Genomic DNA, 72089 nt, shown 5'->3' on the forward strand with positions numbered 1-72089 from the left:
AAGAATAAGAAATGTTCTGAGAATAATATAGAATATTGTGTTTTTGGTTGTGGGAAGATTTAAGAGATTACCTTATTTTTATCTCATTGTCATTATATTTCTGCTGTGACTTTGTAGTTACTATATAGTTTCACATGTATTGCTTAATCCTCAAAACTCCTCTCCATGTGTAGAAATACCTGTGTGGAGCAAGTATTTTTATCATCATTTTAGATATAAGAAAATTGGCCTGTGTTTTATATTATGATTTGCCTTCTGTCACTAGGCATGTAGGTTATGACCTATGGTGCCTCCAAATCAAGGCTCTTTCTAATACATCGTGATGTTTAAAAGGAAATTTGTTCATATGACATTTGAGAAAGAAGATACTCCGTCTAATTATTATTATTACTCATAGGTGCTGAAAATTGCACATAGGCTTTTTTTAGTGAAAGAATTTTAACTTTTATTTTATGTGCAGGAGTACATGTCCAGGTTATATAGCTAAACTTGTGTCATGGGGGTTTGGTGTACAGGTTAGTTCATCACCCATGTACTAAGTTTAGTACCAGATAGTTTTTCTTTCTGATTCTCTCCTTCCTCCCATCCTCCACCCTCAAATAGGCCCCAGTGTCTGTTGTTCCCTTTTTTGTGTTACTATGTCATTATTTAGCTCCCATTTGTAAGTGAGAACATGTGATATTTGGTTTCTGTTCCTGCGTTCATTTACTAAGGATAATGGCCTCTAGCTTCATCTATGTGCCATTGCTTTTCGTGTTTTAGTCATGAAGTCTTTGCCCATGCCTATGTCTTAAATGGTATTGCCTAGGTTTTCTTCTAGGGTTTTTATGGTTTTAGGTCTTACATTTAAGACTTTAATCCATCTTGGGTTAATTTTATATAAAGTGTAAGGAAGGAACCCGGTTTCAGCTTTCTACATATGACTAGCCAATTTTCCCAAGACCATTTATTAAATAGGGAATCCTTTCCCCATTTGCTTGTTTTTGTCAGGTTTGTCAACGATTAGATGGTTGTAGATGTATGGTGTTATTCCTGAGCCCTCTGTTCTGTTCCATTGGTCTATATCTCTGTTTTGGTACCACTACCATGCTGTTTTGGTTACTGTAGCCTTGTAGTATAGTTTGAAGTCAGGTAGCGTGATGCCTCCAGCTTTGTTCTTTTTGTTTAGGATTGTCTCGGCTATACGTGCTCTTTTTTGCTTCCATATGAAATTTAAAGTAGTTTTTTTTTTTTTTCCAATTCTGTGAAGAAAGTCATTGGTAGCTTGATGGGGATAGCATTGAATCTGTAAATTACCTTGGGCAGTATGGCCATTTTCATGATATTGATTCTTCATATCAATGAGCATGGAATGTTCTTCCATTTGTTTGTGTCCTCTTTTATTTCGTTGAGTAGTGGTTTGTAGTTCTCCTTGAAGAGGTCCTTCACATCCCTTGTAAGTTGTGCTCCTAGGTATTTTATTCTCTATGTAGTAATTGTGAATGGGAGTTCACTCATGATTTGGCTGTCTGGTATTGGTGTATAGGAATGCTTGTGATTTTTGCACATTGATTTTGTATCCTGAGACTTTACTGAAGTTGTTTATCAGCTTAAGGAGATTTTGGGCTGAGATGATGGGGTTTTCTAAATATACAATCATGTCATCTGCAAACAGAGACAATTGGACTACCTCTTTTCCTAATTGAATACCCTTTATTTTCTTTCTCTTGCCTGATTGCCCTGGCCAGAACTTCCCATACTACGTTGAATAGGAGTGGTGAGAGATGGCATCCTTGTCTTATGCCAGTTTTCGAAGGGAATGCTTCCAGTTTTTGCCCATTTAGCATGATATTGACTGTGGATTTGTCATAAATAGCTCTTATTATTTTGAGATACATTCCATCAATACCTAGTTTATAGAGAATATTTAGCATGAAGCGCTGTTGAATTTTGTTGAAGGCCTTTTCTGCATCTCTTGAGATAATCATGTGGTTTTTGTCATTGGTTCTGTTTAAGTGATGGGTTATATTTATTGATTTGCATATGTTGAACCAGGCTTGCATCCCATGGATGAAACCGACTTGATGGTGGTGGATAAGCTTTTTGATGTGCTGCTGGATTTGGTTTGCCAGTATTTTATTGAGGATTTTTGCATCGATGTTCATAAGGGATATTGGCCTAACATTCTCTTTTTTTGTTGTCTCTCTGTCAGGCTTTGGTATCAGGATGATGCTGGCCTCATAAAATGACTTAAGGAGGATTCCCTCTTTTTCTATTGATTGGAATAGTTTCAGAAGGCATGGTATCAGCTCCTCTTTGTTCCTCTGGTAGAATTCGGCTGTGAATCCATCTGGTCCTGGACTTTTCTTGCTAGGTAGGCTATTAATTATTGCCTCAATTTCAGAACCTGTTATTGGTCTACTCAGAGATTCAACTTCTTCCTGGTTTAGTCTTGGGAGAGTACATGTGTCCAGGAATTTATCCATTTCTTTTAGATTTTCTAGTTTATTTGCATAGAGTTGTTTATAGTATTCTCTGATGGTAGTTTGTATTTCTGTGGGATTGGTTGTGATATCCCCTTTATCATTTTGTATTGTGTCTATTTGATTCTTCTCTCTTTTCTTCTTTATTAGTCTTGCTAGTGGTCTATCTATTTTCTTGATCTTTCCAAAAAACCAGCTCTTGAATTCATTGATTTTTTTGAAGGGTGTTTTGTGTCTCTATCTCCTTCAGCTCTGCTCTGATCCTAGTTATTTCTTGTCTTCTGCTAGCTTTTGAATTTGTTTGCTCTTGCTTCTCTAGTTCTTTTAATTGTGATGTTAGGGTGTTGATTTTAGATCTTTCTTGCTTTTTCTTGTGGGCACTTAGTGCTATAAATTTCCCTCTACACACTGCTTTAAATGTGTCCCAGAAATTCTGGTACATTGTGTCTTTGTTCCCATTTGTTTCAAAGAACATCTTTTTTTCCACCTTCATTTTGTTATTTACCCAGTAGGAAGCATGTTGTTCCCTTTCCATGTAGTTCTGCAGTTTTGGGTGAGTTTCTTAATCCTGAGTTCTAATTTGAAAGCACTGAGGTCTGAGAGACAGTTTGTTGTGATTTCTGTTCTTTTACATTTGCTAAGTAGTGTATCACTTCCAATGATGTGGTCAATTTTAGAATAAGTGCAATGTGGTGCTGAGAATAACGTATATTCTGTTGATTTGGGGTGGAGAGTTCTGTAGATGTCTATTAGGTCCACTTGGTCCAGAACTGAGTTCAAGTCCTGGATATTCTTGTTAATTTCTCTCTCATTGATCTGTCTAATATTGACAATGGAGTGTTAAAGTCTCCCATTATTATTGTGTGGGAGTCTAAGTCTCTTTGTATGTCTCTAAGAACTTGCTTTATGAATCTGAGTGCTCTTGTATTGGGTGCATATATATTTAGGATAGTTAGATCTTCTTGTTGCAGTGATCCCTTTACCATTATGTAATGGCCTTCTTTGTCTCTTTTGATCTTTGTTGGTTTAAAGTCTGTTTTATCAGAGACCAGGATTGCATCCCCTGCTTTTATTTATTTATTTATTTATTTATTTTTATTTTTTTGCTTTCCATTTGCTATGTAGATCTTCTTCCATCTCTTTATTTTGAGCCTATGTGTGTCTTTGCTTGTGAGATGGGTCTCCTGAATACAGCACACCGATGAGTCTTGACTCTTTATCCAATTTGCCAGTATGTCTCTTTTAATTGGGGCATTTAGCCCCTATACATTTAAAGTTAATATTTTTATGTATGAATTTGAATCTGTCATTATGATGCTAGTTGGTTATTTCACCCATTAATTGATGCAGTTTCTTCATAGTGTCAATGGTCTTTATACTTTTGCATATTTTTGCAGTGGCTGGTACTAGTTGTTCCCTTGCTGGTGAGGAGTCGTGTTCTTTTGGAGGAGAAGAGGTGTTCTGGTTTTTGGAATTTTCAGCCTTTCTGCTCTGGTTTCTACCCATCTTTGTGGTTTTATCTACCTTTGGTCTTTGACGTTGGTGACCTACAGATGGGGTTTTGGTGTGGATATCGTTTTTGTTGATGTTGATGCTATTGCTTTGTTTGTTAGTTTTCCTTCTAACAGACAAGCCTCTCAGCTGCAGATCTGTTGGAGTTTGCCAGAGGTCCACTCCAGACCCTGTTTGCCTGGGTATCACCAACGGAGGCTGCAGAACAGCAAATATTGCTGCCTGGTCCTTCCTCTGGAAGCTTCAACCCAGAGGGGCACCTGCCTGCATGAGGTGTCTGTCAGCCCCTACTGGGAGGTGTCTCCCAGTCAGGCTACATGGGGGTCAGGGACCCACTTGAGGAGGCAGGCTGTCTGTTATTGGAGCTCAAATGCCATGCTGAGAGAACCACTGCTCTCTTCAGAGCTGTCAAGCAGAGATGTTGACATCTACAGAGGCTGTCTGCTGCCTTTTGTTCAGATATGCCCTCCTCCCAGAAGTGGAATCTAGAGAGGCAGTAGGCCTTGCTGAGCTGTAGTGGGCTCTGCCAAGTTCGAGCTTCCCTGACACTTCATTTACACTGCGAGCATAGAACGGCCTATACAAGCCTCAGCAATGGTGGACGCCGCTCGCCCTGCCAAGGTCCAGCTTCCCAGGTCGAACTCAGACTGCTGCGCTAGCAGTGAGCAAGGCTCCGTGGGTATGGGACCTGCTGATCCAGGCACGGGAGGGAATCTCCTGGTCTGCCAGTTGCAAAAACCATGGGAAAAGTACAGTATTTGGGTAGGAGTGTACTGTTTCTCCAGGTACAGTCACTCATGGCTTCCCTTGGCTAGGAAAGGGAAATCCTAGCCCTTGCACTACCCAGGCGAGGTGATGCCATGCCCTGCTTCGGCTTGCCCTCCATGGGCTGCACCCAGTGTCCAACCAGTCCCAATGAGATGAACTAGGTACCTCAGTTGGAAATGCAGAAATCACCCATCTTCTGCATTGATCTTTCTGGGAGCTGTAGACTGGATCTGTTCCTATTCAGCCATCTTGGAAACACCAACCCCACATTATTAATATTTTCAAAACACCAACTTCTAGTTTTGCTGATCTTTTGAATGTTTTTTTGTGTCTCAATCATCTTCAGTTCAAATCTGATTTTGTTTCTTTTCTGTCTTCTGCTAGCTTTGTGGTTGGTTTGCTCTTGCTTCTCTAGTTCTTTTAGTTGTGATGTTAGGTTATTAATTGGATATCTTCCTAACTTTCTGATGTGGGCATTTAGTGCTATAAATTTCCCTCTTAACATTGCCTTATTTGTGTTCCAGTGGTTCTGATACATTGTATCTTTGTCCTCATTAGTTTCAAATAACTTCTTGATTTCTGCCTTAATTTCATTATTTACCCAAAAGTTATTCAGGAGCAGGTTGTTAATTTCTATCTAATTGTATGGTTTGGGGTCATTTTCTTAGTCTTGATTTCTATTTTTTTTTTTTTTTTTTTGGATTGTGGTCTGAAAGTGTGATTGATATAATTTTGTGGGGGTTTATGCATTTTCTGAGCATTGTTTTATGTTCAATCACATGGTCAGTTTTAGAGTATGTGCCATGTGGCAATAAGAAGAAGGTATATTCTGTTGTTTGGGGGTGAAGATTTTTGTAAATGTCTGTTAGATCCATTTGTTTCAGTGTTGAGTTGAAGTCCTGAATATCTTTTGTTAATTTTCTGATTCAATGATCTGCCTAATACTGTCAGTGGTGCATTGAAGTTTCCCACTATTTTTGTGTGGTAGTCTAATTCTTTTTGTAGGCCTCTACGAACTTGCTTTATGAATCTGGTTGCTCCTGTGATGGGTGCATGTATACTCAAGATATACTGAAGATATACTTAAGACCTAACCTAAGATAGTTAGGTCTTCTTGTTCAATTGAACCTTTTACCACTATGTAATGCCCTTTTATGTCTTTTTTGATCTTTGTTGGCTTAAAGTCTGTTTTGTCTGAAATTAGGATTGCCACTTCTGCTTTTTTTCTGGTGATAAATTTTCCTCCATCTGTTTTTCCTTTTGAGTCTATAGGTGTCATTGCATGTGAGATGGGTCTCTTGAAGACAGCATACCATTGGGTCTTGCTTTTTTATCCAGCTTACCACTCTGTGCCTTTTAATTGGGGCATTTAGCCCACTTACAGTCAAGATTAGTTTGGTGTGGATTTTATCCTATTATTTTGTTGTTAGCTGGTTATTATGCAGGTTTGTTTATATGGTTGTTTTATAGTGTCACTGGTCTGTGTACTTAAGTATGTGTGGGTTGTTTTGGTCTGGTAATTGTCTTTTCTTTCAATATTTAGTGCTTCTTTCAAAAACTCTTGTAAGATAGGTTGGGTGGTAATAAATTCCTTTAGCATTTGCCTGTCTGAAAAGGATCCTATCACTCCTTCACTTAGGAAGCTTAGTTTGGCTGGATATGAAATTCCTGATTGGAGTTTTTTTTTTTTTTCCTCTAAGAATGTTGAATGTAGCACTCCCCTCCCCCACCCCCATTTCTTCTGGCTTGTAGGGTTCCTGCTGAAAGGTCCACTGTTCATTTGATGGAAATCTACTTGTAAGTGATCTGCCCTTTCTCTCTAGCTGCCTTTAACATTCTTTCTTTCATTTCAACTTTGGAAAATCAGATAATTATATGTCTTGGGGGTGATCTTGTGTAGAATCTTTCAGGGATTCTCTGTATTTCTTGAATTTGAATGATGACCACTATAGAGAGGTTGGGGAAGTTATCATGGACAATATCCTAAAATATATGTTCCAAGTTGCTTACTTTCTCCCCATCTTTTTCAGGGATGCCACTGGTTCATATATTTGCCCTTCTTACATAATTCCATACTTATCAGATATTTTATTTGTTCCTTTTTATTCTTTTTGATTTATTTTTGCCTGATTGTATTATTTCAGAGTACTAGTTTTCAAGCTCTGAGATTGTTTCCTCAGCTTGGTCTATTTTGCTATTAATACTTGTGATTGCATTGTGAAATACTTGTAGTGTGTTTTTTCAGCAATATTAGGACAGTTAGGTTTTCTCTTATACTGGCTATTTCATCAGTCAGCTCCTGTATCATTTTATTATATTCTTAGTTTCCTTGGATTGGGTTTTGTCACGCTCCTGAATCTGACGATCTTCATTCCTATCCATATTGTGAATTCTATTTCAATCATTTCAGCCATCTCAGCCCTGTTAAGAAGCCCTGTTTGAGAAGTAGTGTGGTCAGTTGGATGACATAAGACACTGGAGATTTGAGTTGCCAATGTTCTTGTGTTGGTTCGTTCTCATCTCTTTGTTTGGGTGTTTCTCTAACTGTGGTGTAGAGTAAGTACTGTCAGTAGACTTCTTTTCTGGAAGTTTTCACAGGACCCAGGCACTGTCCAGGATCTAAAAGTATGGAACATTTCACAGATTTGCACGAAATCCTTTTGCAGAGGCCATGCTCTTCTTCTCTGTGTCATTCCAATTTTAATATATGTGCTGCTTATACAAGCACTATAAACTTTCATTTGCTTGAATTTTTACATTTAACATGGTCAATTAATAAAAAATATGTATAATAAACAAAGTAATGTAGTGATTTGTTTAGCAGAAGAAAGAATCCCTTGAGGACAAATCAAGCCTCATCTTGTAATTTTTCATTCAACCTGATTAAATCCATAGAGTAGCCTATTTTCCTTTTACTTATGTAGTTCTTTAAGCTGCTCCTCACAGTTGGATAAAGTTTTTAAAGCAGTTCAGCTCTTCATTTGATCTCAAGTGCCTTCTCATTAATACCCACAGAGGGACAAGACAATAATGTTAAAACACCCAGACAGAAGAAGAAGTTCAAGAGACAATTACATCCACAACATCTCCTCTTGACTAGTGACTTTATTTCACAAAATTACAGTTTTGGAAGAGCGCTAGAGGGTATCATGTTAAGCCTTAAAAATCTGTCATAAGTGGTCTCCATATCCTCTCTAAAAATCTCCATTAAGCAAAAAGGAATGTATTTTCTCCCAAGATGACTCATTCTAATTTCTGACATCCACAAATATTATTTATTTTGTACTGAGGCAATTATCTACTTCCTTTTGGCATCTACATATTAGTCTATTTTTAGTCTGTTTCCTTCTTTTAATCCCCTCTAAAGTTTGCTTTCCTTAGCTGCAGCCATTTTGTCTAATGCCTCAATCTCTCCCTTTCATTTAAAGCACTGCAGGCTTACTTTTTTAAAAAAAATTGATTTCAGTCATTAGGCTTCCCTCCCATTACTCTTCATCAAGGGCCACCCTAACTTTCTTAGAAACAAAATTTGAAAGCAGCTAATTCTGAGAAGGCTCATGGATAAAATCAGCAGTGAGACAACCAGCTGCCCATGGCAGGAGGAATCCAGCCACCCTGCTGCTCTAGCATAGGTCTCGGCTTTAACAGGAAATCAAAATGTCTCCTGGGAAAGTATGAAGAAAAGTTTATTTCACTACCACAATGTTGTCACCTTTGCCATGAAACAAAAAATAAAAAGAAAAGTTAGGTTTGCATAGATGCAACCCAAACTGAAAGTTAGAATAAAATGAATTATATTTTTCCAAAGTGTAAAAAATGTCTTTCTCTCTTGACCCACTCACACATTTTGGAATATATTCCAAGAAGATAATCTAAAATATCTCCCAAAGATTTTCACAGCAAGTTGTTCACTACTATTACTTATAATAGCAAAATCATGGGAAATAAACTAAATGTCTGTAATTTGGTAATGCTAGAAAGTTATCAAAATCTATATATGAGATATCTAAAATAGACTCATAAAAGCAGAGATTAGAATGATGGTTAGCAAGGCACGGGGAGAGGAGGAAGTAGGGAGTTGTTCAATGGGTATAAAAATTCAGTTACACAGGATGAAACTGGACGTTAGTTATACTAAGTTACCTCAAAATTCCTGAGTATAAACTGAAAATATAAAACCATAATATATAATTATTTCTTAAATAGCTATGTATAAACATCTTGGCAAAATGTATATAACCATGCACTCCAGCCTGGGTGACAAGAGAGAAACTCCATCTCAAAAATAAATAAACAAACCACTACATAATGTATCAGGCAGGAACTGCATGGTTATATACATTTTGCCAAGATGTTTATATATAGCTATTTAAGAAATAATTATATATTATGGTTTTATATTTTCAGTTTATACTCAGGAATTTTGGGGTAACTTAGCAAAAGAAACTATCCGCAGTGTAAAATAGGCAACCTACAGAATGGGAGAAAATTTTTGCAATTTACTCATCTGACAAAGGGCTAATATCCAGAATCTACAAAGAACTCAGACAAATTTACAAGAAAAAAACAGACAACCCCATCAAAAAGTGGGCAAAGGATATGAACAGACCCTTCTCAGAGAAGACATTTATGCAGCCAACAAGCACATGAAACAATGCTCAGCATCACTGGCCATCAGAGAAATGCAAATCAAAACCACAATGAGATACCATCTCACACAAGTTAGAATGGTGATCATTAAAAAGTCAGGAAACAACAGGTGCTGGAGAGGATGTGGAGAAATAGGAACACTTTTACACTGTTGGTGGGACTGTAAACTGGTTCAACCATTGTGGAAGACAGTGTGGCAATTCCTCAAGGATCTAGAAATAGAAATACCATTTGACCCAGCCATCCCATTACTGGGTATATACCCAAAGGATTATAAATCATGCTGCTGTAAGGACATATGCATACATGTTTATAGAGGCACTATTCACAATAGCAAAGACTTAGAACCAACCCAAATGTCCATCAATGACAGACTGCATTAAGAGAATGTGGCACATATACACCATGGAATACTATGCAGCCATAAAAAAGGATGAGTTCATGTCCCTTGTAGCGACATGGATGCAGCTGGAAACCATCATTCTCAGCAAACTATCACAAGGACAAAAAACCAAACACCACATGTTCTCACTCTTAGGTGGGAATTGAACAATGAGATCACTTGGACACAGGAAAGGGAACATCACACACCAGGGCCTGTTGTGGGGTTGGGGGAGCGGGGAGGGATAGCATTAGGAGATAGAGGTAAGGGGTTCAGCACACCAACATGGCACATGTATACATATATAACAAACCTGCACCTTGTGCACATGTACCCTAGAACTTAAAATATAATAATAAAAAAAGAAATTCGAATTAGAAAGTTGGGCTCAAAAAAAAAAAGAATTAGATCTCCATTTATATATGTAACATAATAAAATGGTAATCACTGTTATGTTTTTCCTCCTCTTAACATGTGTTAAGTGAGTATCACCTTTCCCAATGTTTACTCGCTTTTGAAAGACAGAGAGTTTTTTATACTTTTCAGTGTACACTATTTTTATCCTGATAGTTCTGCTCCTTCCAGTGAGACTTCTAACAGAAATGAACACCAGAGATTCTTGGGCACCGCCTTGCACTTAGGCATTAAATCCCGTCAATGATGTGACCTTTAAGCAAGGGGCAGTTCGGTTTTTACTTTCTCATACACATTTACAGGGGATTTCAAAAAATTCATTTTATTGCTTCCAAACTTAAATCAATATTTGACTACCTCTACCCACTTTATTAGCAGAAAAGTTTTATTTTTAGAACACTGTTACAGATCAGCATTATCCTACAACTCCCACCAGTATTAACCTTAATATAATAATTTAAATTTCCAAGATTTGAATTAGAAAAGAAAGCTTTAAGCAGCTAATTGTCCCTCGGGTACTTTCTTCTGGGCCCTGAGACATAGAATCTCCCTAGACAGATCGATTTTTCACACGCCCTAAGTATGCACTGAAAGAGGCTGTGCTGAACAGCTCTCACCTTCTTTCTGGTTTGTCAATTCCTAAAATGATGCCCTAGCCACAAAATGGTGAAACTCTACAGTATAGGTTTTAGAATTTGACCAACATCAGTTCAAATCCTGACTATAATTTATAGAATATGCATTATGCAGCAAGTTACTTGATCTCTTTGTGCTTTTGTTTCTACATCTTCATCTGCAAAACATGGGCCATAATACTTGAAGATAAAATAAGGTAATTTAAGTGTTTTGCAGAGTGACTTCCATGTATTAAGTGTCAATGAGTGGTAGCTATTTTTGGCAACAACTTTTCATCCTTATTTGTATGGCTAGGACTTATCTCCCCTTTCCTGGCACACACAAAAAAAAAGACAAGGAAAAGTATGTAGAATCCCAGATACAAACTAGTATTTTCCATAGTTAAACCCAAGATAAATTAACAACAACATCTTCAATAATACCAACAATCATACTGAGCAAGTGCCTGGAAACAAAAAGAAAATTAATCCTTGATTTCAAAAGGCTTATGGATCAAGAAAATTCTATTAGAAATACCTTGTCTATAAAATGACATTGTCTGTATGATAATATATCCAAAAAAGCTTTCCATTTCTGCTTCTGCAACAGCAATCTTGCTTTGATTTGCTTATATTTTTATAAATATATACTTTAGCATATCTACATGACCCCAAACTGTGAGAATTAAATGAATTTTTAGTCATATAGTTACTACATTCCTATAACTAAGTGTGTTTAGGCAATAATATTTTATGTCTGCTTCTAATTTAGACTTCCTGGTTTACACAACCTCTGGGCTTTGTAGGCTAATATTTTCAAAATCTTATTTGTATATCTTACCTAAAATCTCTAAAACTTAGGATATGCCCCTAAAATAAGTAGTATTTTGTGAGCTATTAAAAACAATCACACAAACAGAATGTTCTAGTAGAATCTAAGTAGTATTAGAGGACTGATTATGTAAAGCTTGTGCAACATGCTCTTTTAACTCTATTACTTGTGTCATTGCTGATGAAATATTTATTGATCAGGAAATAGAAGTAGGTACAGCAAACACAGAGAAGTATGACTTTGACTATGCATTCAAGAAGAATGTGTTACTTAGTATGACTTTGATTACTAAAAAAAAATCCATTTCTTCTTGTTATCCACCCCCAGGAAAACTGTTCCAACTATAAGACAAAACAATATGGGTATAACCTAACAAGTAAGACTATGCTACAGATAATAAAATGTAGGAGCAAGCTCCCTACATGTGGTTGGATTTCCCTAAGCTGAAAAGTTTAAATGTAATGGTGTTTAATTAATTAGATGGACTTCCTTTGATTAATCAAATCAACTGACATTTTTAATATCAAGTTGGTCATTTAATAACAATTTCAGCCTACTGCTCTTATGCCTAAAGCTCTTAAAAATATCCATAAATAGGACACACCATAAACACTACAGGTGCAGATGCAAAACAAACTTACATAAATTTAGATGATATTAATGCTTAAAATTCTATAAAAAGATACATATTATGCACAATACATGGGATTAATGCATTTCTTTCTAATAATGTTTCCTTGCTGCAAAGGGGGCTAGAGTCTGTATTTTTCTAATTTGTCATCTAGTATGTCAAAGTTTTACATCCAGTAAAGTATCATTGTTTGGAATCCATAATTTCATATTATCATCAAATTACTTGTGAATGGCTTTGAGGGTAAGTAAAACATAAAAAAGAAGTTTGGGGGGGTGGTTCCTGGAGCAAGATGGCCAAATAGGAACAGCTCCAGTCTCCAGCTCCCAGCACGAGCAACACAGAATATGGGTGATTTCTGCAGTTTCAACTGAGGTACCGGGTTCATCTCACTGAGGAGTGCCAGACAATTGGTGCTGGTTAGCTGGTGCAGCCAATCAGCTAGAGTTGAAGCAGGGCGAGGCATCCCCTGACCTGGGAAGTGCAAGGGGGAAGGAATCCCTGTTCCTATCCAGGGGAACTGAGACACACAACACCTGGGAAATCGGGTAACTCTCACCCTAATATTGCACTTTACCAAGGGTATTAGCAAATGGCACACCAGGAGATTATAGCCCACACCTGGCTGGGAGGGTCCCACGCCCTCTGAGCCTCCCTCATTGCTAGCACAGCAGTCTGAGATCTAACTGCAAGGCAGCAGCTAGGCTGGGGGAGGGGTGCTCCCCATTGCTGAGGCTTAAGTAGGTAAACAAAGCTACCAGAAAGCTCGAACTGGGTAGAACCCAGAGCAGCTCAAGGAGGCCTGCCTGTCTCTGTAGACTCCACCTCAAGGGACAGGAAAGAGGAAAAAAAAAAAAAAAAAGCAGCAGAAACCTCTGCAGATGTTAATGGCCCTGTCTGACAGCTTTGAAGAGAGCAGTGGATCCCCCAGCATGGAGGTTGAGATCTGAGAACGGACAGACTGCCTGCTCAAGTGGGTCCCTGATCCCTGAGTAGCCAAACTGGGAGACATCCCCCACTAGGTGCAGATCGACATACCACACCTCACACGGTGGGGTACACCCAGAGACGAAGCTTCCAGAGCAAGAATCAGACAAGATCACTCGCTGTTCAGCAATATTCTATCTTCTGCAGGCTCCACTGCTGATACCCAGGCAAACAGGGTCTGGAGTGGACCTCAAGCAATCTCCAACAGACCTATAGCTGAGGGTCCTGACCGTTAGAAGGAAAACTAACAAACAGAAAGGACACCTACACCAAAACCCCATCAGTACGTCACCATCATCAAAGACCAAAGGCAGATAAAACCACAAGATGGGGAAAAAGCAGTGCAGAAGAGCTGGAAATTCAAAAAATTCAAAAAATCAGAGTGCATCTCCTCCTCCGAAGGAATGCAGCTCATTGCCAGCAACAGATGAAAGCTGGACGGAGAATGACTTTGACGAGTTGAGAGAAGAAGGATTCAGTCAATCAAACTTGTCAGAGCTAAAGGAGGAACTACGTAACCAGCACAAAGAAATTAAAAATCTTGAAAAAAGAATGGAAGAATGGATAACTAGAATAATCAATGCAGAGAAGGCCGTAAACAAACTGACAGAGATAAAAACCATAACACGAGAAATACGTGACAAATGCACAAGCTTCAGTAACCGACTCGATCAACTGGAAGAAAGAGTATCAATGATTGAAGACCAAATGAATGAAATGAAGGGAGAAGAGAAGTCTAGAGAAAAAGAGGAAAAATAAATGAACAAAGCCTCCAAGAAATATGGGATTATGTGAAAAGACCAAATCTACGTCTGATTGGGGTGCCTGAAAGTGAGGGGGAAAATGGAACCAAGTTGGAAAACACTCTGCAGGATATCATCCAGGAGAACTTCCCCAACCTAGTAAGGCAGGCCAACATTCAAATTCGGGAAATGCAGAGAATGCCACAAAGATACTCCTCAAGAAGAGCAACTCCAAGACACATAATTGTCAGATTCACCAAAGTTGAAATGAATGAATAATGTTAAAGGCAGCCAGAGAGAATGGTTGGATTACCCACAAACGGAAGCCCATCAGACTAACAGCAGATCTCTCGGCAGAAAGTCTCCAAGCCAGAAGAGAGTGGGGGCCAATACTCAACATTCGTAAAGAAAAGAATTTTCAACCCAGAAATTCATATCCAGCCAAACTGAGTCACAAGCAAATGCTTAGAGGTTTTGTCACCACGAGACCTGCCCGACAAGAGATCCTGAAGGAAGCACTAAACATGAAAAGGAACAACAGGTAGCAGCCATTGTAAAAACATGCCAAAATGTAAAGACCATCTATGCTAGGAAGAAACTGAATCAGCTAACGAGCAAAATAATCAGCTAATATCACAATGACAGGATCAAGTTAACACATAACAATATTAACCTTGAATGTAAATGGACTAAATGGTCCAATTAAAAGACACAGACTGGCAAATTGGATAAAGAGTCAAGACCCATCAGTTTGCTGTATTCAGGAGATCCATCTCACATGCAGAGACACACATAGGCTCAAAATAAAGGGATGGAGGAAGATCTACCAAGCAAATGGAGAACAAAAAAAAAAAAAAAAAGCAGGGGTTGCAATTCTAGTCTCTGATACAACAGACTTTAAACCATCAAAGATCAAAAGAGACAAAGAAGGCCATTACATAATGGTAAAGGGATCAATTCAACAGGAAGAGCTAACTCTCCTAAATATATATGCACCCAATACAGGTGCACCCAGATTCATAAAGCATGTCCTTAGAGACTTACAAAGAGACTTAGACTCCCATACAATAATAATGGGAGACTTCAACACTCCACTGTCAACATTAGACAGATCAACGAGACAGAAAGTTAACAAGGATATCCAGGAATTGAACTCAACTCTGCACCAAGCGGACCTAGTAGACATCTACAGAACTCTCCACTCCAAATCAACAGAATATACATTCTTCTCAGCACCACATTGCACTTATCCAAAAACTGACCACATAGTTGGAAGTAAAGCACTGCTCAGCAAATGTACAAGAACAGAAATTAAAACAAACTGTCTCTCAGACCACAGTACAATCAAACTAGAACTCAGGACTAAGAAAATCAATCAAAACAGCTCAACTACATGGAAACTGAACAACCCGCTCCTGAATGACTACTGGGTACACAAAGAAATGAAGGCAGAAATAAAGATGTTCCTTGAAACCAATGAGAACAAAGATACAACGTAAAAGAATCTCTGGGACACATTTAAAGTAGTGTGTAGAGGGAAATTTATAGCACTAAATGCCCACAAGAGAAAGCTGGAAGATCTAAAATTGACACTCTAACATCACAATTAAAAGAACTAGAGAAGCAAGAGCAAACACATTCAAATGCTAGCAGAAGGCAAGAAATAACTAAGATCAGAGCAGAACTGAAGGAGATAGAGACACAAAAATCCCTCCAAAAAATCAATGAATCCAGGATTTGGTTTTTTGAAAAGATCAACAAAATTGATAGACTGCTAGCAAGACTAATAAAGAAGAAAAGAGAGAAGAATCAAATAGATGCAATAAAAACTGATAAAGGGGATATCATCACCGACCCCACAGAAATACAAACTACCATCAGAGAATACTATAAACACCTCTATGCAAATAAACTAGAAAACCTACAAGAAATGGATAATTTCCTGGACACTTACACTCTTCCAAGACTAAACCAGGAAGAAGTTGAATCCCTGAATAGATCAACAGTAGGCTCTGAAATTGAGGCAATAATTAATAGCCTACCAACCAAAAAAAGTCCAGGACCAGATGGATTCACAGCCGAATTCTACTGGAGGTACAAGGAGGAGCTGCTACCATTCCTTCTGAAACTATTCCAATCAATAGAAAAAGAGAGAATCTTCCCTAACTCATTTCGTGAAGCCACCATCATCCTGATACCAAAGCCTGGCAGAGACACAACAAAAAAAGACAATTTTAGACCAATATCCCTGATGAACATCGATGCAAAAATCCTCAATAAAATACTGGCAAACCGGATCCAGCAGCACATCAAAAAGCTTATCCACCATGATCAAGTGGGCTTCATCCCTGGGATGCAAGGCTGGTTCAACATATGCAAATCAATAAATGTAATCCACCATATAAACAGAACCAAAGACAAAAACCACATGATTATGTCAATAGATGCAGAAAAGGCCTTTGACAAAATTCAACAGCCCTTCATGCTAAAAACTCTCAATAAATTCATTATTGATGGAATGGATCTCAGAATGATAAGAGCTATTTATGACAAACCCACAGCCAATATCATACTGCATGGGCAAAAACTGGAAGCATTCCCTTTGAAAACTGGCACAAGACAGGAATGCCCTCTCTCACCACTCCTATTGAACATAATGTTGGAAATTATGGCTAAGGCAATCAGGCAAGAGAAAGAAATCAAGGGTATTCAGTTAGGAAAAGAAGAAGTCAAATTGTCCCTGTTTGCAGATGACATGATTATATATTTAGAAAACCCCATCATCGCAACCCAAAATCTCCTTAAGCTGATAAGCAACTTCAGCAAAGTCTCAGGATACAAAATTAATGTGCAAAAATCACAAGCATTCTTATACACCAGTAACAGTCAAACAGAGAGACAAATCAGGAATGAACTTCCATTCACAATAGCTTCAAAGAGAATAAAATACCTAGGAATCCAACTTACGACGGATGTAAACGACTTCTTCAAGGAGAACTACAAACCACTGCTCAGTGAAATAAAAGAGGACACAAACAAATGGAGGAACATACCATGCTCATGGATAGGAAGAATCAATATCATGAAATGGCGAAACTGCCCAAGGTAATCTATAGATTCAATGCCATCCCCATTAAGATACCAATGATTTTCTTCACAGAATTGGAAAAAACTGCTTTAAAGTTCATATGGAACCAAAAAAGAGCCTGCATAGCCAAGACAATCCTAAGTCAAAGGAACAAAGCTGGAGGCATCACGCTACCTGACTTCAAACTATATTACAAGGCTACAGTAACCAAAACAGCATGGTACTGGTACCAAAACAGAGATATAGACCAATGGAACAGAACAGAGTCCTCAGAAATAATACCACACATCTACAGCCATCTGATCTTTGACAAACCTGAGAGAAACAAGAAATGGGGAAAGGATTTCCTATTTAATAAACGGTGCTGGGAAAATTGGCTAGCCATAAGTAGAAAGCTGAAACTGGATCCTTTCCTTACTCCTTATACAAAAATTAATTCAAGATGGATTAGAGACTTAAATGTTAGACCTAATACCATAAAATCCCTAGAAGAAAACCTAGGTAATAGCATTCAAGTTATAGGCATGGGCAAGGACTTCATGTCTAAAACACCAAAAGCAATGGCACCAAAAGCCAAAATTGACAAATGGGATTTAACTCAACTGAAGAGCTTCTGCACAGCAAAAGACACTACCATCAGAGTGAACAGGCAACCTACAGAATGGGAGAAAATTTTTGCAATCTACTCATCTGACAAAGGGCTAATATCCAGAACCTACAAAGAACTCAAACAAATGTACAAGAAAAAAACAAACAACCCCATCAAAAAGTGGGCAAAGGATATGAACAGCCACTTCTCAAAAGAAGACATGCATACAGCCAACAGACACATGAAAAAATGCTCGTCATCACTGGCCGTCAGAGAAATGCAAATCAAAACCACAATGAGATACCTTCTCACACAAGTTAGAATGGCAGTCATTAAAAAGTCAGGAAACAACAGGTGCTGGAGAGGATGTGGAGAAATAGGAACACTTACACTGTTGGTGGGATTGTAACCTGGTTCAACCATTGTGGAAAACAGTATGACGATTCCTCAAGGATCTAGAACTAGAAATACCATATGACCCAGCCATCCCATTAATGAGTATATACCCAAAGGATTATAAATCATGCTGCTATAAAGACACATGCACATGTATGTTTATTGCGGCACTATTCACAATAGCAAAGACTTGGAATCAACCCAAATGTCCATCAGTGACAGACTGAATTAACAAAATGTGGCACATATACACCATGGAATACTATGCAGCCATAAAAAAGGATGCGTTCATGTCCTTTGTAGGTACACGGATGCAGCTGGAAACCATCATTCTCAGCACACTATGGCAAGAACAGAAAACCAAACACCGCATGTTGTCACTCATAGGTGAGAATTGAACAATGAGATCACTCGGACTCTGGAATGGGAACATCACACACCGGGGCCTATTATGGGGGGCAGAGGGGGGAGGAATGGCATTGGAAGTTATACCTGATGTAAATGATGAGTTGATGGGTGCTGACGAGTTGATGGGTGCAGCACACCAACATGGCACAAGTATACATATGTAACAAACCTGTACGTTGTGCGCATGTACCCTAGAACTTAAAGTGTAATAAAATATATATATATGTGTGTGTGTGTATATATATATATATATAAATTCTCAAATTTAGTAGAAATACTTTCTTCATAGTCAAGGACCTCAAGTCAGTTCTAAAATGTTAATTTCTCTCATTAGTAACATTCTTGTTTCCCTGAAAAAAAAAAGTTAGTGTTTATACCTTCACATAATACTTTAGCATCTGCTTTTTTTCATCCATCCCCCAAGGGTAAGAAAACTGTTAAGCTCTTTCCTTCTCTCTTGGAATTCATCAGTTACTGTCAATGAAGGGCCTGTGCTATGCACAGTAATGCGCTATGTTTTATGGACATGAAACATAAAGGAGCAACAACATGTGTTTCGTGCCCTGGAAAATCAGTCAAAACAATGGCATTAATTTTGAGAAACCAAAGAGATCATATGATCCTTCACATCATCACAATATGGTGACCTACTGTCTCTGAAGGGAAAAAAAAGGGATTATATGAAATGTGCAAACATGAAGTATGATAAAAATGAAAATTAGCTTTTGGTTTGCAACAGTAAATACTGAAATATTTTCTTTAAGTTAGAATTTTAAAACACCAGTATATGAATCCAAACTCATTGATACATTTACTATTTCTTTATGAGATCATGCCTCCTCCATGATGCCTGTGAGAGGGAAAGATAGTATTAATAAAGGCTGTAGTCTGAGTTTTTACTAAGATATGGACTTTCAATATACAGCCTGCTGGATGTTTTTTAGTTAAAACGAAAATATTTTCCTGATTAGCCCAAATGAAAATGCAGTAGTATGAAAGACCTTCAAGAAGAGTTATTCCACTAACTTCCAAAGGTTATCAGATCTAGTTTTAAAGAGAGTTGAAAGTAATTATAAATTAGAATCATTCAAGTTTAATTTTGCTAATATTCTGAAATTGGGCACTATGCATAAATATCATCACTAATAAATACACTGGCTTGGAGTTGGAGTCATGCCTAACATCCAAATAACAAATTTCACCTTTTCTGAAAATGTATAAGGTAAAATTCATACGTGTGATACACATATGCTAACATCCCATCACTTAAAAAAGCCAGACATCTCAATTGTAGGATAATACTGTTAGCTAATTGTGACTGTAGGGAGAAACCTTACTAAAATGAACTTATATTTACAAGGGAGTAATAACTTGTTTTCATGCCTTTGATTAGCACCATAGACTGACCTCAGTCTTCTTTTATTTTTTAAGAAAGAATTATTTGATCTTTGTTATCGACATTTTCTTTGCCACTCTTAGCAACTGTTTAACAATTACATTTATAAACTTGACAGGAGGATTTTAGAAAATGGCTGAGAGTCTGTAATTGGGAAATTTACTTCATTTTTCTTGTTTCTGTTTTCTCTTCATAATAAGATGTTTGCTCCTTGTAAATAACTTTCTTAACTGTGTTATTGCCTCAGGGAGTACATGCAGTCACTCTGACCCAGGCAGCCTTATTATGGTTGTGGGGCCCTGGTGTCAGGTAATATTCAGACCAGCTGGGCCCATTGTCACCTTCTTTCACTGTTGCTTGCCATGGCTGGAAATAAAGGGCAACAATAATTACTTCTCAAAAGGTAGATGCTGAGAAGGCACTTTTTAGCGATATTGAAGGAAAGTTAATAAAGACATACCTATAGAAAAACAGAATAGAATTTGGAAGACCAGAAGGAAGTTTATTTTAGAAGAGATACTACCTCTCTTTCTCTTTCTCTGGTGTTGATGAGGATTTACTAGCTCTTTCTACCAGTTCCTGAAGAAGAACAAACTGTACATCACTCCCATTTATGAAACACTACCTCATTTCTAACTCAGTTAGCATAGGTACACTTCTGGCTAAACACATAATTTTCTGTGGTTATTTGAAGTGTTACAAAATAGAGAAATAGCCTACACATAGGATTATCTTAGTCCATTTTGTGCTGCTATAACATAATACCACAGACTGGATAATTTATAAAGAACAAAAGTTGAGTGGATCATGGTTCTTGAGGTTGAGCAGTCCAAGATTGAAGGGCCAGCATCTAGCAAGAGCCTGGTTTTGGCATCATCCCGTGGTACAAAGGGAACAAAAGGGTGAGACAGAGAGAATGAGAAAAGGGGGCAAACTTGTTTTTCATAAAGAACCCACTCCTGTGATAATGATATTCCCTCACGATGGAAGAGCCCACGTGACCTAATCATCCACCTCTAAATACTATTTTCAATATTTAGTGCAGTATTAAAAGATTCCACTTCTTGATGCTGCTACAATAACAGCTAAATTTCAACATGATTTTGGAAGAACCAAACATTTAAACCATAGCAGGGGTCAGGATTATAATCCTGGGAGAATGCCTATGAATGAGTCAATCAGCCTCCTCTACCCCCTAGTGGGCAAGACCAAGAGCCTCTCCACTGTGTTAGTGGGGATTGTATTACTTCTTGTGAATCCTATGGAAACCACAAGGGTCTTATTGCATGGGTTCAATGAGCGTGGTCTCCTATCTAATTCATCAGGGTGTTGGGCTCACAGATGAAATAATATACTGTTGTGTCTTACTCTGCTGGGGTTTCCAGAGCAAAACACCATAGACTGGGTGATTTAAACAACAGAAATTTATTTTTCACATTTCTGGTAGCTAGATATCCAGATTAACATTGGTGGGATTAGTTTCTGGTGAGGGCTCTCTTTCTAGTTTTCAGACTGATGCCTTCTTGCTTTGTGTGTAGATGACATTTCCTCAGTGTGTGCTGGTGAAGAGAGTGAGAACAAGCTCTCTTATATTTCATTTTTGTAAGGGCACTAATCCCGTGATAGCAGGACCTTGCCTTCATGACTTCCCAAAGACCCTATGTCCAAATATTATCACATTGTGAGTGAGAACTTCAACATATGAATTTTGTGGGGATAAAAATGTAGGACATAACACACTTTCCCTCAAATTGTTCCTAAGAAAAATTTGGGTGCTTGTAATTAGGGTTACACAACCTAAGCAAACTTCAAGATTACAAAATATTTTAAAAGGGCCAGAGTGTACATTGCTAGCAAAAGGGGCAAAATCTGGTGGTCTGATTCTTGTCCATTGAGTGAACAAGGAAGTATAGGGTACTATCTATAACTATAGTTAACTTCTTCTTTTTTTTTTTATACTTTAAGTTCTAGGGTACATGTTCACAACGTGCAGGTTTGTTACATATGTATACTTGTATACTTGTGCCATGTTGGTGTGCTGCACCCATCAACTCGTCAGCACCCATCAACTCATCATTCACATCATGTATAACTCCCAATGCCATCTGCCATCGCTCCCCCCTCCCCCCTCCCCATAAGAGGCCCTGGTGTGTGATGTTCCCCTTCCCGAGTCCAACTGATCTCATTGTTCAATTCCCACCTATGAGTGAAAACATGTGGTGTTTGGTTTGCTGTTCTTGTGATAGTTTGCTGAGAATGACGATTTCCAGCTTGCTCTGTGCTATTGATGTTTTTATAAGTAGGGAAACAAGTGAGAAGAAAATGTATTTTATGTTGGGTAAGTAGACATATTGAGAAGGCAACTTAATGCTTTGTCTACTTTATTCTAATCAAAAAATAAACTATTCCTTCCTTCAAATTTCAGCTCTATGTATAATATGATTAAGAACTCTGTAAAATTCTTGAGCAAGGTTTTCAAAATACTGCCCTAGAACCTTAAGATAGACAGAATAACATCTCCTGAAAGATCCCATACCCTAATCCCCAGAACCTGAGAATATGTAAGGCTACATGGCAAATTACACGGATAATTAAATTGCAGGTTGAATGAAGGTTGCTAATCAAACAGCCTTAAAACAGAGAGATAGCATGGATTGTCCAGGTGCTTACAAGGTTAACACGGGTCCTTACATGTGGAAGAAGGAGACAGAAGAGAAGGTAAAATGAATATGGTGTGGGCAGAACTGTACCTGATGTGTCTGACTTTAAAGATGTAGAATGGGGGTCACAAGCTGATGAATGGGGAAACCTTTGGAAACGAATTCTCTCCTAGAACCTCCAGAGGGAGCATGTCCCTGCTGACACCTTGACTTTAAGCCAGTATAATTTCGGAATTCAGATCTCCAAAACTGTAAGAGAATAAGTTTAAATTGTTATAAGCCGCCAAGTTTGCAGTAAGTTGTAACAGCGGTAATAGAAAGGTAATATAAACTTTCTCTCTCCCAGGTTGGTTTAATATCAGAATTCGACGCTATGTTCTACACATCTAGTCAGATCACTGTTCAGATGATTTATTTGCTGGAAAACTTTCTAATAGACTTAATGAAAAAGGGCTCCGCAAATAAAAGTTCATAATAATTTTTCAGTGTTCGTTTCCACATTTTCTACAGACATTTCTAGAGATTACCTTTCATGTGCCTACAAGTCAAAATTGAATGTATCTCCAACTAATTTCCCTCAGGCTGCTATTAAATAATTAACAGTCACTTTTTTCACAATAAACATAAGCAGGTTTAATAACTTAACATTTGCTTTATCAAGTCATTTATGTGCCTATATTGAAGGAAATAATAATAATTGTGATCTTTCAAAAACGTAATGCAGAAACAGAAAATGCAAAATCACATTATTAGTGATAATGTATGTGTCCTTTAAATGAAGTCCCACTCTGATGTAGTTCATTAATAGCTTGGGCCTTTTAGTATGAAAATACTTTTAAACATTGGATGGGTGATTGGACCTAATCCTTCAAGTCCTTTTCCAGCATGCAGTTCCAAAACTCTATGATCCTCTGTTGACGTAGATCAAAGCACAGAATCAGGCTGCTTTCTTAAAATAAAACTTCTTATAAAAATCCTTAAAAGCAAGGCTTCCTTTATTGCATTTGAAGATTTGAAGTCAGCCTTAACAAAATCTCATTTACCTGGCATGCTTGCAGACTTATTTTAAGGATAAAATTTTAAAAAACACACACACATTCCAAAGTCAGACACAGGAACTGATATAGAAAAGTAATTAGTTAAGCTTTTAAAATATCTGGTTATTTCACACTTATAATACAATGCTATTGCTTAGCAATTTGATGAATGTAAATTAACAATGGCTTTGTGATTCAGAAATAATATTGTGAGCATTTGTTTATAAAAAAGTATTACTTGCCTCTCCCGGGTATCACCATATAGATATCATTTGAAAACTAAGTTATTTAACCAAAAGTTGAAGGAATCTTATCTGAGATTGTTTCTTGCTCTCAATAAAATTATTTTATTTCTTCTTAGCAATATCTGTTGATTTTTTAACAGTGGTCAAAATATGTTCCTTATTACACATCAATACCTATTTAAAACTATAAAGGAAGGTTTTACATGCTGATCCATGAAGGCCTAGGAACCTCAAGCTCCTTTGTGAGACTGGATTAATTGGGAGTAGAGGCAGATGCATGATACAGGTAACATTCCTATACCCACCATTTTAATCAGGTAGCTCAGCTTTCTCTAGTTTATATGTTGGATTTCACTTTTGGTTGGAAGAAATGTTTGGATAGCAATGTCTTAAAGAACTTCATTGCAATAAAATTCACATTCATATAGAATATATTATATAAAAGCACATTTCAACTCTATCATAGACTGATGGCTATTCCTGGGCACATGGCTACCCGGAACAAAGACTTCATTTCCTATCCTCCCTTGCAAATAGGTGTGGTTGCGTGACTAAGCTGTCACTAAGAAAATGTAAACGGAAGTGGTATATAAAATGTTTGGATCATGTCCTTAAACTGCAGGATTGTGCCCCTGATGACCCTATTTTCTTTATCTTACTGTTTGAAAGAGGAATTCTTGGAGCTCTCTCTACTTTGAAACTTTAGGATAAAGATCACATCACCAAATAAATCTGTAGATTACCATAACAGCTGTGAATTACCTAAATTCACACTTTCATGAGAAATAAACTTTCACCATGTTTGAGCTACTGTCATTTTGTGTTTCTATCACATCTATGCAAATCTAAATAAATTACCATCTTACAGGCTTTTATGCTATTCCTGATAAAGACTATTAAGCCTAACTGAATTCTGATAACTAGATACATAAATCAGATCTTTTATCTTTTTCTATTCATTTATGTGTTGACAAAGATAATAGTTATGTAAATAACATAGACATATGTTTGTCTGAAAATTATAGTCCTATAAATGTAAGTAGATTAAAAAATGTTATGGCTTTCAAAATTTGTATTTGGTAAGATTGAGAGCTATCATCTCAGTTTACAAAAATAATGTATATTTTATAACACTGCTTTCAATGTAATTGCAATCACGAGAATGCTCAGAGATAACAAAATCAACTACCCTGAAGAAAAAATGTCTGAAGAATAAGCATATGTATAGTCCGGCGTTACAATTAGTCTTTTAAGTAACAGTAAACAAATGTTTCTAAAAGCTTTTGAAGTGAAAAACATTTTAATCACTTAAGTCAGAAAACACCATTATCCTGCAGAATCAGTAGAACTGGTAATAACAATAAATTGAATTGTCTTGCTAAATTAGCCAGTGAGTATGAATGTTCATGATTCACTACTCAAAAGTAAACAAACACAAAAATGCCTTTGAAAGAAATTGACTTTCAGTAGTCAGAACAATAAAGTACTAGCGCTGTCATTTAAATTAGGAACGTTGAAGAAATTGAAGATGAAACCCAGCAATATAACAGATTTTTACACCAAAGACTGATTTCTGCACCAAAGACTGGTGAGAGGCACTAGAAGGAATGCAAGAAAAGGGGGATTCTAAACACAGCAACAAGGATAGAGTCTAGTTATCCTAGGGAAGGAGCTAAGGAAATCAGAAGCAAAGACATTCAAGAAATAGTAATGCAGGAATCAATGGAGATGAAAGTCAAACTGGTTACTCAAGTACAGTTATGACAGGTGAAACTCAAAAAGTCCAGGTGGTAAGATCACTCCAGGTGGCTGGCTAATCATTATCAGAGAGTAATAACAGATGGATCGGGGTCAGGAGTGAAAAATGCCATTTGTGGTGAAGGCTACTAGGCAGACATGAGATTCCAGGCAGAAAACATAGTCAGTGAGAGCGCAGAGGAATGAGGCAGATCTCAGTCATTAAGAACTTGGGATACAGGAAAAGAATCATGTTTCCCAAGACATTTCTGGAATATCCAAGTTAACATTTGTGATCTATGAGAGGGGTACCCAGTACTTAGTCATGGTGATAACGACAGGAGATAGACAAATTCCAAGGCAGACGGGGGTGGGTCTCTGGTAGGGCTCAACCTTCAACCTTCAGCCTTCAACCTTCAACCTTCAACCTTCAACCTTCAACCTGAGGACTGAGCTTCCAGTTCCAGACAGAGTCCATTACTGGAGTGAGTACTTCTATCCTGTCTTACCTACTCTGCTCTCTCTCTGAATTGGTTCCTTCTGGATGGTGCCTTGTAACCAATTGAATGATGCTTTTTCCAAGACCACCCATGGACCAATCAGCATGAATGCCCCCATTACAAGCTCATAATAACCCTGGACTCAGCCACACAGAGAGCTACCCATTTCAGGTCACCTGTCACTGTCAAGAACTTTTCTGTCACTCAATAAAATTCTACCCTGCCTTTCTCATTCTCTGGTGTGAAAGGTAAAGGGCACAAAACAGATATACAGTGACTTAAAATTTTTGTGTACCTAAAGAAGCATTAAAAATCAGAAAGGAAATATACAGTTTAGTAGCCTAATGGATAGTTATTTTCTTATCTAAATTTTTATGTTATATATGTGTCACTTTTATGCTAAAGGGAATTACTAAATTTATTTTTAAAATAAATACAATTTATGAAACTTTAAAATTTTACATTTAAAGCTTTAAGGAATTTCAGATGCAGAGATTAATAACTAATGAAATTTATAATATCAAAGAAGAAATCATAACTAATATCACCAGCAAAATTATTGGGGTAAATCATATATAAAAGACAGAACTTGGATTAAAAAAAAAAAAGTAAGGAAAACTAAAAACAGATCAAAGTAGAAACACTTTCTTTAATCAATCCTTGGCAAAGAGATTTCACCAATCTCTAATGAAAAGAAATTGATATCAAACCCTATATAATAATTATGTACTTTTCTGTATAAAATTATGTACAATTTTACAGTACAATAATGTAGATTTAGTCACCATTACATTTTTTGTTGTCTTCATAAAATTATTAGTTATAAAACCTTTTCTTGGTTAGTTTCAGCTAGATGACTAAATTGAATCAACTATATCACCTTTATAATTAAGATTCTGTTGTCCAAACAGGAAAATTGAAGTAAGCAATTTTCCTTATGGAATATTATTCCATTAAATGTCAACCCAGGATGGGTTCGATGCATAATATAAAAAACGCTACTAAGACATCTCTGGAACACTTCAAAGTGTATTATCAACCAAAAAATCTTCAAATTTTGGTTTGGAAAAAAAAAAACAAAACCCTCAAATAGCAACCAGTTGACAGCAAGCATGCTTATAAAGAAATAGAATTCCAGTTACTATTGATAATGTTTGCAGTGCTAAATTCAGTCCTTTCTAGGAGACATTTCCCTAACAGCTGAAGAAAATATGCTAAAAAAAAAAAAAAGTAAGATCCCCCGTTCTGCCCTGTGAAGACATGCAAATCCATAATGTATTTCTCCTTTTGCTCTCCATGCCGTGGTTGAAGTTCACAATGTTTCCAGCCCTATTAAAATCTATCCTTCTTGGATAACATGCTATTCTTTGATAAGCTGAGATAAGCAATTTACCAGCTCATGCTGAGTTGTAACAGTTACTAATGGGCTGCTTCTCAGGTTGTAGTGTTGCCTTCTGAGATACAAAATTCCTGAACAGTAGAAAAATGAATTATTGGTGAATGATCCAGGCACTGATAAGCAAGAACAATTATTATATTTAGGGAGAAAACTTTGGTTTGACCTCAAAATGCTTCATACACCATTTTAGGTAGGTCTGCCTGTGTTTAAGTGTCTGTCCTTTGTCATCATGAGGGATCAGAAGGATGCATTTTCTCTTGCCTCGCCATTCTGTGGATCAGGATTTGCTGTAGAGAAAACAAACATGATAACAGGCTTCCTTATAATAGGTAAATCTATAAACTCCTTTAGTTTCCCTGAAAATAAATAGGAGAAAATGGAAAAATATATATTTCTGAGTTTTTGTATTTTTTGATAAATGTTCAGTCTTCCCAAAATGTCTTGGAAAGATTAGAAAATAGAAAAAAAGCATATACCTTGAAAGCTTCAAATCATGGGGATAAAAAAGCTAAACAGATCTAAGGTCATTTGAGGCAGAAAATGTTTTCAATCAGTTTCCTCATCATGTCATCAAATGTGACTTTCCCTTTAGTGACTTCTTTACATTCATTATTTTAAACTTAAGTTTCTTAAAATGAAAGGCTTTGGTTTATTTCTAAATAGAAGGCTATGATGAATGAGGTGTTTTATTGTTTTTCTCAAAGTCTTTCAGTCTTCCTAAAAGAGGCCACTTTGTATTTTTATTTGCAAGATTTAATATTAAGCTAGTTTACATAAAATGAATCTTTCACCTACAAGAGCAAATTATTTTCACTCCCTGGCTGTATTTGTTACAGTTTATCTTGTGAAATTAGTGAAATTTGGCAGTAAATGCCAAATTTTAATATACAGTTGACAATAATGGAGTTTTTGACTAGTTTGAGACCAGACCACAAATCAGCTGATTCAGAACAAATTAACTGACCTCTGGTTCTATTACTAATTTTTTTGACAGCCATTGCCCTAGTCTGCTATGACCTATGTAAATGGAAACATATTTCCAAGATAATCACTCCCTTCTTCTGAGGATGAGGACAATAAGAATGTCAATCTCTTAAGATCATTTTGAAGATTAAGTAAGAAGAAGCATAAAAAACTTGTGGCACATGTAAAATCTCTTAAAGATTAGTTATTATTGTCATTAGTAAATAAAAATAAATGGGAAGAATAAATAAACTATTGATTGGTAAATATGACATTATATTAACAGGTTACAGAAAAAAATATACACACAAACATATCTTTTCTAACAGTCTGAATAGGCCTATATTGGAAAGTGCAAAACAAACAATGGGAAAAAAGCGGTAGTAATTCATTAGAGGTAAGAATGTAATGAGAAAGACAAAGTAGTTTTAATATGCTCAAGTATCCAAGTCCTGATTAATTTTATAACAGATTAATGAAAGAACATTTATATACCATTTAGGAACATTTATATTAAAAGAAATAAAAAATATTAGAACTGTTCCAGTTTCCAAAATCAAGGTGCTAGTAACTACTGGAAATGACAACCTCACTGTTGATACTTAGTAAATTTCTAGAATCAATTGTTAAAGAAATTGTTTGTTTATTAGTATGTGAAAAATAAGATAACCTTCAGAGAGCATGATTGCTTACTCAAAGTAAGGAACAGTAAAATAATTTTGATATTATTTTATACATTGATTAGAGAAATGTCAGAGAGAAATATATCATCATTTCAATAAAACAGTATGATATGGTTTGACTGTGTCCCCATCCAAATCTCATCTTGAATTGTAACTCCCACAATTCCCATGTGTCATGAGAGGAACCCAGTGGGAGGTAATTGGAACCTTCACTGTTCTTGTGATAGTGAATAATTCTCATAAGATCTGATGGTTTTAAAAAGAGGAATTCCCTGCACAAACTCTTGTTTTGCCTGCTGCCATCCATGTAAGACATGACTTGCTCCCCCTTGCCTTCTGCCATGACTGTGAGGCCTCCCGAGCCATGTGGAGTTGTAAGTCCATTAAACTCTTTTTCCATGTAAATTACCCAGTCTCGCGTATGTCTTTATCAGCAGTGTGGAAACAGACTAATACAGTAAATTGGTACCAGTAGAGCAGGGCATTGCTGAAAAGATACCCAAAAATGTGGAAACAACTTTGGAACTGGGTAACAGAAAGATGTTGGAACAGTTTGGAGGGCTCAAAAGAAGACAGGAAAATGTGGGAAAGTTTGGAACTGCCTAGAGACTTGTTGAATAGCTTAACAAAATTGCTGATAGTGATATGAACAATAAGGTCCAGGCTGAGGTGACTTTAGATGGAGATGAGGAACTTGTTGGGAACCGGAGCAAAGGTGACTCTTAGTTAGTGTCTGTTTGTTTCAAATTAAATAAATCTTTTTAGTATTTCTCATAAGGCAGTTCTAATGGCGGATTAACTCACAGCTTTTATTTGCCTGTAAAAGTCTTTATCATAGTTGCACAGCTAAATAACAGCCTTGCTTCATATATATTCTTAGTTTACAGGGTTTGTTTTCCCCCTTTCAGCACTCTGAATATATCATTCCACTCTCTCCTTGTCTGCAAGGTTTCTACTACTCTGATAGTCTTATGACTGTTCCTTTGTATGTGATGAGTTGCTTTTCTCCTGCTTTCAAAATTCTGTTTTTAATTTTTAGAATTGATTATAGTGTGCCTCAGGGAATATCTCTATTTAATTTATTTGTGGTTATTTGGGCTTCATGGATATGGATGCTCTTTTTATTCTCCAGATTTGGGAAGTTGTCTGTCATTACTTTTTAAATAAGCTTTCCTCTCCTTTCTCTCTCTCCACTACTTCTGGGACCCTCATAGTTTATATAGTGGTTCATATGATGGTATCTTATAAGTCATATATGCTATCTTCACTTTTTAAATTGTTCTTTTTTTGCTCCTTTGAGTAATTTCAGATGCCTTGTCTTTAAGCTCATTAAATTTTTCTTCTTCTTGATTGAGTTTGCTATAGAAGCTCTATGTATAATTTTTATTTCAGTCATTATATTCTTCTGCTGCAGGATTTCTGATTGCTTTTTAAATAGCTTCTATCTTTTTGTTTGAATTATTTTATGTATTTTTGTGGGGCTTTTCTATTAGTTTCTACCTGTATTCTCTTGTAGTCCACCGAAGGTCTTTAAGAGGATTATTTTGAATTATTTGCCAGGCAGTTTGCGGATCTTCATATCTTTAGGATCAGTTACTGGTGATTTATTTTGTTCGTTTGGTGATGTCATGTTTCCCTGATTATTCAATTTTTCATGATCATTATGACCTTCTATTGGGTCTGCACATTTGAAGAAGTAGACAACTTCTGCAGTTTTTACAGTTGGCTTTGCAGTGAAAGCCCTTCACCAGTCACTTCATCCATAAATTCTTGGTGGGCCTCTGGTTGGTTTTGTGGGTAAGATTGCTTCTACAGTCCTTAGGCAGGGTAGCCTGATGTCTTCCGGGGTCAGAGTGGTTGAGCCTGAAGCCTGAGTTGCATGGGCATGCCATGGTTCTGGGTCCATGAAGACCTATCTGGCACCTAGATCTGCAGGGGCTGGCCCAGCATCGGGATCTACCAGTGTACGCCTGGACTCTGGATCTGTTGGAGCCTGTGGCTGTGGGAACTAGCCTACAGTCTGGATCTTCAGGGGCTAGTCTGAAAAATGAGTCTGTGGAGGTTAGCCTGGAGCTAGGTTGGTCTAGAGGCGGGGCTCCAATTGGCACGCCTGAGTCATGGGTACATAGGAGCAGTATTAAAACTTGGGTTTGTGGGGGATGGTCTGAGACTGGAGTCTACTCATGTGGCTCTGGACCCTGGGTCTGCTGGAGCAAGCATTTGTTGGGGCCAGTGTTAGGCCTGGGACCAAAGGGACCAGCCTGGTGTTGGGAGGACACAGAATGTAGAGCTGCAGGAGGTTACCTGGCAGACTAAGTCTGCAGATATCAGCCTGATGCCTGAGCCTATAGAGGCTGTCCTGGAATTTGTGTCTGTAGGTGCCAGCCTGAAGCCTGGGATCAGAGGAGGTGGCCTAGCATTGGGTTTTACTGGGGCATGTCTGATACCAGGGTCCATACCACTTCCCTCCCCTTCTTCAAAGCAGAAGGTATCTCTCTCCATGTTGTGTTGCCTGGGTTTGTGGGGAGGATGATGCACATAATGTGGAACTGTTCTTCCTGCTCTCTTTAATGTGATGTTTCTTATTTCAGTGCTATACCCATATGCCATAATCTCTTACATGGATTCCTTAGCTCTTGTGAAGGTATGCTCATACATTGTTATTTGTTCAAATTGTTGTTTTCTTGAGGGCATAAATGCTGTAAGGTTTTATTCTGCCATCTTGCTGATGTCACTCTCTCAAAGCTCCATATGAGTATTAGTTAACCATAGATGTAATAAAAATTAATAGCAGAATATAGATAGTAAGAAAGCTAGCACATTAATTTCTGATATGGTTTGGGTCTGTGTCCCCACCCAAATCTTATATAGAATTATAATCCTCAATGTTGGAGGTGGGAGGCAGTGGTAGGTGATTGGATCACAAGGGAGGTTTCTGAGGAATCTCAGCACCATCTCTCTAGTGCTGTTCTCCTACTAGAGTTGCCATGAGATCTGGTTGTTTAAAAGTATATAGCATCTCCCTTCTCATTTTCTTTCTCCTGTTCTGGCCATGTGAAGTTCCGCATTTCCCTTCACCTTATTCCATGTTATAAGTTTCCTGAGGCCTCCTTAGAAGCTGAACAGATGCCACCATGCTTCCTGTGGGGCCTGCAGAGTCATAAGCCAATTAAACCTCTTTTTGTATATAAATTACCCAGGCTCAGGTATTTCTTTATAGCAGTGAAAGAACTGACTAATACAGTTGCCAAAAATAGAAAATTATGCTTATAGGAATAAGTATCCCATTTATTCTATTCCAAATAAACCAAATCAGCTTACAGACTTCTCTTTTTCTCAGTGTGTTTTTTAAAAAGACATTAATAGAAATATGATACTTGTGAGTAGGGCGTTTTGACTTGTTATGAAAAAGAGAAAAATGTAATATATGAATGCGCTGGGCATGTTTAAACAAAAGGAATTTTTTTTTTAAATAGCAAGAACTATCTTAAATATTTAAACTATTATCATTTAGGAGTGGCTTTACTATGTGTTGTTTCTAATAGTAAAACTAAAATTAGTAAATGAAGGTCATGTAGTGGTAGATCTCTTGTCAAGATTCAAAGAACAATGAGTTTTTATGATGTATTGAGTTTCATACTATAAAACGAATTCATCTGTAGGATCACAGAATAAAAATAATACTGAGGAAGATAAGTCAACTTCTCTTTAATGTCCAGCCTCAATGAGTACAACTATGTAATAGAGGTTGAGAGATTCTGGAGGCAAACTTTCTGGGTTCATTTTCCATCTTCCTTACTCATTTTCAATATAATTTTGTGCCAATTACTTAATATCTTTGTACCTCAATTTCCTTACCTGTAAAATGCAGGTCTTCAAGCACAATTATAAAATCCAAAATTTTTCAAAGTTAAACCTTTTTTTAAGGTTATTGCAAACTTATTTGACAAAAAGAATGTATCTGAAAAGATATGAGTTACTTATAGCCATATTTTCTCATGTAATGTGAACATTTACAACTTTCTTCATAGAAATGTTAATGTGTTTGATTATGATGTGCTGCCCCCAGACCCTTCTGGGGGTAATATATGTCTATAATATATGTACTGTATTATTTTTCTGAATGCTTAAAACCTCTAATTTTTTAAACACATCTGTCCCTAATGATTTCAGCAAAACTGTACACCTGTAATGCCTATGACATAATAAGGCTATAATACTCATATACAGAAAAGCTGGGCGTGAGGGGTCAGGCGTGGCTCAAGCCTGTAATCCCAGCCGCCTCGGGAGGCCGAGATGGGTGGATCACGGTGGCCGTGAGATCGAGACTATCCTGGCTAACACTGGGTGAAACCCCCGCCTCTACTTAAAACAAAAAAAACTAGCTGGGCGAGGGTGGCAGGCTGCCTGCAGTCCCAGCTTACTCCCGGGAGGCTGAGGCAGGAGAATGGCATGAACTCCAGGAGGCGGAGCTTGCAGTGAGTGGAGATCTGGCCACTGGGCACTCCAGCCTGGGCGGCAGAGCCATAATCCGCCTCAAAAAGCCAGGCGAGATAAATAGATAAATGCATAACTTATTGTATTAGTCTGTTTTATGCTGCTGATAAAGACATACCTGAGACTCGTAATTTATAAAGAAAAAGATTTAATTTGACTCACAGTTCCATGTGGCTGAGGAGGGGCCTCTACAAGCATAGTAGAAGGCAAAAGTCATGTCTTTTTTTTTTTTTTTTTTTTTTGCTGTACAAATCTCTTTATTATTATTATTATTATTATTATTATTATTATTATACTTTTAAGTTCTAGGTGCATAAAATAACGCAGTAGGTTTGTTACATAGGTATATTTTAGAAGCATAAGTTGCTGTGCTGCACCCATCAACTCACAAAGCACCCATCAACTCACATTTACATCAAGTATAACTCCTAATGCAATCCTCCCTCCCTCTCCCTCCCCCAAGGATAGGCCCCAAAGTGTGTGATGTTCCCCTCCCAGTCCAAGTGATCTCATTGTTCAGTTCCCACCTATGAGTGAGAACATGTGTTTGGTTTTCTGTTCTGTGGATAGTTTGCTAAGAATGATGGTTTCCAGCTGCATCCATGTCCCTACAAAGGACACAAACTTATCCTTTTTATGGGCTGCATAGTATTCCATGGTGTATATGTATTATTACTTTCTTTTAATCCAGTCTGTCACTGATGGACATTTGCTGATTCCAAGTCTTTGCTATTAGGAATAGCTACCAGAATAAAACACATGTGCATGTGTCTCTTTATAGCAGCATGATTTATAATCCTTGCATATCCCCAGTAATGGGATGGCTGGGTCATATGGTACAACGAAGTTCTAAATCCTTGAGGAATCGGGCTTTCATACTGTTTTCCATATAATGGGTGAACTAGTTTTACAATCCCACCAACAGTGTAAAAAGTGTTCCTATTTCTCCACATCTCCAGCACCTGTTGTTTCCTGGATCTTTTGAATGATCGCCATTCTTAACTGGTGTGAGGATGGTATCTCATTGTGGTTTTGATTTTACTTCTCTCATGGCCACTGATGATGGGCATTTTCATGTGTCTGTTGGCTGTATGGGAAAGTCTTCTTTGAGAAATGTCTGTTCATATCCTTGCCCACTTTTGATGGGCTGTTTGTTTTTTTCTCTCTCTTTGCCAATTTGTTTGAGTTCTTTGTAGGTTCTGGATATTAGCCCCTTTGTCAGATGAGTAGATTGCAAAAATTTCATTCTGTAGGCTGCCTGTTCACTCTGATGGTAGTTTCTTTGCTGTGCAGAAGCTCTTAGTTTAATTAGATCCTACTTGTCAATTTTGGCTTTTGTTGCCATTGCTTTTGGTGTTTTAGACATGAAGTCTTTGCCCACGCCATGTCCTGAATGGTACTACCTAGGCTGAATATTCCTGGTCCAGTATGGCTAGGCCAATTTTCCTTACACCATTTATTAAATAGGAAATCCTTTCCCCATTTCTTGTTTCTCTCAGGTTTGTCAAAGATCAGATGGCTTACGTGTGGTATTATTTCTGAGGACTCTGTTCTCGTTCCATTGGTCTATATCTCTGTTTTGAGCCAGTACCATGCTGTTTTGCTACTGTAGCCTTGTAGTATAGTTTGAAGTCAGGCAGCTGATGCTTCCAGCTTTGTTCTTTTGACTTAGGATTGTCTCTTGGAGATGTGCGGGGCTCTTTTTTGGTTCCATATGAACTTTTTAAAGCAGTTTTTTTCCCAATTCTGTGAAGAAACTCATTGGTAGCTTGGATGGGGATGGTATTGAATCTTATAAATAACCTTTGGGCAGTATGGCCATTTCACAATATTGATTCTTTCCTATCCAAGGAGCATGGTATGTTCTTCCATTTTGTTTGTGTCCTCTTGATTTCACTGAGCAGTGGTTTGTAGTTTTCCTGAAGAGGTCCTTTTACATCCTTTGTAAGCTGGATTCCTAGGTATTTTGCCCTTTGAAGCAATTGTGAATGGAAGTTCATTCATGATTTGGCTCTCTGTTTGACTGTTATTGTGTAAACGAATGCTTTCTTGTGATTTTTGCACATTAATTTTGTATCCTGAGACTTTGCTGAAGTTGCTATCAGCTTAAGGAGATTTTGGGCTGAGATACAATGGGTTTTCTAAATATACAACTGCTACCTACCTGCAAAGAGGGACAATTTGACTTCTTCTTTTCCTAACTGAATACCCTTGATTTTCTTTCTGCCTGATTGCCCTAGGCCAGAACTTCCAACACTAAGTAGTTGAATAGGAGTGGTGAGGAGAGGGCATCCCTGTCTTCTTGTGCCAGTTTTCAAAGGCAGTCTTCCTAGCTTTTCCCATTCAGTATGATATTGGCTGTGGGTTTGTCATATAAATAGCTCTTATTATTTTGAGTATGTTCACACACTGAATTTATTGAGCGCTTTTAGCATGAAGGGCTGTTGAATTCCTGTCAAAAAGCCTTTTCTGCATCTATTGAGATAATCATGTGGTTCTTTGTCTCTTTGTCTCTGTTTATATGCTGGATTATGTTTCTATTGATTTGCAAATGTTGAACTATCTTGCATCCCAGGGATGAAGCCAACTGATCAGTATGGTGATAAGCTTTTGATGTGTTGTTGAACTGCTTTGCCAGTATTTTATTGAGGATTTCCGTAATTGATGTTCACTAGGGATATTGGTCTAAAATTCCTCTCTTTTTTGTTGTGGTTCTGCCAGGCTTTGTATCAGGATGTTGGTCTCCTTATAAAAATGAATTAGGAGGATTCCTCTTTTCTATTGATTGAATAGTTCTTAGTTGAATGAAAATTAGCTCCTCCTTGTACCTCTCTGGTAGAATCTCGCTGTGAATCCATCTGGTCCTGGACTTTTTGTTGTAGCTATTAATTATTGCCCCAATTTGAGCTTGCTATTGGTCTGTCTTAGGGATTCAACTTCTTCCGGTTTAGTCTTGAAGAGTGTAAGTGTCCAGGAAATTATCCATTCTTCTAGATTTTCTAGTTTATTTGCATATAGAGGTGTTTATAGTATTCTCTGATGGTAGTTTGTATTTCTGTGGGTCGGTGGTGATATCCCTTTATCATTTTTATTAAGTGCTATTTGATTCTTCTCTCTTTCTTCTCTTTATTAGTCTTGCTAGCTGTCTGTCAATTTTGTTGATCTTTTCAAAACCAACTCCTGGATTCATTGATTTTTGAGGGTTTTTAGTTCTATCTCCTTCCAGTTCTGCTCTTGATCTTAGTGGATTTCTTTGCCTTCTGCTGGTTTTCTCAATGTGTTTGCTCTTGCTTCTCTAGTTCTTTTAATCATGATGTTAGAGTGTCAATTTTAGATCTTTCTGCTTTCTCTCTTTGTGGGCATTTCTAGTGCTATAAATTCCTCTCTACACACTGCTTTTAAATGTGTCCCAGAGATTTGGTATGTTGTATCTTTGTTCTCATTGGCTCTTTAAAGAACATCTTTATTTCTTGTTGCCTTCATTTCAAGTATGTACCCAGTAGTCATTCAGGAGCAGGTTGTTCAGTTTCCATGTAGTTGGGCGGTTTTGATTGAGTTTCTTAGTCCTGAGTTCTAGTTTGATTGCACTGTGGTCTGAGAGACAGTTTGTTGTAATTTTCTTGTACATTTGCTGAGGAGTGCTTTTACTTCACTATGTGGTCAATTTTGGGAGTAAGTGCGATGTGGTGCTGAGAAGAATGCATATTCTGTTGATTTGGGGTGGAGGAGTTCTGTAGATGTCTATTGTGGGTCTGCTTGCTGTAGAGAGATGAGTTCAATTCCTGATATCCTTGTTACCTTTCTGTCTCGCTTGATCTGTCTTAATGTTGACAGTGGAGGTTAGAAGTCTCCCATTATTATTGTATGGGAGTCTAAGTCTCTTTGCAAATCTCTAAGGACTTGCTTTATGAATGTAGTGCCCCTACTGGGTGTGCATATATATTTAGGATAGTTAGCCTTTTCCTGTTGAATTGATCCCTTTACCATTATGTAATGGCCTTTTGTCTCTTTTGATCTTTGATGGTTTAAAGTCTGTTTTATCAGAGACTAGTATTGCAACCCCTGCTTTTTATTCTCCATTTGTTTGGTAAATCTTCCTCCATCCCTATTTCCTTGAGCCTATGTATGTCTCTGTGCATGAGATGGGTCTCCCTGGAATACAGCAGACTGATGGGTCTTGACTTTTATCCAGTTTGCTAGTCTGGGTGTCTTTTAATTGGAGCACTTAGTCCATTTTACATTTAAGGTTAAGATTGTTATGTGTGGAACTTGATCCTGCCATTATGATATTAACTGGTTATTTTGCTCGCTAGTTGATGCAGTTTCTTCCTAGCCCTCGCATGGTCTTTACATTTCACATGTTTCTTTGCAATGGCTGGTACTGGTTGTTCCTTTCCATGTTTAGTGCTTCCCTTCAGGGTCTCTTGTAAGGCAGGCCTAGTGGTGACAAAATCTCTAAGCATTTGCTTATCTGTAAAGAATTTTATTTCTCCTTCACTTATGAAACTTACTTTGGCTGGATATGAAATTCTGTGTTTAAAATTCTTTTCTTTAAGAATGTTGAATATTGGCCCCCACTCTCTTCTGGCTTGTAGAGTTTCTGCCGAGAGATCTGCTGTTAGTCTGATGGGCTTCCCTTTGTGGGTAACCCGACAAAAGTCATGTCTTACATGGCAGCAGACAAGAGAGAATAAGAGACAAGTGAGAGGGAAAACCCCATATAAAATCATCAGATCTTATGAGACTTATTAACTACCAAGAGAACAGTATGGGGAAAACTGCTCCCATGAGTCAATTTTCTCCCACCGGGTCCCTCCCACAACACAGAGGAATCATGGAAGCTACAATTCAGGATGAGAGTTGGGTGAGGACACAACGAAACCATATCACTTATGTTAGCTACTACCACTACAAAAATTATTTTATTTTCTGTATCCCTTATATTCAGAACAAAGTCATGAAAAGGAAAAATATTATTTCTTTATCACATGCAAAAGTGACGTCATGCATATTGGTACTTGTAAACTTTTATAACCAAGACTTTTTAGTAGTGCTCTTACAAAAGATTTCAACTTATTAGAAATCTTATAATGTTTAATTTCTCATAGTTGGAGAGTGTTAAAAAATTCTTTCATGGAAAAAGTTTAAGCCATCTTCTGTATATAAATAGAACAAAAATGAGAGCATACACTTAAAATGGTTAAACTTTCAAATGCATTTTCATCCAAGACAAAAAATTTCTGTGAAATATATTCCTGATTCTTTGCAATTCTAAGAATTTTACTTCTTAGAGAACATGATTTTTGTATGTGTGAAGAAGTCATACTAACTTTCAGAGTAACTATTTTTATACACAGTCCAAGAACTTGTAACTTATAAACTGAGAACCTTAAAGTATGACTTTAAATTCTTACAAATCTTTCTCGATAGACCTGGATAGCATCCATTATTTCACAAGTTTCAAAGAAATATGTACACTCTACACATACTTTTGAACAATTCTGTTCTAGTAGTCCATTTTCTGTTGGTATAAAATAATATCTGGGATTGTGTAATTTATTAAAAAAAGAGGTTTATTTAGTTCTACAGGCTGAGAAGTTTGAGGACATAGCCTTGGCTTCAGGCGAGGGTTGGGCTGTGTCACAATATGGCAGATAAGTCAAAGGGGAACTAAATACCTGCAAAGAGGAAGGAGGGGGAAACAGTAGAGGAAATTTGCTTTGTAACAACCTGCTCTTGTGGGAACTAATTCATTCCTGAGATAATAAGTCTAATATCCAAGAGCAAGAACTTATTACTGAGAGAATGGGACCAAGTCATTCATGAGGTATTTACCCCAATGACCCAAACACTTTCCACTGGGCCCCACTTTCCAACACCACCACACTGGGGGTCAAATTTCAATATGAGCTTTTGTGGGGCCAAACAAACCATATCCAATCACAACACCTGAATACTGTATACTATCAGAGACAAAGAGATTATTGTTCAAGTAGAAAAAATTGAATTCTAAAAAAATAGCCAGCTCAGAACGAGACTGTAGAGTTTAGAGCAGAGGGTTGGATATTACAATGGTAAATTCATGACTATCACATCGTTGATAATTGATCATTGATGACAGCCATAGAGTTAAATAGCATCATGAAATTGTAGAATATCACTTGCTAAAAAGTCATATTGTTGTGAAGAATGTACATCTTTCTCTATTTTTAATATTTTAATACTTCCTAGAAGATATGAAGAAATAGTAGGAATTACATATTTCTGTCTTATCTTCATTCTCAGTTTAATAACTGGAGGATGATTATGTTCGCTGAGTCAGTGAGCCTAGGAGGAAAAGCAGCCTGGTACTTAACAGTAAAATGAAAGGCTGCAGTTTTGTCTGTCAAAACCCAAGTCACTTTATGACATCCAACTGGAGAGTGCTGGTAGAAACCCAATTCTCCTTCATGTTTTCCTTAAAGAGACATAGGTATCAGAATAATACTATTCTGTCCCCCTCAATTACTTCTTCCTCAAACATCTCTCCGTGTGTGGAAAAGCAACTAATCTATTTGCCAAGTTAGAGAGACTTCAGCATCCATTGAGTTAAATTGACAGAGTGGGGCAAAAACAAACAAACAAAAAAAGAATTTAGTGAAGATTTATCTCTTTTCTCTCTTTGTTGTTCCTCTGCTGCATGGAATATGAGAAAGGTCATAGTTTTCTCTTCTAGCCTGAATGTAAGAAGAGGGAGAGACGGGAAGAGGGAGAGAGTATGTGTGTATGCAGTGAGGATGATTGGCAGGAAAGTGAAAAAAGGAATGGGAGTTTTGTCACGTTCTCCAACTTAGAAATTACCAAATAGCTCTAATCTAAAACTAATGTTTCATTTTCCTCTCCACATGGATCCTTATTTTTTTTTCTCCCTCTGGATGAAACCCAAAAAGTAATGACCTAGATTATTCCAATAGATTATATAGGATAATAAACTAGATTACTCCAATCTCCAAGAAATATATCCAATAGGTGGCTGGAGATACAGGTATATAACCCATGAGAGATAAATGTTTGGTAATTAGCAAATAAAGGGTAATTGAAGCCACAGGATTGAATAGGAGATCATTTAAGGAGTGTGAGTTAAGGAAGAGAAGACTTCTGAGACTGAAGTTGAAAACTATAGATGACAAAGAAAAAGACAACTTGCTCATGATGGTGAAGTGAAACATATGCGGGAAGAAATTCAAAAGGTTCTGGGAATCAAAGTCAAAGTATTTCAAGAAAGAGAGTCATCAAAGGCATCAAATGCTGCACAGGCCAGATGAGAACACTTACCCTGTGGCAAAGGCAGAATAATGCATTTTATTCAGACTGACTTGGTGGTGAGTGTTTTATTTATTTACAGCACAAATCCCAGCTTCAGAAGAAAATGGGTTACACATTTGCCTGGGTATGTACTGACTAAATAAAGAGAAAGGCTTTTTAGAAGCCTCTTCTAAGTATGAATTACAGAGTTTCCTGTGGAAAGAAAGAAAGAACCAGGCAAGAAATCTTTATTCAGTAAAAAAGATGGCTTTTGTTTGGTGGTGAAGTAATAACAAACAATGGCATCAAGTAGGATCTGTAGGAATTGATCTAACATTTAAATACTCGGAGAAAAACTATAAATACTTAACAAGAAAATGAAGATAGGAGACAAGTAAAAGTATTGTTACTACTACCATATTATTGTTATGCCCATAAGTTTTCAGGCCTAAAAATTTGTGATACTACATAAGAATCTTTTGTTTTCCTCACTTATAACTATTTATATATTTAATTATATGTATATAATAAATATATATTTAATTTTATATATTATATATTGATATAATATATTATAATATATAATATATATTATATATTTAATATATACTATATATATTTAAATACATATAATTTTATATATAAATATATTTAATATGTATTAATTTTTAATATATTTAATAAATAAGAGCTTAGTGTAGTTCTTTGTAATGGACCTGTATAGATAAAAAAGATTTCTTTGTACCTTCAGGCATTTAGTATTTTTTGTAGATGAGAAACTAAATATACAAATCAACAATGGCCAATCCGTATATAAAAATAGAACTCTGACCCTCCATCTGCTGTAACCAACCCAGAAAACAAACTGCTTACCTACAATAACCTGCTTGGGATGCCAACCTACTATATGTAAGTCAGACTTCTAAGGAATCAGACCACTATTCATAGTAAATGGTCCGGGAAGTCAAATGATAACCTTGTAACAAGTGGCCCCAAATGCCCTGGACTTGATTAATAATTGATGACTTCCCCAATTTTTGCATGACTTTAGGACCATCTAGAGGCATCCAAATATGTTCTCCAAGCCAATCACATAGGATGCCTCACTACTAGTTTATCCCACCTATGGCTTTTCCACACCAACACCCCTAATCAGGGCACACCTGAAGGCTTTCCTTTTCCCACTATAAAGCATTCCTATTCCTTTGTCTGCCTTTGAGTCTGTACCAAACACTAGTGATGGTGGCTTCCTCCATTGCTATAGCAAGCTCAGAATAGCCTTTGCTTGTTCTCATTTGCTCCCACTTTGGTAAGACTAAAATATAAATCTTTGATCTGATGATTTATTGAATGCCATTTATTAGTAAACTTTTCCAATAAAGGGGCTGTCGTTAAATCAGTTTTTCTAGGCAAACAAACGTATACAATTTAGCCTCCTCACTATACACTTATTATTTTCTTTTATCCTCAGACAGCGCTTTTATTCTGCAAGCAACCATTTAAGCCTTGTCCTGAGTGCAGCAAGAATACTGGCCAGAGGTGCTTGCAGTTGCAGCATTTACCTAGAGATAAGTTTGCCATGAAATATCTCGCTTTTATTATTATTTTCACGTTCCTCTTGTATATCAACTTTGGAAACAAAAGACATCATTCTGTTTATAGCATTCTGTGTTTATTAGTGGTCTGTCCATTTACAAAAATATAGTAATTCTCAGTTGCTGAAAGTGTCAAATCCTAAAAAATGTAGCATGCCTACATATTAACATCATTCTCAAATTGGCTGAAGATTCATTTGATGAATCTAATTTTTCCAAAATAAACAATTGTGATGATTTAGATGATTCTGATGTTAGTTCTGTTTAGAAATAACTCCAAGAACACTTTTTATACTTTATTTTCACATTGAAAATCAGTCAGATTTGCCTCGGCCTTGAAGAGTAGGTTTATGTAAAATTAAATGAGTGCTGGCAGCAAGCTGTACTTTTTCTTTCTAAATAGGAAAGTGGCTAAATTAAAACATATCTATTTTTAATTATTATCTTGCAAAATATAGTACAAAAAGCAAATATTGTTTCAGTGAAATCCTTTTAAATTTATACAAATTGTATTTATCATCTTACCTTGCATTTATCCCTTTTATGGGTTCCAACTGACCAGACAATTTTACTGAATCTCACATTACATTTCCATGTGCACATCTTACCATTTCTCTATTTGCACAATTTTTTTTCTTTTTCTTTTTTCTCCTTTTTAGGGAAGAAATTGCCTTTAACTTCTTTACCAGGCAAAAATGACATGTCCTTCAAGATACAATTCACATACCACCTTGTTCATGAAAACTTCACGGTCACTAACAAAAAAAAAAAAAGATTTATAGTTTTCTTAAACTTCTATAATGCTGGTTTCTCTTATAAAATATTTCCTTCTCTTGAAATTATTATTCTTGGCTTTCACCTATTACTTGGAGCTCTTTGAGAGCTGTATCACTATTAAGTGCCTAAAATATAAAGATAAATTAGGCAACCCACTAGTCTTTGAGGCACTCACACTCTAATGAGGATATGTATGTGTGTTCTGTATAATTAACAATATTATGATATGATGAGTTCTAAAGGCTCACAGAGAGGAATAATGAGTCCTACCTGGCAGGAGTTTGAATATGCTTTAAAGAGAAGATAAATGTAGGCATCCTGCCCTGTGTACACTCTTCCTAGCCCTGCATCCTTTTCTTCCCATCAAGAGGTGGCCCTGAAGATATGTTTGAGTAAATATCTATGCTTCTCCTAGCCAAGGCTGATCCTACAGGAGAAGCTTGGCCCAAGCTAGAGTAATTAGACAATTTTTTTAAAAAGTACTTTGAAAATAAAAATTCTAAACCATTCTGTTATTAACTAAATTGAAAGAATACAAATCCTGTGGTAGCTATTTTCCATCATGTACATGAAAAAAAAAGAACCCAGTTTCAGAGAGAGAGAAGAATGAAGACTACACTGAAGGAAAGATAATATAATGACATTTAGCTTCACAGAAAGAGACAAGGAGAGTGAGAAAAAGAGTTTTGATTCCAGGCTATTTTCCAATTCCTGACTCTAGTCCTCCTGAGGCTTGACTGTAGTTCTCGCCCTTAGGTTCTGTTTGATAGCCTTGTGTGTCCTTCCATTAAATTCACAGTTTTTATAAAATTTAGCTTAAGGTGATCTCTGGTACTGCATCCAAACAATCTCTGACTAAGACAGCTATGTAATAAAGGGTAAATAACAATTTGACAGATATATAAAGGGAAAGGGCAGGACACTCCAACAAAAGGAAAAATGACCAAAGATATGGAAATGTGAAGTTTATGTTTGAGAATTATCAAGTAGATCAAAATAGTTAAAACATGTGATGACTGACAGCATTGTTAAAGCCTCATTAAAAATACACTTAAACATCTTACTAACAAACTTGGACATTATCCCAATGGCAGTGGAAAAGAGAATGTGGAAACATTTCAACACAGATGTTAATAAAAAAGGCTGCAATTAAAATAGATTAGGCTCCCTGACAGTCACTCTGCGGCCTCAGATGACTTTCTTCCTCTTTATTTTCTTCCTCCCATTAATGATAGTAATAATAGGCAATACTGGTAGCTAATATTTATTTAGTACTTACTTTGTGCCAGACAACCTAGTAATTATTTTATATGTACTATCTGATTTTCTTATAGGAGCCCTGAGCTAGAGACTATTATTATCCTCATTGTACAGTTAAGAACAATGAAATACAGAGAAATTAAATAACTTGTCTTATGCAACTAGCAGGAAGTTCGTATTTAGAGTGTATCCAAGATAAAACTTTGGTTTAGTTTCAGGTTTTGTGTTTTTATCCAACCTTGTTTCTTCCTTTTATATATTCCTTGTTTTTCACTGTTATTATAAAATTAAACCAAAAACATTAAATATCAAAAGCTCTACTTAAATTGTTGATTAAAAGTCTTAATCTGTACTGAGAACATCTGTATTGAATACTTGCCAGTGGTGTTTTTAGCTGCAGTATTTACCTAGAGATAACTGGTGACAGGAAGCCACACACACACACACACACACACACACACACACACAGGAACAACCACTCCCCCCCTCCCCCCATACACACTTTGGTCTCTAATAGGGATTTATACATGTAATCTCTGCAAATAATCCTTTCATGCAAGATAATGTTTACAAATGTCAGGCTCTCTTTTCTTTTAACCAAATTTTGTATCATCAAAGCCACATCCTCATTTTGTAAAACTAGAACCAGTTTTGAGCAGTTTCTAAGCATTTCTGAGAAATATATCTGTATCCAGTTTCCAAGGCACTAAAAAGTCTATTGTCTTGCATTTAGTACTCTTTTATGACCTGGATGGTTTTGACAGTGAGTGGTCTGATGACTACAATTATATATTCATTTTCTCCAACAATAATAGCTGTAAAACATTAAAAAAAATAACTTGCTGCTAGTCATAAATTTTCTTCCTCTGACCCCTCTTCACCTGCATATATAATTGACGTAAAAATCCTCCAACCAATTGAGTAGTAGATAGGGCATTGCACCCAGTAGAGTCTTACCTTCATAGCTAGGCTGCAATTTATAGAAACAACAGTAGAAGTTGATCCTTTGCACCAACTGTGGTTAGTATTGCCTAGAATATAGTCCTGTACTAAATATCAGAGCTTAAACAGAAGAAAGGTTATTTTGTTACCAAATTGTATTTCTTGCAAAACTGGTTTCAAGTTACCAAGTTGACTCCTTCTCTAGGTCTTCCTTGGTGATCCCTAGACTATTCAGTTCAACTGTGATATAGAATAGGTGGACATTCAGAATTAATGTGAAGTTATCACATGAATAGCCTTTACTAGCTTCATCATCCCTTTCAATGTAGCATATAGGACTGCAGGAATTTTGAATTCAATCCATGAAGCTACTAATAGTATCCATTGCCTAATTGTAGTATAGATCATCAAAGGAACCTAAGTCTGAGAAAGGCTCTTTCTGGCACCTCCACCCAAAAGCCCATGCCTATAATCAATAGATGTAATCAATGGGAACAAAATGGTTCTATATAGTATTTATAAAACTTATCTAAAGGTTCAATCCTATATTAACCTACTTATTTCTGTCTCCCTAATAAATGAGTCCACCCAGACCCTGCCTAAAAGTCTCACCCATTCAAATACATTGAATACTTAACTATATTGTCAGATAATCCCTATGTACTATGGCAGTGCTAGTTTATAGAAGGAACAATTGAATAGCCCATTTTATTAACACATTTAGCCATAGGTGTTGGGTTATATGTCATGAAAATTTAAGGTACTTCTTTTACACCCAGTTTTATACTGCCTTACTAGTGAAATGAATATTCTGTTTGGAAGAAGTGTAAGTTCTACATCTTTATTGTTTTAATTGTTCTCTAACAATATTCCCCATTTCTATATCTTCTTTTTCTGTAATCCTTTGTGGTATTAACTGGGGTGGCATGACCTAGTCTGAATCCTAAATGGAGAAGACCTTCTGTCTTCTGTATCAGTCAGAGCCCAGTGAGGAAACAAACTACACTAGGTATTTGTATAGAAAAAATTTAATATATAAAAATGCAATAATTAGGATTCATTTTCAACAGAGTAACTGAAAAGGAAAAATAACAGTGAATTATCGGGGGGATAGCAGTGGTAGGAAGCAGCAATCATCCCTAAGGCTGAAGAAACAAAGGCAGAAGTTTAAGATTAATAAAACTTAAAAGTGAGGATGAGGAGACCTGCAGATTTAAAACACAGAGCTTTGAGGATGGTGTGCTCACCTGGTGCTGGTTTCTCTAAACACCAGAAGGTATTTAGAGGAGGGGGCCCAAGCAACTTTGACTCAGACCTCTGAAGAAGGAGTGCCTGTAAACTTACTCCGAAGGTAGTTCTTCAAATAAAAGAAAATTTGCAAATTAGATGCCTCTGCTGCTATGAGAAGGAATTGTACTCCTGGAGTGAAAAATCGTTACTAAAATGAAACACACAGGAAAAGAAAGCAGTCATGAAGCAGACAAATGCACAGAGAGGAGCAAGTTTCTTCTTCTAGGCTTTCAATGTCTCTCTAGCACACTCCATCAACAAAGCCTAAAGAATACCAGCTAGAAAAGTAGAATTGTGGTGTATAGAGATTGAGCCCTAATAAAATAGAGTATGGAACAGTGTGTTTGAAGCTCAGAGACAATAGCTTCATAAATGACACCACTGTTCCCTTGGGCTACTCTTCTCCTGGCCCTATGAGTTTCATACTGGTTAAATTTACACTGGTCCCTATTTCTGTTAACAAATAAAGCATAGTTTAATGCACTTAAGGATTCAGGAATATTAAGAAGAAAATGGTTGATTATTGGTGCTGGTTGCCTGAGTGGTAATTAGGTATGTATTAATCAGGGTTCCCCAGAGAGACAGAACCAGTAGAAATGGCTCATACATATTTACATATGCATATATGCATTTATTATATATAGATGATAAATATATTAGTAATATATATGTAATATACATATTAGTTTTTTATATATATATTTTTTTAAGAGGGGATTTATTAGGAAAATTGGCTCACATGATTATGGAGGCTGAGAAGTCCCATGACAGGCTGTCTGCAAGCTGGAGACCCTGGGAAGTCAGTAGCATGGCTCAGTCCAAGTCCAAAGGCCTAAGAACCCAGGAGGACACTGTTGTAAGTTCCAGAGTCCAAAGGTCAGAGAGTCTGAAGTTTTGATATCTAAAGGTAGGAGAAGAAGAGTGTATCCCAGATCCAAGGGGAGGGAGGGGGAAGAGAGAGAAAGAGAGAAAGAGAGAGAGAAAGAGATAGAGAGAGAAACCGGGACCAATTTACTTTTCCTTTGTTTTTGTTCTATCTAAGCCTCCAGCCATCGGATGGTGCCTGCCTACATTGAGGAAGGATCTTCCACACTTGGTCCACTCAAACTCTTAAGATTATTTCATCTGGAAACACTCTTATAAGCATACTAAAAAATAATGCTTTACCCGTTCTCTAGGTATGCCTTAATATAGTCAAGTTTACACCTAAAATTAACCATCACAAAGTATAAGCTCTTCATAAGGGGTGTGTGTGTGTGTATATGTGTGTATATTATACATATACACACATATACACACACACATATATATGTAAGAGTATGTATATATGGTTTGAAATATGATTGATATATATAAATGGTTTGCTCCATACCTCTTAAATTCATTCAGCCATCTATGAGTTCATCTATGAGGAATATATAAAAATATCAAGCTGCCAATTCCACATCTGAGGATCACACTGATGGGATTTCTCATGCTCATTTTGAAATCAGACATGATTGGAACATTTGTCTATAATTAATTAACTCCAAATAGACATACAACAACCAGTCATGTCCACTTGCTTTACCACAGTATGAGTCACTGGTTACAACTCTTTTGTTGGTATACCCCAAGCAAACAGTATCTGTGTGATGCTCATCAGTCATAGCTAGGCAAACTACATGCATTTCAGCCTCTTACCATGACCATTCTTATATTGTTTCACTCTGTTACCAGTTTTGGTCAGCTACAGTAGAGCATCTTTTCAGTGGTAGCCACCAAAATACTTGGCATTATCACCAGTACATCAAGCTCTGTTGTTTTATTCTTTAACAGCTTTGTTAGAACAGTGAGATTGCAGACAATCTAATCCTAAAATGAGCAAAAAAATGAAAAAAAATCTAAATGGCTAAAACACATGAAAATATGATATACTTTCTTACTCACCAAGGAAATGCTATAAAGCAATCTCACTTCACATGCACCAGAATGACTACAATTCTTTTTAAAAGCTAAGGATACCATGTATTGGGGGATGTGGAACAATTAAAATGTTCCTACTCTGTTGGTGGGAGTATAAGTTTGTGCAACAAATTTGGGAAATTAGGTCTGTCAGAACCTACTAAAGTTAACCACATGTATGTCCTATGACCCAGAGTGCCACATGTAGTTATATCTGACAGAGTTGTGTGTAGTACAAAAAGATGTACAAGAAAGTGTAGCAGAACTATGAATAATAGACAAAAACTAAAAACGATGTGAATGTGTATTAACTCTGAAATAAATTATAGTCTTTCACAAAAAATACAACCTTGAAAATACATTGCAATTATACCTAATGGCATAAATCAATATCATAAAGCTAATGTGGAATTCAAGAAGCCAAAGACAATAATACATCCTATATTATCCTAGTTATGTACAGTTCAGTCACAAGTAGAATCAAACTATGGTGAGAAGCTATGATAGTAGTTGCAGTTGGGTCTGGTATGGGGCTAAGAAAAACTTCTGAAATAGTAGTAATATTCTGTTTCTTGATTTTGGTGCTGTTACATGGGTGTGATACATTCATGAAAACTTACTGAGCTGTATATTACAAGATGTGCACTTTTCTGCACAATCTTTAATGTTTTCAAGTAGAAGGGAAGAAAATGGTGAACCTTTGTGCTTTATCTGATAGAAGCTCACCAGAAGACACTGGGACTATCCACACTGTAGCTTCTACTGCTACATGTTCATGGTCCTGATATACTCTGCCTCTACCTCAACCTTTGGCACATTCTTGGATATAACACTATTATCTAATGAGAAAGCAAACTCTGCTCAGCCACATGTTTTTACATAAATATTGCTCTAGTATAACTTAGGAAACAAATGGAATTTCTAGGTGCAGAGTAAGCAACTGATACTCAATAATATAACAAGCATTGTTGTTCAAATGGAGGTGGACTAGCCAGAATCTACATAAGAGTGCTATACCATTCTCACGGCGTCTGTCATACCTCCAGTCAGGGTATATTATCATGGTAGGTAACACAAGGCTCATGGGAGCTTATGAGTCATTCGAGGTACAGTCAAATCAGTGGGAATGGCCCTGGTCACTCAGGTCTTCACACAAAGTTAGCCTAAATTAGTAGGTAATATGAAAGATTTTCATTCTGCCTATATCATGAGAACCTGCATTATTTGGTTGTTCACTTGGTATTTTAGTGGTTGGAGCCATGGCCATACATGAAACACTTATGTACTAGTGACATATTCAGTTAATGGAGACAAAATTACCTCAACCTTATGGAAGGCTCCATACCATTAAGCATGAGGTCATTGTTCTGCCTTATCTGAGAAAGGCCCTGTGATCTCTCCCAGGTGGAGGTCAGGAAACCTTGGCTGCATTCTCAATCTGCTTTAGAATGAAACTCTTTAGGCATCTGTTTCAGGTTCTCAGCTTTATGGACAGTTTTCTACCTAAGGCTATGTCCTCCACTCTGTATTGTATCTCTTTCTGTACAGGATTTGGGAAAAAAGTACTTTTCTTTATATTTAGAGAATGTCAGTGGAAGACTCTCTAGGGGTATACTCATCTCAGGAGCCAGTGTAGCCATAACCTCAAGCAAAGATTAAAAGAAAAATATAAATATACCTAGATATAAATTATTTTTCAAGATACCCATCTTGGGAGAGAATGTTTTAATAATTATTTTTTCAGGCCTGTTATCACTCTCCAATTTTATTTCAACGAGTTTAAACCAACAAGATAGTCTATTTTAAATAAAATGATTTCTGAAACATAAAATATTACACCAATATAAGCTTTACATATGTCAATTAAATGTGTTTAATTTGTACTTGAAATTGATACTCTCCTACTAGAAATAGTAGAAAATTATTTCTGTGACTGTCCCCTCTGAGAATCATTAAAAAAAAAAAACCCTCAATTAGCTCATGTTAAATTTTCACAAATCACAAAGCTCCAAGACACAGTTCTTTTCATAATACTACATTTCTTATTGTTAAGAATAAATATTTTAATTTTACATTTAAAAGTTATTCAGAATATTATATGATCTTAACATTTACAGTTAATTATTACCTTTGTCATCCTGCATCTTTTAAAAGGCCATTCCTATAGTGTGGTGGACAGAATAATGGTCCTCCAAAGATAGTCATGCCCTAATTTCCAGAATCAGTGAATATTTTATACTACATGGCATGACTTTGCAGATGTTATTGAGGTTACTGGATCTTGAGACTTTATGCTTGATTACTCAGGTGGACCCAGTGAAATCACATGAGTCCTTAAAAGCAGAGAGCCTTTACTGCCTGGATCAGAAAGATGAGACAGAAGAAAAAGAAGAGATTCAAAATGTGAGAGAAACTTGACCCGCCGTTGCTGACACTGAAGGTGGAGGAAGGGGACCACAAGCCAAGGAAGCCCCTAGAAACATGGGTAGCCTCTAGAAAGGAGACCAGCCTTCAGCTGACAGCCAGCAAGAAAACAGTAACCTAAGTCCCACAACCACAGGAACTGAATCCTGCCCACAATGCATGTGAACAAGAAATAGACCATCCTGTAGATTCTCCAGAAAGGAACACAGCTCTACCAATACTTTGATTTTACCCCAGTGAGACTCATGCCAGACTCATTACCTAAAGAACATTAAGATAATAAATCTGTACTGTTTTACACACTGCTAAGTTTGTGATTTTTTTTTTATATATAGGAGCAATGAATAACTAATACATGTATAGAAAGTTGCATAATGTAAGGTAAAGATTTCTCAGACCTTCCCTTTCCATAGTTAAAACAGGTTTTAATGAATTTTTAAATTGAAAATTACTAGTTATTTCCTTGAAGAGGCTTCTCTGGCCTCCTATATCCTTTGATATTACTTGATAAGAGTCAGGAGAGGAGTTATATAGCATGATTGGGCAATGAGCAAAAAGCTCAGGCCAATTCTTCAATTTCCTCTGAGGAATTAGCTCATTTCTTTTACAATATTTATTGAGCATCTTAAGATTTGTGCACTGTTCTTCATGCTGAAAACACAGAAATGCATAAATTTTATGTCATTGTAAAGATTACTTTCTAGTTTGGGAAAGGGAGTAAGATTTCAAACCAGTAATCTAATAAACACGTAATATATCAGGGGAAATACATGCTCTGAATAAAAGTAAAGCAGTTTAACCATTCAAGACCACAAATGAAAATAGCCAGTATGCTGAAATTAGGATAACCTAAGACGACGCTGTGGTTCCAAGAAAATGGGGCATTTTTGTGCTTCCTATCCTCCCATCAGTTGGCCATAGACAGTTGGCTGGTGCCGTTGTAGGAAGTGTGCCACAGAGAAGGGTAGCTAAAGTTCCAGTTTTCTGTTTGGAAGACCAGAAAGAAGATCATGGTAGAGAAGAAGAAATAGCTGGGGAAATTATGAAGTAAAAGGAGCCTGGGAAAACGACCTTATAAACGTATGTTCTCTTGGGCTCAGTCCTGTAATTCTTCAATGTATTTAGGCAAGGTTAGAGAAACATCTCAGAGCAAGATGACTAAGCAGAAAAGAAGCCAATATGTGATATCTCGGATAGATTTCTGGGAGCCTCTTTTGTTTTCTGTTTCCTAAAACCCGAGCCTCCAGACAAGCCAACAAAGGCAATGGTTATAGAAGTGACAGAGGTGGCAGTGAGGGCAGCAGGCCCTTAAAAATGGGAGATGGCAGAATTTCTTCTTTTCTCATCAAAGGAGTTATGGTCTTAGAAGGATAGGTGAATACCCCTGCCCTTACCTTTGTTTTCTCTCTCTTTCTGTTCTCCAAATAGTTGTCCCCAGATGTGGGCATAGTCACAGACAAGGCAGAGATTAGTCACCAAAACCCCAGATTTCTGGAGCAAAGAAAGGAGCACTAGGGATTTATGCAAATTGAACAACAGAGAGGGGGAAAAAAAGGTTTCAAAAAGTGTATAGAGCCCAAGGAGCCTGTGGGACAAAACCGAAAGATCAAACACTCTGGACATCAGAGTTTAAGAAGAGGAAAAATATGTAGTGCAAAAAAGTTTAAAGAAATAATGGCTGGAAACTTTCTAAATTTGGCAAAAGGCATAAACATACAGATTCAAGAAGTTCAGCAAAACCCAAAGTGGATAAACTAAATTCCAAAATATTATGTCCAGATATACAACAATTAACCTCCTAAAGACTAATGACAAAGAAAAGAAACTCTTAAAATTATAGAAAAATAGCAGGTCACTTATAGGGGGGGAAAAAAATGACTTGAATTTCCATTGGTTTCTGATCAAAAACCATGGAGACCAGAAGAAAGCAGAACAATATTTTCCAAGTATTGAAGGAAAAGAATGGTAATTCCAGAATTCTATGTACAGACAAAATGTATTTCAGTAATAAAAGTTAAAGACATCCCCAGATGAAGGAAAACTAAGAGAATCGGAGATGTATTCTAAAAGAAATTCTTCAATTAGAAGAGAAATAATGCCAACAGAAAACTTGAACTCTCTGGAAGAAGGAAGAGCAAAGAAATGGTAAATATCTGGGTAAATATAATGGACTATCTTCTCCTTTTGAGCTCTTTAAAATATGTTTATAGTTAAAAGCAAAATTTATAACATTGCCTGGAAACATAATACAAAGGAACAAGTGCCAAGAGTTATGCACTCTACTTGAATTGGTAAAATATTGATTCTAAATAGACTTTGAAAGTCAAAATACCAAAAATTCTAAAGAAATAATAAAAATACAATTGAGAAGTTAAAATATAATAGAAAATATTCAAAAATTCAAAATAAGAAAAGAACGGGAGAGCCTGAGTGGAAACGGCAGCTTCTGTTTCATATGAGAAGTAAATGAACTACTTTTCCTCCTTTCAGTGTTAAATGAGAGAATGATGAAAAATAGAGGTATAAAACTAGACGATAAGAAATTGAAACAGTAACTGCCATAACACAGGAGGCATACACTCCCAAGAGAGAGACAACAGTGGTGGGTGGGGCAGTGTCAGGGGTGGTTTCACAGCATCATAGTACTCTCAGATATTATTTAAATGACAGAAGAGAGATAATTTGACAAGTTAGGACTCTAAGTGAGGAAAAGGGAAGAATTATTGAAAGAAAAAAGTTGAGAAATTATTTGGTGTGTTTTAAAAATAATTCTAAATTGAAAGATGAGTCAGTGATATTGAGGATAGTGAATGAAAGAGGGATACGCTGGTAGGAGAAGCTATAGAAGACATAAAGGATGTGAAAGAATGAGGCAGGCTCTGTAGGGTAGCTCTGTTGGGTAGACCATTGAATACTATGCTACGCAGTGATCACTTACTACAATGCTATTTTTTCACATCTTTGTCTCTCCTGCTCTTACTCTCAACTCTATCTTCCAGTATACTTGATATGTAGATGTGTAGATAAATTTTATATACACAAATATATACCCAAACACACATGCTCTGGGTATAATTGAACGTTCCTACCTTATATTCTCTCAGACTGCATACCACACTCTGAGACGGTATTTGTGCATCACATATAAAAAGAGCTCCTATGACTGCTGAAGTACAGTAGTCTACATGGAATGTGCTTTGTAATATATGTAGTTTACTCTGGTAAAACTTGTTTATCACAATCTAAGTTGTGCATTGTCCAACAGTTTTGACCCATAAACCAGTTGTCAAATAGGATAGAGATGATAGTGTAGAGATGATAGAGTCACAAATACTTCAAACCACCATAAAGTTTTCCTTTTATTGCCCAGTAAAGAATATATATCAATATTTAATTAGCACAAAAAATAAAGAGGAATTAGAAGGCAAAGTTAATGGGAAATTAAGAATTTGGTTTATTTGAAGAATAAAAACACATTTTTTAAAACTCATAACGGGATGACATCTTTAATGCTTTTCCCATTGAGAAAAAAAATGCAGCTTGCTGCCAGAGTTCATTTAATTTTATGTAAACATGATCTTTGAGTCTGAAGCAAATATGACTGATTTTCAATGTGAAAATAAAATGTAAAAACTGTTATCCAAGTTATTTCTAAACAGAACTAACATCAGAATCATCTGAATCATCAGAATCATCTATTTTGGAAAAGAAATCAGATTTATCAAATGAATCTTTGGCCAACAATTGTTTGAAAACAATGTTATCACACACAGGAATGCTACAGTTTCTAGGATTTTACATTTTCAGGAATCAGGAATGACTATATTTTGTAAATGGAAACACGACTACTAAAAGCAGAATGCTGTAAATAGTATGACGTCTTTCATTTCCAAAGTGGGCTATGCTAGACCAATGTGAATATAACAATAAAAGTGAGATATTTCGTGACAAAGTTATCTTGGGGTAAATGTTGCAGCTGCAAACACTGCTGGCTAGTATTCTTGTGGCAAACAGGACAAGGGTTAATGTTACTTCAAACTTCATAGTGCCATTAGTAAAAGATTAGTAGTATCTGTGACTAGCCATTTAAAAATCTCAAAATAAGTGGTCATAAAGAGTTGAAGGTTACACAAACATTAACTTAGAACTTTAGAACTGGAAGATATCTTAGTGAATACTTAGTCTAACCCTTCATTATACAGATAAATTCAGTTACTAACCTATGATCCCAAATTAGAAAATGGAAGAGCCAGAGAAAATTCAAACTGAGTCAAAGACGACCCAATATACCTGTCCTTTAATTTTTTGAGGATATTTAAGGTAAATGTCCTAAAACTCATATGACTATAACAATAAAATGGCATGCTTTCCTATCCTCCAATTTTTTAAAGTAATTTCAACTTTTATTTTAGATTTAGAGGGTACACATACACATTTTGTTTTGTTTTTTATATAAGGTCTTTCTCTGTCACCCCCACTGGAATGGTATGGCAAGATCTCAGCTCACTGCAACTTCCACCTCCTGAGCTCAAGCAATCTTCCAGCCTCAGCATGCTGAGTAACTGGGACTACAGGTGCACACCACCACACCCAGCAATTTTTTGTTTTTTTCACTTTTTGTAGAGATGAGGTTTGACTGCATTACCGAGGCTGGTCTCAAAGTTCTGGGTTTAAGTGATTCCCTCCACCTCAGCCTCCCAAAGTGATGGGATACAGGTATGAGCCACCACATCTGGTCAATGCAGGTTTGTTAACTGGGACTATTGTGTGATGCTGAGGTTTGGAGTACAATTGGTGGTGCCACTCAGGAAGTGAACAAAATAACCAATAGTTTGTTTTTCAACACTTGGCCCACACTCTCCCTCCCCTCTTCTAGAAGCTCCCAGTTTCTACTGTGGCCAACGTTATGTCCAAGAATAAGCAATGTTTAGCTCCCACTTATAAGTAAGAATATACAGTATTTCATTTTCTGTTCCTGCATTAATTTGCTTAAGATTATGGCCTCCAGCTGCACCCATGTTGCTGCAAAGGGCATGATTTTGTTCATTTAATGACTGCATAGAATTTCACAGTATATGTGTACTACATTTTTTTTTATCCAGTCAGCCATTGATGGGTACCTAGGTTGATTTGATGTATCTGCTATTATGAGCAGTGCTGTGATAAACATGTGAGTGCATGTGTCTTTTTGGTGTAATGTTCTATATTCCTTTATGTATGTACCCAGTAATGAGATTGCAGCATCAAATGATAGTTATATTTCAAATTCCTTGAGAAAGCTCCCAACTGCTTTTCACAGTGGCTAAACTAGTTAACACTCCCACCAACAATGTATAAGTGCTCTCTTTTCTTCACATCTTCACCAGCATGCGTTGTGTTTGACTTTTTAATCATATACATTCTGACCGACATGAGATAGTCTCTTATTGTGGTTTCTATTTGCATTGTTCTGATGATTAGTGATGTAGAAGGGTATGTTTGCATGTTTGTTGGCTGCTTGTATTTCTGCTTTTTAGAAGTATACTTTCATGCCCTTTGCCCATTTTTAATGGAGGTATTTGCCTTTTCCTTGTTGAATCAAGTTCCTTACAGGTTCTGGATGTTAGATCTTTGTTGGATACATGGTTTGTGACTATTTTTCCCCATTCTGTAGGTTATCTGTTTACTCTGTTGATAGTTTCCTTTGCTGTGCAGAAGCTCTTTAATTACCCCACTTGTCAATTTTTTTGTTGCAATTGCTTTTGAGGACTTAATAATTTTTTTCCCAAGGCTGATGTCCAGGATAGTGTTTCCTAGATTTTCTTCTAGAATTCTTATAGTTGTAGGACTTACATTCAGACAGTTAATCCACCTTGAGTTAACTTTTGTATATGGTAAAAAGTAGGCATCCAATTTCACTTTTCTGCATATGGCTAGCCAAGTACCCCAGCACTATTTATTGAATAAAGAGTCCTTTCCCATTCCGTATTTTTGTCGACTTTGTTGAAGATCAGATGACTGTAAGTGTGCAGTCTTATTTCTGGATTCTCTATTCTGTTCCATCAGTCCATGTATCTGTTTTTGTACCAGTACTATACTGCTTTGGTTACAGTAGTCTTATAGTTTTAAGCCAGGTAATGTGATGCCTCTAGCTTTTGCTTATGATTGCTTTGGTTATTCCGGCTCATTTTTGGTTCCATATGAATTTTAGAACAGTTTTTTCTAGTTCTACAAAAAAACGATATTGGTAGTTTAATAGAATAATAATGTTGAATCTATAGATTGCTTTGAGCAATATGGATGTTTTAATGATGTTGGTTTTTCCAATCCATGAGGCATGGGATGTTTTTCTGTTTGTTTCATCTATTCTTTCTTTCAACAATATTTTATATTTCTTACAAAGATCTTTCACCTCCTTGATTAGATGTATTCCTGGGTATTTTATCTTTTTATGGCTATTAAAAATGGAATAGCCTTCTTAATTTGACTCACTGCATGAACATTATTGATGTATAGAAATGTTACTGAAGGCCCAGTATGGTGGCTCACAACCGTAACCCCAGCACTTCGGGAGGCTGAGACAGGAGGATCACTGGAGCTCAGGAGTTTGAGACAAGCCTGAACAATAAAGTGAGACTAAGTCTACCAAAAAAAAAAAAATCAACCCCAAATATAAAATGAGCTAGGCAAGGTGGCATGTGCCTGAGGTCCTAGCTATTTGCAAGGCTGATATGGGAGGTTTCCTTGAACCTAGGAAGTTGAGGCTGTAGTGAGCCAACATCACATCACAGCCTTCTAGCCTGGTAGAGATAGTGAGATTCTGTCCAAACAATATTAAGAAAAAAGAAATGCTTGTGATTTTCGAACATTGATTTTATATTCTGAACCTTTACTGAAGTTATTTGTCAGTTCTAGGAGCCTTTTGGTGGATTGTTTAGGGTTTTCTAGGTATAGAATCATATCATTAGTGAAGAGAGATAGTGTGACTTATTTTCCTATTTGGATGATTTTATTCCTTTCTCTTTCCAGATTGCTCTGGCTAGCATTTCCAGTGCTATGTTTAATAGGAGTGATGAGAGTGAGCAACCTTATCTATTCCAGATCTCTGAAAGGGGAATGCTTTCAGTTTTTGCCTGTTCAGTATGTTGGCTGTGGGTTTGTCATAGAAGGCTCTTATTGTTTTGAGGTATGTTCCTTCAATGCCTACTTTCTTGAGGGTTTTTTTTTTATCATGAAAAGGTGTTAGATTTTTATTGAAAGCTTTTCCTGCATCTGTTGGGATGAACATATGGTTTTTGTTTTTAATTCTGATTATTTGTGAATCACACTTATTGATGTGCATGTGCTAAATCAACTTTGCCGTTTATGAATGACGCCTACTTGTCTGTGGTAAATTAACTTTGTGATATGCTGCTGGACTCAGTTTGCCAGTATTTTGTTGAGGATTTTTGCATTTACATCCATCAAGGATATAGGCCTGTATCATCATCATCAAGTATATTTGAAGAACAAAAATACATTTTTTAAAACTCGTGATAATGAGATGACATATTTAATGCTTTTCCCATTTAGAAAAAAAAAAAAAAGCGCAGCTTGCTGCCAGAGTTCATTTAATTTTACATAAACACGCTCTTTGAGACTGAAGAAAATCTGACTGATTTTCAATGTGAAAATAAAATGTAAAAACTGTTCTTGGAGTTATTTCTAAACAGAACTAACATCAGAATCATCTGAATTATTAGAATCACATATATTGGGAAAAAATCGGATTCATCAACTGAATCTTTGGCCAATAAGGATATTGGCCAGCATCATCTTTGGATGATGGTTGCTTCACAGAAGGAACTAGGGAGGAGTTCTTCCTCCTTAGGAATAGTTTCAGTATAATTGGTACCAGCTCTTTTTCATACATCTGGTAGAATTCGGCTGTGAATCCAGGGCCTTTTTTTGGTTCATAGGTTTTTTTATTATTATAATGGATTCAATTTTGGAACTTGATATTGGCCCATTTAGAGTTTCAATTTATTCCCGATTCGATCTGTGGAGATTGTGTGTTTCTAAGAATTTACCCATTTCCTCTATATTTTCTAGTTTGTGTATATAGAGGTCTTTTGTAATAGTCTCTGAGGATGTTTTGTATTTCTGTGTATTCCTCAATTATGATAGAGCATTGGATAGTCTTTTATTAACTCAACATCATCTTCACTCCTGCTAGGAATCCCGCTAAATAAATTTCTCCACATCTTCTCCCCTATGTGGTTCTATTTTAACATCTGTCAATGAGAAACCATCTCATGCTGTTTAGATGTGACTGAAAGAGACAGTTGCTGGCAGACAAGTAGGCAGATGGCAGTTATATGATTTTCTGACAGTCTCCTGTGAATCACTCACTGTAGTTTAGCTGAAACACATGATAGTAAATTTTTGTTAATCACTTGCGTTGGTTCTGCAAATTAAGATAGTCAGTGGGAGGCTCCCAGAGGTTCTTAAATTCCCAGCAATTTCTAGGTGAAATCCACTTCAGAGTTCAAATTGAGATTATCTTCTCTGAATCCTGATTCCTCATCCTAGACAGCAGTTATATATGCCTCTAATTTCATGTGTTACAATTCTTTGTAATTAGAATATAGAATATTTTCCGTTTTCTTGACTGAAGCATGATTGATATGTATAGACAAGACTCAATATTTTCACTACCAAAAGTTAGTCCCGTGCAAAATTTGTATCTGTTATTTCTGGGAATAGCTAAAATTGGATCTTAAGAGCATATAATACATACAGTCACTGCATTGTATCATGTATGACACACATAATCCCATTTTTACACCTTGTAAAGACACTTGGAAAAGTTTAAGCACTGTCACTGCCCATGAAGACAAGGAATATTATCCATCCTGAAGATTTTCATGTATGCTCTCACCACATATGTCATTTTCACCCAGAGGAAGGTAGAAGAGCCTCCTCCTTAGGTCTGAGACATGCTTTTCCACTGGAGTTCTTCTTATACCCAGAGTTTTACAAATCTCTCTGAACACGCTCATGAACTCATTCTCTAGAAATGATTTCCTTCCAAGAATCTCACCAAATGTCTCATGAAAAAAAAAAAAAAGTTATTTCCTTTAACCAGATGACTTCATTTGCATTACTGGACTGGGGAGACTCCATAATATCTGTATAGTCCTCTTCCATTCAATTTTCCCTCCCACCCACCCCCACCACAAAAATAAATTTGTTTCACCTAGTAACCAACAATCCTTTTATCATATTAACCAATGCAAACCTCACAGGATGTTAAAATGGTATTTTTCTTGTCTCCATTTTAGCTGAAGCATAAAAACAATACATATACCTTCCAAAATGACACCATTTTCCTGCAGTTTTAAAGTGGGTAAAAGAAAAAATAATTCCTAACTCCATCATTTACATTGAGGATAAAAAGATTCGTAGAAAATTTATAAAGAGGGTATTTGGAAGTGGTTACTGCTGTGTGGGAAGCTTCAGTCTGCTCCTTGTCAAGATGAAGGACTAGGATTGGGTTTCCTTTTCTTCATCCAAGCCTGGTGTGGAGACCGTGAGGATGTGCATTGTAAACTTCTAAACTGAGAGCCCCAGTTTCTGTATACGAAATCTATTGTGTTACTCTCACACAGTAGCCTAGAATTAGAAGAATACTGTGGCCAACCCATTACAGATAAATATGGGACTTCTCTGATGACCAGCTTTGGCTTACAAGTTCCTCCAAGAGCCTTTGCTGAGCTTTCCTTAGACAGCACTGCAGTCTAGGACCCTTCCAACTTGGCTTTCTTCCTCTCTTTTTCACTAAGAGGCTGGCTTTTATTGCAGGTGTGAAACTTTCCCAGCCTTCTCCAACTCCCTCCCATGTTATCTCACAGACATCTTTGTTAATAATATCCTTGCACATTTAATACCTTCTTGGCATCTGCTTCTTGGAAGATCCAAACTAATTCAGGTGGCAGTAGTAGCGTAACAGTTGGCTGACCTGACTTAACCCACTGCCTGCCAGGTGACGTGGATTCTTAAGTGGGGCATGGCTAATCCCTAGAGCAAAGTGATGGCTCAATTGCTAAAACTATCACAACCAATGACAACCTGGGAAAATGTCCCAGTGTATGGGAATGCTGTGGCAAGGGTAATGATGCAGGTACTTGAAAAATGGAGGGCTGTGGGGAGGTAACAAACAATGCATACAAAAATAATAGAGTTGACTGGTTACTGTTAAATTATGTTGACACCCTACAGAAGGATAATGGGATTCTGAGGGCTTTTAGCAAGCAGTTTATGGCTAATTAAGAAAGCCAGAAAGTCCCTGTGGTGGTTTATAAGGAGGTCATTATTTCCAACAGTAGAAGAATATATAGTTGAGCAGCAGGCTCAAGGCCTCATTAACAATTAATTCTGGAGCTTCTGAGATGTTTAAATGCTCACTAAATCAGGTCTGTTATGCAAAATTTATCTACCTCCCAGAGAAAGTCAGAGATCTTGAAACATGGGACAAGTATATCCGGTTAAATGTCCTGAGTACACTGACTCTAACTCCCCTGGATCTTTTGGGCTTGCAGAAGTACCTCACTCTTCCCTAGTAATTGCTAGTACTCCCACTTTCCCAAATGGCAATAGATCTCTCCATCCCCAGGAGCTGCTCTCACATCCTCTCCAGCTACCAGATTAATAACTAACATGAAATTTCTGTGTAACCTCGCTAGAAGTGTGCTAAGCCTGGTATTGAGAGGTGAAGCCCACTGGGCTTCTTGGTCCGGTGGGGACTTGGAGAACTTTTCTGTCTAACTAAAGGATTGTAAACACATCAATCAACGCTCTGTGTCTAGCTAAAGGTTTGTAAATGCACAAATCAGCACTCTAAAAACGCACCAATCAGTGCTATGTGTCTAAAAGTTTGTAAAGGGACCAATCGGCACTCTGTAAAAATGCACCAATCAGCACTCTGTAAAATGGACCAATCAGCACTCTAAAATGGACCAATCAGCAGGACATTGGCAGGGCCAAATAAGGGAATAAAGCTGGCCACAGGAGCCAGCAGCGGTAACGTGCTGGGGTCTTGTACCACGCTGTGGAAGCTTTGTTCTTTCGCTCTTTACAATAAGTAAAAACCTTCTGGACAGCAAAGAAACAACCAGCAGAATGGAGAGACAACCTGTTAAATGGGAGAAGATATTTGTGAACCAGGCATCTGACAGGAAACTGATATCCAGAATATACAAGGAAATCAAACAACTCATCAGCAAAAAACCCAACAACAACAATAAACAATCTCATTAAAAGTGAGCAAAGGACGTGAATAGACATTTCTCAAAAGACATACAAATGGCCAATGGGTATATGAAAAAAATGCTCTATGAAAAAAATACACAACATCACTAATCAGGGAAATGAAAATCAAAACTACAATGAGATATTATCTTACCCCAGTTGGCGTGACTGCTATCAAAAAGACAAAAAAACAGATGATGGCAAGGTAACAGAGAAAAGGGAACTCTTACACACTGTTGGTGGGAATGTAAATTATTACAGCCATTGTGGAAAACAGTATGGAATTTTCTCAAAAACTAAAAATAGAACCACCACAATGAGCACAAAGTAATTATTTTCATTATAAAGTTGATAAAGTTTATCATTAAACACAGAAAAGAGCCTAGTTTATACGGCATTTTTCAAGGTTGCCACTCTCATAGCAAAAAAAAAAAAAAAGTATTAATGCTGAGAAATATGCCCTGGCCAAAACTTCCAATACTATGTTGAATAAGAGTGGTCTGAAGAAAACCTAGGCAATGCCTTTCAGGACATAGGCATGAGCAAAGACTTCATGACTAAAACACGAAAAGCAATGGCAACAAAAACTAAAATTGACAAATGGGATCTAATTAAGCTAAAGAGCTTATGCACAGCAAAAGAAACTATCATCAGAGTGAACAGGCAACCTAAAGAATGGGAGAAAAATTTTGCAATCTACTCATCTGACAAAGGTCTAATATCCAGAATCTACAAAGAACCTAAACAAATTTACAAGAAAAAAAAATCATCAAAAAGTGGGCGAAGGATATCAACAGACACTTCTCAAATGAAGACATTTATGTGGCCAAAAAAACATGAAAAAATGCTCATCATCACTGGTCATTAGAGAAATGCAATTTAAAACCACAGTGAGATACCATCTCACACACGTTAGAATGGCGATCATTAAAAAGTCAGGAAAGAACAGATGCTGGCAAGGATGTGGAGAAATAGAAACAATTTTATACTGTTGGTGGGAGTGTAAATTATTTCAACCATTGTGGAAGACAGTGTGGGAATTCCTCAAGGACCTAGAACCAGAAATACCATTTGACCCAGTAATCCCATTACTGAGTATATACCCAAAGGATTACAAATTATTCTACTATAAAGATACATGCACACGTATGTTTATTGCAACACTATTCACAATAGCAAAGACTTGGAACCAACCCAAATACCCATCAGTGATAGACTAGATTAAAAAATGTGACATATACACCATGGAATACTATGCAGCCATAAAAAAGGATGAGTTCATGTCCTTTGCAGGGACATGAATGAAACTGGAAACCATCATTCTCAGCAAACTAACACAGAAACAGAAAACCAAACACCACATGTTCTCACTCATAAGTGGGAGTTGAACAATGAGAACACATGGACATGGACACAGGATTGGAACATCACACACCGGGGCCTGTCAGCAGGTGAGGAGTTAGGGGAGGTATAACATTAGGAGAAATACCTAATGTAGATGACGGGTTCATGGGTGCAGCAAACCACCATAGCACAGTATACCTATATAACAAACCTGTACATTCTACACATGTATCCTAGAACTTATAGTTTTAAAAAAGAAGATATACAGATAGCAAATAAGCATATAAAAAGATGCTCCCCATCATATGTCATCAGGGAAAAGCAAATTAAAATTTATTATCTTTATTATTTATGTATTGATTTGGTAAGGTATTGCTTTAAAAAAAGCTATTAGACTGTAAGTGCCCCTAATATTTATGTATGTTGCCTCAATGTTCAAAGCTTATTTATTTATTTTTTTAGCAAGTTGATTTGTGTCTTAACTTTAATTCTATCCTAATTAGAAAATCTAACAAAATAACTAAAAGAAAAGACAATTTACCCAGTCCATCAGTGGTAGTCATGGCAGGAAATAGAATGCACAAACTAATTATTGCAAAGAGTTTAATGGAGAAAGTGTTCCTAAATGTGTGCTCAGGTTTGTAGGAATCCATTAAAGGATTGTGAAATTTCCTGAGACAAGTGACATCATTCGTTAATACTGCTAGGCCTGAGAAGTCCAGGAGAGCTGACAAGAACACAGCTAGCAAGATAACTAACTCTAGGAGCTGGACCTCTTAACAAGACTTGTTTGGTCTTTGAAAGAGGAACATAGCCTCTTCCAATCCCAGTATAAGCAAGAGAGGAGCAGAGCCAGGGGAATATACATGGAGGACGTCTTCTTTCTCCAAGATTATGATCTGCTTGTTACTGTGATTTGCAGAACCCAACTAGAAGTCAAAGGGCAAGGGAACCTTGGTGTACTTGTGGTACATATAGGCCAAGTCTCTGAGGTATGGATCAAAGAAGTGAGGGGTGTGATATGTGTAGACAAACATGTTGTTGGGGGCAGATATACACACACAGCTCCTCTGATGAAAATTCTACAAAAGATCTGGAAAAGAACTGAATTTAAAAATCAAGAAATTCATTAAGAAATTAAGGTCAGGCACGGTGGCTCACACCTGTAATCCCAGCACTTTGGGAGGCCTAGGTGGGCGGATCACGAGGTCATGAGATCAAGACCATCTCATGGTAAAATCCTGTCTCTACTAACACGGTGAAACCCTGTCTCTACTAAAAAATACAAAATATTAGCCAGGCGTGGTGGCAGGCACCTGTAGTCCCAGCTACTTGGGAGGCTGAGGCAGGACAATGGCATGAAACTGGGACACAAAGCTTGCAGTGAGCCGAGACGTGCCACAGAACTCCACCCTGGGCCACAGAGCAAGACCCCATCTCAAAAAAAAAAGGAAAGAAATAAGCCAAAAACTTGAGGTTCCCATTATTAGATGAATTGTTCAAGGTTACACAAAAATTGACCTCTAAATACATTTAACTATTTGTCTAGCATAATTCTCAGCATTTGTTGACATCTCAAACAGATAGCCATCCCATTACTGGGTATATACCCAAAGGATTATAAATCATGCTGCTATAAAGACACATGCACACGTATGTTTATTGTGGCACTATTCACAATAGCAAAGACTTGGAATCAACCCAAATGTCCATCAGTGACAGACTGGATTAAGAAAATGTGGCACATATACACCATGGAATACTATGCAGCCATAAAAAAGGATGAGTTTGTGTCCTTTGTAGGGACATGGATGCAGCTGGAAACCATCATTCTTAGCAAACTATCACAAGAACAGAAAACCAAACACCGCATGTTCTCACTCATAGGTGGGAACTGAACAATGAGATCACTTGGACTCAGGAAGGGGAACATCACACACCGGGGCCTATCATGGGGAGGAGGAAGGGGGGAGGGATTGCATTGGGAGTTATACCTGATGTAAATGACGAGTTGATGGGTGCTGACGAGTTGATGGGTGCAGCACAGCAACATGGCACAAGTATACCTATGTAACAAACCTGCACGTTATGCACATGTACCCTAGAACTTAAAGTATAATAATAAAAAATAATTTAAAAAAAGAAAAATTAGGAGGAATCATGCTCTATTTAAAAATATTGTAAGCCAGAGGGGTATAAGAAAGTCAAAGCAGGAGATCTAGGGCCTTATTTTTACCAGAGAATATGAGAGAGAGAGAGAATAAGAGAGAGAATAAAAGAGAGAGAGAGAATGAGAATGGATATGAATATATAGGGAGCTTAGCTTTTGTTAAATGATGCAATAACTCCAGAGAACATGCTCCACAGTAGTAACCATTACTCATTTTGAGCATTTTGTTCCAAAGTCAGAACATGGTGTGAATTTAAATTTTCTTGAAGCTCACATGCAAACTTCAGACTCAGAGGTGTGATGGCATGCACAGCCCTGACCAGTTCACTTTATGCTAACTCTCAGATAAAATAGAATCTTCGTTTTGGCAGCCAGAGGTTTTACCATTTTGACCCAAGGCTCTAGCCATCCACGCATCCATCCACCCACCCACCCTTTCACCAAGGGTGGTAATAGGAGACTCAATATTCACTTTTAAAACCAATTTCTAATTTTTGTGTGCCTGTAAACAAAAGTCATATATAATGAAAGTCACAAGAATTATTTTAAATTGTGTTTATTATTGCTTTCTAAAGAACAGCAGTAACAGTAAGCACATTATGTAAAAGTGATTGGAAAATTAAAGTGGAAACTGATGGAACACTACCAGGCAGGCTCGATGGTTGGGTTGATATTTTACTCTTATTTTTACAAACACCTAAAGATGATTAAAATAAGTTTCTGAAATACAGTCTGGTTAAGCAACATTTTTGTTTCATTTTAATGGCTGAAATTAATGTAGACTTTATCGCAATGTCAACGAAGGATTGTTAAGGAAAGGGACTAACAGTGCCGGTTAGTGAGTGGCCTGCCACTGAGAAATTGAACATAAAGCAATGCAAAACTAAACAGAAGTTCCAGGAAAGTAAATTTGGCTTACCCCTCTGATAAGCTAACTTCTTAGCCTGCAACATGACTTCTTATGGCAAACCATCCATTCTTAATATGAGATAATGATGTTTGAATAAAATATATTTTTATGGATTAGCTGTCATGTAAGTGGTTGTTTATAATTTAATTCTTTCTTTCTATGAAAAACATTTTTTCCTTTCTGTCAAAACTAAAACCATTACTTCAACCCTAAACACATAAATTTTGTTTTTTAAATGTCACTTCAAACAATGTCACAGTAACCTTATGAGTCCAAGCTGAATCAAAATTATTTTTTAAAAAATTTAATAGAACAATGATTACATTGCTTCTTGCATTTCCAATTTAAGGTAACAATATATAGTCATCCAGACAGAACTCACTATGACTCACTGGATCTACCTTTATGACACTTCTTTCTAAATGTACTATGCATATTGAGTACTATGACAGAGCAAGAAGTTGCCCAATAACAAATTGTTTTGAATTGAACATTCTATACGTAGAGTTTACTTTCATAGCTCTAATCTTAACCTTAACAAAATAATAATAATTTCAGAGTTAACCGTTAAATGGATCTTAAAGGTGTAAAAGACCCATTAACTTTATACCATAAATTATGAGGTACAGACTTCTTTAACTATATACTTGTTACTGTTCTAATAAAATCCACTTCAGAGATGGAGAAAAAGTCCTAAAACAGCATCCTTCTTTGCTGCTGTGTTCATTTTATTCATTGCAAGAAAACAAATCTCATTTCGAAAGGCTTTGAACAGAAACCTCATATAAACTCTTCTCTATTCCATTATGTTCTCTACCTCTTACTCTAAGAAATATTCTATTTATTTTGGCAGGCAACTCCAGTCATGCAGATAGGTAAAGTGGTAGAATATTGACCATAGCTTATTGGAGAAGTGATAAGGCAACAAATCCCTTTCAAAAACATCTTCCCTTCCTACAAAACATACCACTGATAATTTCACTAATATTGTACTGTATTCCTGGGCATATTAGAATCAGAATCGGAAAATAATTTCTGAAGAAAAAACGTAACTACTTTAACTCAATTTCCTTATTCAACAAATAGGGAAATTAAGTGTCAGAGATATTCAATTATTTGGGTAAAGTCAACTAACCACACAAATAATAATAGATATAGGACTACAGGCTGTCTTCTGATTTCCCATCAGTATACTTTTGCTTCATTAAGCTTTCTTTAGCATAAGTCACCAAAAAATACTTAGCTTGAGTTAGTGATTTTAGCTTCCTCTTTCAGTTTCTTGTCTACCTAATCCAAAGCATATACCCTGGTACAGCAGGATGTATTAAAAATTTGCACATATTGTGCCTTGGCTTGTAATGAAAACAACAACAACAACAAAACTATGGCAAACACTATCATCCATACATTTTTGATCCATAAGCTGGAGCTGCCCTGAATGACCTTCAGACTGAGATGGGGGTCATTGTTACCTCAGCAAAAGTCAGGGACACATTTCATGTAACCTTTCTAAGGGAATAATATTCCCTATAGGTAAGCTTCCTGCAGAACACATGCCTGAGGATTTAGTGCTCTATCAGGTGTTTTCCATAAGCACTGGGATGTCCCTGACAACAACCCCAAGGTGGAAATCGTGGGGTTTTCATGAGACAGGCCTTGTTTACACACACATACACACACGCAACACACACGCGCGCACACACACACATGCACTACAATTCCAGAGGACACACATGGAACTGTTGGAAACAGAATTTAGAATTTTTAGAGATCCCTTCGCAAGATACATCTCAGTGGTTGCCACACCTCACACATACACACACAATGTGGTCTCCCAGTTTAGTCCCAATAATTCAAGTTAAGCTCAACCCCTGTAAAAGGGACTGCCTCAAGGCAGTCAGGTTCAAGTCGTGCTTGCTGATGCCAATTCATCTGTTCCACAAGGTATAGGCATCAGGAAATGTCCTTTGAGGAAAAAGCAGGAGCTGGGTCCATGCCCTGGTCTCTCGCTGTAAAAGACTTTAGGAAAGGAATGGTTTGTTTGAATTCAAGGTGCTTGCAGCAGCTTGGAAAGTAGCGTTGGATAAATGGCCCACAACAGCAATCTAAAGAGCTGTACAGGTGGTTTCCTCCTGGGAGGAAGGCTCCAGGAACCATTTCTGGAAGACAAGTATCATTAAATCCCCTGCCTCTACTGCCCCAGGAGCCTAATGTGTTTCCTCCTTGGGTGCCCTGGATTTTGCTATTCTCCTTTGTTACAAAGTCTTCATGTCCGCTTTCATTAACTATAACTACATTTTTGTCATTCCCTACTGAACTTTTCATCCAAAAAGTCGATGCAAAAGAAAAAACAAAAGGAGTTTCACAGAAACTTTCTCATGCAATCTAAACATATTTAAGTCCTAATCTCCTAACTCCCCTTTTCAGCCAGGTTGATGTGGGGTCACCTTTAGGAGAAAGACAGTCACATCATCCTGCCAAGGGGAATACTCACAGGGAAATCCTGAAATTTACAGTGTTTCTAATTAAACCATTCTTCATCCTTTTTGTTCAAATCATAACCTAATTTTAAAAAAAAAAAAAGCCTGGCGAGATCAGCCCTAGTACATGCCATTGCTCTTTATAATTTATCTCTAATGTTGTAAACAATCCTGCACTATTACACCAGCTGTATAATGATTAAATTGAAGTTCAGGAAGGTTTAGCGAGTTTTCCAAAGATGTATAGGTAGCAGGTGGTCCCAGTATGAACTTAGTTTTGACTGTACCCAAACGTGGTGTACATCACACTTCAGAAATCTCTAAGCTCCTCCATAGAGTGGATTAGGTGCAGAAAAAAAGAGTGAAGTAGTAGCAGCTGATTACAAAAAGGTGAAAAGAGCACATTCTAAACTGTCCACCCCTGTTTGAACTAGAGCACCTCCTCCTTGATGATAGATAGATAACAGATAGGTGGATAGATAGATTCTGAAGAACATTTTGTTTGAAAAGATGTTTTAAGAACTAGACACATTAAGTAAGCTAAGTAACTACAAGGTAGATAAGTAGACATTTAAGAACTTTTTGTTTTGGTAGATTTTGGAAAGAAAGAAAAATAAACCACTAAGCTTCACCATGCTGTATCTACTTAAAATCGAAAAGGTGAAGATGCTCCCATGTCAAACTTCAGTACCTCAATAGGCCAAAAACATTTACCCACTATATATTTGAAATTTTCACTAGTGTTGCTAAAGATTGGTTAGAAGACAGAATTTTGAAAAAGGAATCATCTATAAGTATGTGCATGGACCATTTAGCCCAAAGTCATCTTTATGTATCAGTTTAGGAATTTGTCAAAGTCATCTTTATTTATCAGTTTAGGAATTTATTGAGAAAAGTAGCATTTATATTTACTGTAGTTATGGTTACACATCTATAGAGGCAACATGTGGAACAAGAAAAATCCAGGATTGCCATATGTATTGAACACATCTCTTCAGGATAAGCCCTTTAGTAGGCCTTATAATACATGCCAAAAAAAAAATAGAAGTCATGGTAGTATGACTAAATCTGGCCCTATTAAAACATGGGTTAAGTCGAGTTGCAACCTATGATAAGAGACCTACTTCATACACATATTAACTCAGGTTTGAGGGTCACAGTAGTAAGAAGTAATGATGGTACAGGTAGTGACATTAATAGTATTAGCAATTACTGTAACAGTCAACATTGTCAAGGGTTTACCCTGTGTTAAGCAATGTAATAAAAAGTTTTTATGCATAAAGCTGACTCACTTAATTTCTATTTTAATTCTCAATTCTCAACTTCAGTTTTAGAAATACGGTATTAAATATAAACTAAGACTGAAAAGGTTAAACAGATAGCTAGTTAGTTAAGCAACAGCTTCTCACTAACAGACAAACATTCAGGTGCAGACCTCTGTGACTACAATCTGTGCACTTATACTACAGTTGCTCAGAGAAGACATCCAAGAAAGCCTAAGGAAGAGACAGGATGAGACATCCAGGAGAAGGTGAGTCCTTCCTCAAGTCAAAAAGAACTACAGAAAGAAATTTGTTTAAAACAGGCCCAAGGGATTTATTTTGGACCTCCACTTCTGTCCAAAAGATTGAATAACAGGAACTGGATTTATCTTTCTGCTTAACACAGCCAAAAAATGAATATATGAAATAGCTTCAAGGCACTGGACACCTAGACAATTAACCACCGGGATTCTTGAGAGGTGGAAACAAATCAGGTGAGTCTATGATTGCCACAGCTTACTGCCATGAAAGACACCACACAGGGTGGGGAGCCCAGGCAGATGCCAACATAGCCAAGACCAGGGAGAAGAAAAAAGCCAGACTCAAAAAAATGTATAATAAAGTTCAAGGCCTGTCAGCAACAAAACAATGTTGAAAAGGAACAAACAGGAAAGACTAACCCTACAGGATTTCAACACTTAAAGTTATAGTAATCCAGACAGTGTGGCACTGGAATATAGGTAGACACATATATCAATGGAACAGAATAGAGATTTCATAAACAACCCAACACATATAAATGACTGATTGTTCACAAAGCTATACATGCAATCAACTGAAGAAAGGATAGTCTTTTAAAGAGATGATGCTTGGACAATATTCACATATAGAAAAATATCCTTCAATACATACTTCATATTAAATATGAATATGAAGTATTCATATGAATATGAATATCCTTTAATACTTCATATTAAAAATTAACTAAAAATGAATTATGTAATTAAATGTAAAATCCAAAATAAACTGCTAAAGGAAAACATGAGAAAATATTTATTAACTTGCATTACAGAAACATTTCTTAAATATAATGTATAAAACATAAACCCTAAAAGAAAAAGTAAACAAACTGACTTTGTCAAAATTAAAAGCTGCTACTTTTTTTTTCTTTGGCTAGTCAATTGAAGCTGTGGAGGGGGAGAAGGAACAAAGAAATCTGTAACTGGTAGTTATCAATCAATTCTAAACACCACTGCATTCAGACAAGCAAAAGTTTCTACTTTTTAAAGACACTGTTATAGGAGAAAATATTTGGAAGCATATATCTGATAAAGAATTGTATCCAGAATATACAAATAACTCATACTCAATAATAAAACAAACAGAATAGGAAATATGCAAATATTTGAAAAGACATTTCAGCAAAGAGAATATATGGATGCTACATAAGCACATAAAATGACACTAAACATATTTGCTTATTAGATAAATGCATATTAAAAGCATAATGATACACCAATACATGCTTTAGGATGGCTAAAATGTG

The 72089-nt window shown here is 36.8% G+C and overlaps 1 long non-coding RNA gene and 1 other non-coding gene across 2 annotated transcripts; both read right to left on the reverse strand.

Moving 5' to 3' along the window:
* Positions 1-7363: 7363 nt before the first annotated feature.
* LOC116268981 lies at positions 7364-7470 on the reverse strand. The gene has a single exon (XR_004176308.1). It is a non-coding gene; the product is annotated as a U6 spliceosomal RNA (small nuclear RNA).
* Positions 7471-18714: 11244 nt separating this feature from the next.
* LOC108580946 lies at positions 18715-47362 on the reverse strand. Its single transcript, XR_002515602.2, has 3 exons — positions 42998-47362; positions 22623-27737; positions 18715-20238 (listed from the first exon to the last, which is right to left on the reverse strand). It is a non-coding gene; the product is annotated as an uncharacterized LOC108580946 (long non-coding RNA).
* Positions 47363-72089: the final 24727 nt, after the last annotated feature.

This window comes from Papio anubis, chromosome 9 (genome assembly GCF_008728515.1).
Source record: "Papio anubis isolate 15944 chromosome 9, Panubis1.0, whole genome shotgun sequence".
Classification (NCBI taxonomy): Eukaryota; Metazoa; Chordata; class Mammalia; order Primates; family Cercopithecidae; genus Papio; species Papio anubis.